The 71,909-nt window shown below is 42.5% G+C and overlaps 3 protein-coding genes across 8 annotated transcripts; 1 reads left to right on the top strand and 2 right to left on the bottom strand.

Moving 5' to 3' along the window:
• The first annotated feature begins 37,410 nt into the window (after positions 1–37,410).
• LOC311142503 (choline-phosphate cytidylyltransferase B-like) lies at positions 37,411–41,830 on the top strand. 3 transcript variants are annotated; one of them, XM_084178159.1, is made up of 8 exons: positions 37,415–37,595; positions 38,760–38,859; positions 39,092–39,208; positions 39,327–39,516; positions 39,667–39,767; positions 39,900–40,042; positions 40,858–41,046; positions 41,288–41,830. In XM_084178159.1, the coding sequence occupies exons 1-8, from the start codon at positions 37,515–37,517 to the stop codon at positions 41,540–41,542; spliced, it is 1,176 nt and encodes a 391-aa protein (XP_084034285.1). In that variant the 5' UTR covers positions 37,415–37,514; the 3' UTR covers positions 41,543–41,830. The 3 variants fall into 3 exon arrangements, with proteins under 3 accessions (XP_084034284.1, XP_084034285.1, XP_084034286.1); XM_084178160.1 differs by having other exon boundaries at positions 37,417–37,595; positions 39,327–39,478; positions 39,689–39,767; XM_084178158.1 differs by having other exon boundaries at positions 37,411–37,595; positions 39,327–39,478; positions 39,689–40,042.
• A 147-nt stretch (positions 41,831–41,977) lies between these two features.
• On the bottom strand, positions 41,978–56,675 carry LOC311142504 (pyruvate dehydrogenase (acetyl-transferring) kinase isozyme 3, mitochondrial-like). The gene is made up of 11 exons (XM_084178161.1): positions 56,360–56,675; positions 50,184–50,325; positions 49,982–50,053; positions 49,653–49,837; positions 49,424–49,513; positions 44,477–44,554; positions 43,939–44,015; positions 43,667–43,768; positions 43,452–43,571; positions 42,922–43,035; positions 41,978–42,834 (listed from the first exon to the last, which is right to left on the bottom strand). Exons 1-11 carry the CDS (start codon positions 56,460–56,462, stop codon positions 42,694–42,696), a joined length of 1,224 nt encoding a protein of 407 aa, XP_084034287.1. The 5' UTR covers positions 56,463–56,675; the 3' UTR covers positions 41,978–42,693.
• Positions 56,676–58,872: 2,197 nt separating this feature from the next.
• LOC311143058 (organic solute transporter subunit alpha-like) lies at positions 58,873–67,933 on the bottom strand. Of its 4 annotated transcripts, none has more exons than XM_084178866.1 (9): positions 67,707–67,933; positions 66,530–66,638; positions 64,980–65,131; positions 64,675–64,748; positions 62,164–62,322; positions 61,813–61,924; positions 61,512–61,658; positions 61,199–61,304; positions 58,873–61,088 (listed from the first exon to the last, which is right to left on the bottom strand). In XM_084178866.1, the coding sequence occupies exons 2-9, from the start codon at positions 66,609–66,611 to the stop codon at positions 60,922–60,924; spliced, it is 999 nt and encodes a 332-aa protein (XP_084034992.1). In that variant the 5' UTR covers positions 66,612–66,638; positions 67,707–67,933; the 3' UTR covers positions 58,873–60,921. The 4 variants fall into 4 exon arrangements, with proteins under 4 accessions (XP_084034992.1, XP_084034993.1, XP_084034994.1 ...); XM_084178867.1 differs by having other exon boundaries at positions 66,530–66,626; positions 67,707–67,932; XM_084178868.1 differs by lacking the exon at positions 66,530–66,638.
• Positions 67,934–71,909: the final 3,976 nt, after the last annotated feature.

Raw genomic sequence — 71,909 nt, 5'->3', positions numbered from 1 at the left:
TATACTGTACTGTACTGTATTATACTATACTTTTCTTTACTGTACTGTGTACTGTACTGTAATGTACTGTACTCTACTGTACTTTACCTTACCGAATTAACCTCTACTGTACTGTACCGTACTCTACTGTACTCTACTCTACTGTCTAAACCTCTACTGTCCTGTACCATACCATACTGTACCATACGGTAATATAATCTACTGTGCTCAACTGTGATCTAATGTACTAAACTGCCGCACTGTAATGTGATGTTCAAACTTGTGAAACATAGCCTAGAAGTCTATGATTCGTTCAGAATTGGATCTGGTCTGCACCAACCGAATTTGTACTTGTTTTGGGGCATGGTTCATTAGAATAATACCCAGCATGCTTTGCAAGTGTTTGTTTTTACATTTACATTTAGGTAATTCAGCAGACACTCTTATCCAGAGTGACTGACAGTCATAGCAACAACAAAAAAGAGATATGTAACCATTACTGAGAATGTTATTGTTGTGGCCTGTTGGTTTATTCTGTAGGTTGGTCTACTTTGAACATCATTACTGTTTTAAAGTTTTTGAAAAAGCTAACATAAGTGCATGTGACAGATGAGCGCAATAATAAATATTCTGTTGCAATCTTCAGTTGGATCTTCTTCCCTATATTATTGTGATGTAATGCTTACTTCAGAAAGTATTCATAAACTTGACTTATTCCACATTTTGTTGTGTTACAGCCTGAATTCAAAATGGATTAAATATATTTTTCTCTCACCCATATACACACAATATCCCTTAATGACAAAGTGAAAACGTTTTCTAAATGTTTGCTAATTTATTGAAAATGAAATAAAGAAATATCACATTTATGTAACTATTCACACCCCTGAGTCAATACATGTTGGAATCACCTTTGGCAGCGATTACAACTGTGAGTCTTTCTGGGTAAGTCTCTAAGCGCTTTGCACACCTGGACATTACAATATTTGCACATTATTCTTTAAAAAATGGTTTAAGCTGTCATGTTGGTTGTTGATCATTGCTATACAGCCATTTTCAAGTATTGCCATACATTTTCAAGCCGATTTAAGACAAAACTGTAACTAGGCCACTCAGGAACATTCAATGTCATCTTGGTAAGTTATTGTTCTGCTGAAAGGTGAATTTGTCTCCCAGTGTCTGTTGGAAAGCAGACTGAAACTGGTTTTCCTCTAGGATTTTGCCTGTGCTTAGCTCTATTCCGTTTATTTTTATCCTAAAAAACTTCCTAGTCCTTGCCGATGACAAGCATACCCATAACATGATGCAGCCATCACCATGCTTGAAAATATGAAGAGTGGTACTCAGTGATGTCTTGTGTTGGATTTGCCCTAAACATAATGCTTTCTATTCAGGACATAACGTTTTTTTTGCATGTTTACTTTAGTGCCTTATTGCACACAGAGTGAGTCCATGCAACTTATTATGTGATTTGTTAAGCACAGTTTTACTCCTGAACGTATTTAGGCTTGCCATAACAAATGGGTTGTATTCCTATTGACTCAAGACATTTCAGCTTTTCATTTTTAATTAATGTGTACAAATTTCTAAAAACATAATTCCACTTTGACATTATGGGGTATTGTGTGTAGGCCAGTGACACAAAATCTCAATTTAATCAATTTTTTATTAATGCTGTAACACAACAAAATGTGAAAAAAAGTCAAGGGGTGTGAATACTTTCTGAAGGCACTCCATGAGAAATGCACTCGAACATGAATAACTGAACTTCCATAAGATTGCGTCCAGTGTGGACATTATACCTCCTGATAAAATGAAGTGTGCATAAACCTGAGTGTATGTTTATTTTATTTTTTACAGTAGTTGTGCGCGAGCTATTGATAATAAGAGGGCTCAAGCATTTTGAAAGTTTCCTCGAATAACCATTTCGCCCTGAGGTTCCTCCAAAACCATTTATGATAAGAAAGAGGAATTCTCCAGATGAATTTTTTTTTTTTTTACATTTCAAGAATCCTAATTGAACCCTTAATTCTTAGTGTAGGCTACCATGTAATTTTTGTCGTATTACAAAATATTCTGCTAATGTCTCCAGTCATATAAAGTCTATTAGAATTGCATGAAATGGGTTTATAAAAAGTCAAGAAAGGTATATCAGACTACATTATTCATAAAAAGTTGTTACTCACTGGTTAATGTAATAACCACGGGAAAAGTTAAGTTTACTGTTCAACATTTTATTACGTTTACAGGCAAGTTATTATATTTACTGGGTTTATTACATACGCAATCGAAAAGTTATTACAAATCGAAAAGTTATTACATTTACTGATGTTATTAGATTTACCGTTGTTACAAGGATGTTTGATATGCTTTTTACATTTCTAACACAAAAAGAATCATGATGAAAGAGTGCCATTTTAGGCCCTTTAAAGTTTTTAGACCTATACATGCCCACTGTAAGACCCAATGATCATTGGACCATACATGATACAGACAACAGCTTGGTGTCACCATACTCCTAATACTGTGCTCTAAAATATGGAGTATAGATACATTCTGAGATACAATTTTGCACAGTAATTTATTTAACATTAAAATGAATCATATGAATAGCTCCAAAGCACTCTTTCTGATTTTGTTAATTTTTTAACATTTTGTTTTAAACAATATAGTCTACAAGTACATGACATTTCCAGAGTGGGCTCTCTGCTACTTTTAAAGTTATGATACATTTTATGAGCACCACCAACACAGTTAATGGGAAAGGGAACTTCTTCTGCTAGTGATTTGCTGAATGTGCAATCATGCAGGAGGGTTGTGATTGGTTAATTACCTATAATGTCAATTTCTATCTATAAAATTGATAATTTTTCCAAAAGTCGCAGAGAAGCCACTCATCTGCATTTCGAGAACGAATCTTTAAAAATAGATTATAAACCTATTAACGAAGCCTGTCCCCGGATAAGGACTGATAGAGTTTGAAACGCATTGCATGACTTAAGTCTGGCACTCATATTGTGTGACTTGCGTTAAATCCCTTCCAGCTCTTTCCCCTGCATTAAATTAGAATACTTTATTAAGCGGTTTGTCATCTCATAGCTTTCCATTCAGAGCAACAAGGAAATCACTTTGTTTGTTAAAAGGCTGGGGATTCCATTATTTATCTGAAGTAGGCTACTTACATATTCGACAATGTCATGAATAACGGTGAGAGAATAATAGACCAGGACTAGGCCTACACCAATCCCCCTTCAAAGACCTATCAGCAACATAATACTTGGAATTTCACTGAGTAGGCCTAGCCTAATCCATGCATTAAAAAAAAGACACGGAAGCAAGAAGAATATTAGGAAGAGCCAAACACCTGTCACATTGTGACGGTTGTTCGACAGTCTTTGGCGTAGCCTCAAAGAGGAAAACAGGCCTTGCTAAAAACACTCATCCGAATGCCAAGATGCATTTGAACACATTTGGGTAACCACACACAAGTTGTGTTATCAGACAATAGGACAACAGGCCATACAGGCTATTAAACAATGGAACGTTATAATTTGGATCAACATGGACTAATAAATGCAGCATGTGCATTAGCCTGCGTTAGCCACCAAGTGGAAGTTGTCACTGGGCAACTTCTGCCTCAGATGCCAGGCATTTTGTTGGCCCTACAAATTAGTCCATCAATAAGATAAAAAAGTAACTCACTATCAAATGGACAATAGTGCACTATAATAGGACCGCAGTGGAAAGCCCATCCTTGGAATTTTGAGAAAATAGAGTGAGAGAGAGTGAGAGTGAGAGAGACAGAGAGAGGGTTTACCCACTCTGTAGATGGGTTATTGACTTTTCCCACCATGTTGGAGAAAAGGGGACTATTTACTCCACCGCACAGCTGTAGGGGAGTGATAACCAAACTTTGATTTACTGCCATGTGGGCAACTAGAAGAGAAGAAGGGGAGAGGGAGAGAAAAGAAGAGAAAGGGTGGGCATTGGGTAGGGAGATTGAAACAGAGGGAGATTTACAGAACATCATTATAATACTACTATAGAAAAACATTTTCTTGAGTATTCAGACATAATTCAAACCTTCCCATGGAAGACCATTTCATGCCCATTCTTCCATTTATGTATTCTAAAGGTACAAATTAGATGAGATGAATAGATAGGAAAATGAGGTAAAGAACAGAGGGAGAGGGAATCTAAGGAAAGAGGAAAATATATTTGCAAAGAATAAGTAGTGTAAATATAGGAGTGTAAATTTAAAACATAATAATACGTTTAACAATCCGTTTTTATTCAAAGATGATCATTGTTTATCCTTTCAAACACACTATTTATGACCATACCTGAGTAATATGGATTGTGACAATGGCCATCACACAGCCAGGCCTTTTACCAAGAGTTGGACAAATACTGCTCCACTGGCATGGATTGAGGGTCAGGGGTGAAACTCTGAGAGATGAGCACATGATGAGTGCACCAACCAATCCCAATACAAGAGAAAGCAGGAAAGAATACAGAGGAGGCTTAAAGGTAATCAACCTAAAAGCAAACATGCCATCAATTCTTCAAGATGAGATTTCTTTCCTTTCTAGCTCTCCGATTTGTATTTTAACAATGTGAGGAGTGGAGAGGTAGATAGATCACTTTAAAGCTATTGGGGCTGTATGAGGCATATTTTTCCCTTGAACACTTTCACCTGCAAGAACCGCTCGAGCACAGCAGGGGTCATATCACAAGTCAAATGGCATGCCTTACAGCACAGGACGATGAATAGAAAGATGGAGAGAAAAGAGAAGAGGGTGAGGAAAGAGAATGAATAATTTTTAAAATGGGACCTAAAATGACTGGGCCAAAAAAGGAGAGGAGAAAATAGCAAAACAAAAAGATAACGGAAGATTGCAAAAGAACAGAAGAAAACTACAAGTAAAGGAGACAGGAAAAAGAGAGAGAGAGAGAGAGAGAGAGAGAGAGAGAGAAAGAGCGGGAGAGAGAGTGAGAGAGAGCGGAGAGAGAGAGAGAGAGAGAGAGAGAGAGAGAGAGAGAGAGAGAGAGAGAGAGAGAGAGAAGAGAGAGAGAGAGAGAGAGAGAGAGAGAGAGAGAGAGAGAGAGAGAGAGAGAGAAAGAGCGGGAGAGAGAGAGAGAGAGAGATGCTGTGATAATCTCTTCTACAGGCTGTACAGCCAGTCAGTGAGTGTATCAGCTTCAGTGAGTGCTAACAAGGTGTAAATACAATAACAAGCATGTAATTAAGTGAGCATGATGAAGTTAATGGAGATAACACATTCCATTTGAGCTGCTTATGAATATTCTATTAGATGTTATTAGGCAGCTGGAATAGCTGTTAATTTAATCATCACTCCGAGCAGAGAAAAGTTCTTTGTGCAAGGGTAATTGCAGAGAATGAATAATTGATTTGACAATTGTACCAGTGGATTCACAATGGTGCAGGGCTCAGGGGGTGGTAGGTGGGCTGAGTGAGTACTGGGAAGACATGGAGGCTGAAAGAAAATGAGCGAAGCGGATCAAGGACCATTTTAAGTTATCAATGTGGTAAATTACACGTAAATATGCATGCAATCGCACAGACCACATTATATGACATGAGTATGAGGAATTACAGATACAGGGCATGAGAGAAAATAGAGAGTGATAGCAGGAGGGGAAATTAAAAGTTGTTCTCAAAAGAAAAAAGAATCAAAGTCGAAAGAGAATCTGTTGATGTTGGATATTCAATTGTCTATGTTTTTATGTTTCACTGAATAGCTCACACTGTGATTCAAATTTTCTCCACATTTAACTTGGTAGCCAGCAATCAGGCGGAGAGGATTGTGGTCTACATGTAGATCAGCTGTGAGCACCATCCCCTGAATCTCAATCATACTCCTTTTCTCTCTCTATCCGTCTCTCTATGCTTTTGCCCGCCCTATTCATAAATCAGAGCTTATTCCTGAGCAATTGTGTTTTAAGAGGAAAAAGGAACAAATGTGTCTGTGAATGATTAAGGGGAAATTGATTTAAAAGGTTTCCATGTGTTGCAGGTGAGAGAACACATTTGTGAGGGAACTATGCTTTTGTAGGTCTGTTTGCAGATGACCAGGGGCCAAATCTGGTAGGAACTAAATTACAGGGGCCTGATCAGTGAACCACAGAACTGAGTCCAATCATTATGTTCTATGGCCTCATCTCTACAGCATTGGCAGAAATATTCATAGGGAAGAATGAATCAAATGTCCAACTGGTTCGCCTTTCATGTTGGACCAAGTTGTGCATTCCATTTTGAGTGTAGAGGGTGAAAAAAGACGCAAATGTATTTATCATTAATTCTAGCCTAGTAGATTTTAGTGTTAGGTGCTGCATGATTACACATATTTCTGTAGAAGGTATTGCAATAGGGTATTGCATACTTTCAGTTATGTGGAAATGTATGAGTGAATCAGTACAATGTCTTATTGAAGGGAGGAAAACGCCATGGAGTGTAACATGCAAATGCATTTTATGATCAGTAGTGGTGTGTGTTTATTTGTCTTGACGCATGCATGTGTGTGTGTTTTCTCAAAATTATACATGTGAACTATTGCGCGCTGCTGAACAGTAGCCTCTGAATCAGGGGGAATACAAATAAAGTGATGAATAAATATATACAGCAAACCATGAATGCCTAAGTGGTGTCTGAAGAACGGAGGACGAAGACATAATCATGTTAGCCTCTCCCCTCGACTCCGGCTTAGACAGATGAGCGTTCATCTATTGATTACACAACCAACCAGCCTCCCTGCCTTTCACTCCAAACTCCCAAAGTGTTCACTCACATTTAAACGAATCCATTGTAAGAGGGTCCCCTTTTTCAATCAAGTGACATCAATCACAGCAACGTGTGATGATAACGATCCCTTAGGCCTCTCAGTGCTATAGCCCCAGATGAAAATACTAGGCCAGGAGCTGGACTTAAGCGCTCCAAACGAGGCCTAGCCAGCCCGCTCAAACACATGCTCCATGTCCCATTATTTATGAAGGGCTATCCTTTTGCCCTCTCATCAATTACTCTCCCTATCAATTCCCTGAGCCTGAGGACTGTTTTCAATCAACATGGGCCGTCCAGGCAGTGTGATGGTGCAGAGTATCCCTCCTTCCCTCTGTCTCCTTATCCCACTCCTAGGACAGTGATTGGTCCACTTTGCATTGTGGATGTGTCTTGATTGCGTGTACTGCTAAAGTGAGGGCTGTCAAAATGTCCTGACCTGAGAGGAATATATAGGAAGATGTCCCCCCCCCCTATTGAAATCATTTCAACTGGCTTCATTGGAAAAAATAGACAGTCTGAGGGGTCAGGAATTGTAGGAATGGATTCTACAGAAATGACTGGACAAATAGCTGGGCTTCTATCAGAGCTATCCTCAAAAGTATTTAATCATCAACACTGCCACAAAGAGATCATGAGAAATTTATCATGATAAATATTGTTATGGAGGAGCAGAGATGTACAGTGGCTTGCAGAAGTATTCACCCCCCTTGGCATTTTTCCTATTATGTTGCCTTACAACCTAGAATTAAAATTGATTTTCTGGGGGTTTGTATCATTTGATTTACACAACATGCCTACCACTTTGAAGATGCAAAATATGTTTTATTGTGAAACAAACAAGAAATAAGACAAAAAAAACAGAACTTGAGCGTGCATAACTATCCCCCCCCCCCCCCCCCCAGTTTCCCAGTCCCTGCCGATGAAAAACAGCCCCACAGCATGATGCTTCCACCACCATGCTTCACTGTGGGGATGGTGTTCTCGGGGTGATGAGAGGTGTTGGGTTTGTGCCACACATAGCGTTTTCCTTGATGGGCAAAAAGCTCAATTTTAGTCTCATCTGACCAGAGTACCTTCTTCAATATGTTTGGGGAGTCTCCCACATGGCTTTTGGCGAACAACAAACGTGTTTGCTTATTTTTTTCTTAAGCAATTACTTTCTTTCTGGCCACTCTTCCGTAAAGCCCAGCTCTGTGGAGTGTACGGCTTAAAGTGGTCCTATGGACAGATACTACAATCTCAGCTGTGGAGCTTTGCAGCTCCTTCAGGGTTATCTTTGGTCTCTTTGTTGCCTCTCTGATTAATGCCCTCCTTGCCTGGTCTGTGAGTTTTGGTGGGCGGCCCTCTCTTGGCAGGTTTGTTGTGGTGCCATATTCTTTCAATTTTTTTATAATGGATTTAAATGGTGCTCCGTGGGATGTTCAAAGTTTAGGATATTTTTTATAACCCAATCCTGATCTGTACTTCTCCACAATGTCACACCCTGGTTCTGGGACTCCATATGTTGAGCCAGGGTGTGTTCATTCTATGTGGTTTATTTCTATGTTGGGGGTTCTAGTTTGTTAATTTCTATGTTTGCCTGAGTGACTCCCAATCAGAGGCAACGAGTGTCAGCTGTTGGCTGGTTGTCTCTGATTGGGAGCCATATTTAAACTGTCTGTTTTCCCTTTGTGTTTGTGGGTTTTTGTTCCGTGTTCGGTCATTGATACCGTGGACTTCACGAGTCGTTTCTTGTTTTGTATTTTGTTGACACTTTAACTAATTAAAGTATGTTCGTTCAACACGCTGCGCATTGGTCTCTCCCTGACGATCGTGACAGAAAAACCCACCATGCAACGACCAAGCAGCGTGTCCAGGGGCAGCTCTTGGGCTGGACATGGGAGGAAGCGCCGGGAGAAGAGACGGTGGAGGCGCGCCGTAGAGAGGAGCAACGGCGTGAACAGGGTCGTCGTCGGGCGGTCGAGAGGCAACCCCAGAAAATTTTTAGGGGGGGGCACACGGCATGGACGACGGGGCTGACGGAGGCAAAAGAGGGGCGGATTCTGGAGGCCACCAGGTTACGGATACACCGCCCTGTACGTCCTGTGCGGATGCCTCACACAGAGTGTGTGAGGGTAGGCATTCAGCCAGGACGGGTTGTGGCCGCTCTTCACTCCAGGGCTCCTATCCGTCTCCACAGCCCGGTTCGGCCTGTCCCTGCTCCACGCACCAAGCCTACGGTGTGCGTCCACAGCCCGGCTCGGCCTGTCCCTGCTCCACGCACCAAGCCTACGGTGTGCGTCACCAGCCCAGTCCGGCCAGTCCCTGCTCCACGCACCAAGCCTACGGTGTGCGTCGCCAGCCCGGTCCGGCCTGTCCCTGCTCCACGCACCAAGCCTACGGTGTGCGTCGCCAGCCCAGTCCGGCCAGTCCCTGCTCCACGCACCAAGCCTACGGGGTGCGTCGCCAGCCCAGCCCGGCCTGTCCCTGCTCCACGCACCAAGCCTACGGTGCGCGTCGCCAGCCCGGCCCGGCCTGTTCCTGCCACTCGCACCAAGTATACGGTGCGCGTCGCCAGCCCGGCCCGGCCTGTTCCTGCCACTCGCACCAAGTATACGGTGCGCGTCGCCAGCCCGGCCCGGCCTGTTCCTGCCACTCGCACCAAGCCTACGGTGCGCGTCGCCAGCCCGGCCCGGCCTGTTCCTGCCACTCGCACCAAGCCAGGGGTGCGAGTCGCCAGCCCGGCCCGGCCTGTTCCTGCCACTCGCACCAAGCCAGGGGTGCGAGTCGTCAGCCTGGTCCAGAACGTTCCTGCTACTCGCACCAAGCCAGGGGTGCGAGTCGTCAGCCTGGTCCAGCCCGTTCCTGCTACTCGCACCAAGCCAGGGGTGCGAGTCGTCAGTCCGGTGAGGCCCGTTCCTGCTACTCGCACCAAGCCAGGGGTGCGAGTCGTCAGTCCGGTGAGGCCCGTTCCGGCTCCACGCACCAAGCCGGGGTTGCGAGTCGTCAGTCCGGTGAGGCCCGTTCCGGCTCCACGCACCAAGCTAGGGGTGCGCATCGTCAGCCCGGTCCGGCCCGTTGCTGCTCCACGCACCAAGCCAGGGGTGCGCATCGTCAGCCCGGTCCGGTCAGTTCCTGCCTCACGCACCAAGCCAGGGGTGCGCGTCGTCAGTCCGGCACAACCCGTGCCTGGGTCATCGGTGCCAAATCAGGTACCGCTCAACTGCTCCACAACGGAGCTGAAGCTAGCCGCTCCTGCTACGTCCAGGTCAGCTCCAGCCAGCGGGGCCAGACCGGACCAAGGGTGCTATGGGGGGATTATTGCAGGGTGGTGGGCAAGGCCGGAGCCAGAACCGCCGCCGAGGAGGTATGCCCACCCAGCCCTCCCCTGTTTTGCTCTTTTTGAGGCGCGGTCGCAGTCCGTGTGTTCATTCTATGTGGTTTATTTCTATGTTGGGGGTTCTAGTTTGTTAATTTCTATGTTTGCCTGAGTGACTCCCAATCAGAGGCAACGAGTGTCAGCTGTTGGCTGGTTGTCTCTGATTGGGAGCCATATTTAAACTGTCTGTTTTCCCTTTGTGTTTGTGGGTTTTTGTTCCGTGTTCGGTCATTGATACCGTGGACTTCACGAGTCGTTTCTTGTTTTGTATTTTGTTGACACTTTAACTAATTAAAGTATGTTCGTTCAACACGCTGCGCATTGGTCTCTCCCTGACGATCGTGACACACAACTTTGTCCCTGACCTGTTTGGAGAGCTCCTTGGTCTTCATGGTGTCGCTTGCTTGGTGGTGCCCCTTGCTTAGTGGTGCTGCAGACTCTGGGGCCTTTCAGAACAGGCGTATATATACTGAGATCATGTGACAGATCATGTGACACTTAGATTGCACACAGGTGGACTTTATTTAACTAATTATGTGACTTCTGAAGGTAATTGGTTTCACCAGATCTTATTTAGGGGCTTCATAGCAAAGGGGGTGAATTCATATGCACACACCACTTTTCCGTTATTTATTCTTTAGAATTTTTTGAAACAAGTTATTTTTTTCATTTCACTTCACCAATTTGGACTATTTTGTGTATGTCCATTACATGACATTTAAAATAAAAATCTATTTAAATTACAGGTTGTAATGCAACAAAATAGGAAAAACGCCAAGGGGGATGAATATTTTTGCAAGGCTCGGTATCCTGTGCTGTTCCCTGTGCTATCTGTGAGAGAAGGGATCAGAGCTGTGGAAACCTTTTGTTTTGTTTGTAAATCCGTCACTAATTGCCCTAACCCAACTCAACACCTGCCACTGTTGTTCCGGTCATACACATGAGCAATGGAGAAAAGTGGAGAAATTACCTCCTTCATAATAGTTTGTTTTGATAAGGCATTGTGTGTGAAGCTGATGAGTAGTGACTGTCAATTTGATTAGCCATTATTCTTTCTGTTAATTGTCATTATTGGGCCTGCGCCACTGTGTGTCACCATAGAAGCCATGCAATCCTCGCATGAATAACACTTAGGGGGGAATTAAGAAGATATGTGAATGGTTTTAATTGCTCTCAATACTTTCGTTTGGCTTGGCAACTGTTGACCCATGCACTTTAGCCTGTCAATTCAGCAATGCACAATGCACTATAATATATATACCTCCATCTCCAACCAAGTACGCACACACACACACACACACACAATATGACACCCCATGACTCCTCTTTGTTGATTTATTTTGTTGTAAGGCTAAAAGCTATTTCACCACAGAGTTGCAGATTTTTCAGCCTGAGCAACGCTGGACTAAACCATCTGTGAAATTACTTCTTTATCAGAGCAATCCAATGCTCCCCCTCCTTTGACCACAACCCCCTCTACAAGCCCCCCCCCCCCCCCCCCCCCCCCCCACACACACACACACATGCATGCATTGACTCTATTCCACCTATTCCACCATCACATCCATGTTTTAGTGAACTGTTGACCAACACAATGGTCACCAGGGAAAAAACACACCTTAAAACTACTGTCCAATACCTGAAATGATTCAGTCCACATTGGTGTCCAGTCTAATAGTTCAAACAGAACGCTTTACTACACCTAAAATTAACAGTTAAGCAAATGATTAGAGCTCAAGTTAGCCAGGTCGTTCAGGAGCTCAAGCCAGCCAGGTCGTTCAGGAGCTGAAACCAGCCATGTCATTCAGGAGCTCAAACCAGCCAGGTTGTTCAGGAGCTCAAGCTAGCCAGGTCGTTCAGGAGCTCAAGCCAGCCAGGTCATTCAGGAGCTCAAACCAGCTAGGTCGTTCAGGAGCTCAAACCAGCCAGGTCGTTCAGGAGCTCAAGCCAGCCAGGTCGTTAAGGAGCTCAAGCCAGCCAGGTCGTTCAGGAGCTCAAACCAGCCAGGTTGTTCAGGATTGACATTGAAATGCGACATCTATCCATGTCCTGAGGAAAATGCCTTCAAAACCGGCCACTAGGGGGCAAGAGTGAGCGCTATTGCCATCAAGTAGGCTTAGGTATTGCTAGGGTGTTGTGTGCTCTAGATCGGAAGGTTGCGTGTTTGATCCCAGTCGAGGACACTGGTTTTAATTTCTTTATTTTAATCCTATCCCAAACCTTAACCCTTACCTTAACCATTCGGAATGAGTGCCTAAACTTAACCCTTAACTCCAAAATTTGACATTTGGAGAAATGGAATGATACAGAGTAGCAGGAGCAACAAAAACACTTCGAAATTTGACGTTTGGAGCAACTTCGAAATGTGATGTTTGGAGAATGTGGATGAATGTCTAATTCTGCAGTGAGACTGTGAGAGCTTGTTGCTCAAGCAGCATGATTCTGTTCCTGCAACTTCCATTGTATAGACTTCAACAGTTATGTCTGCAGCTGCCGTTGAGAAAATAAAATCCTAAACAGATTTGATGAAGCTTAACAAGAAGAGCCAATTTGAGTTAATTTGATGGACAAAAACGAGAATGGAAAGCAATCCACAGAGCAGGGTCACCTCCTGAGTCAATATGTAAATCTTTACAAGGCAAACACTGTAGGAAACAAAGACATTTAACTGAAGCACCAGTTGATGTCTCCACCTTTTGTTGCGCATAATTTGTTCCCATTGAAAGGTATAATTGTCTGCAATTTGAAGATATTCATGCTAAATTTTTGAAATTAATTTCAATTGGGAAATGTAGAAATGTCAGCTCTCATGAAAGGGATTTGATTTCAATTATCCTTGCTCAAAAGACTGTGATTCCTAAATAAACCTATGCGAAATTATGACATGAATTTGTGTTCCAGAAATTCAGTGCTTTAAGAGCGATTAGGCAATAAATGGATGGTCTTTGAAATGGAGTGAATGTTCTGGGCTCCATTTGAAAGGCACTCAATTATCCCTGATTGCTCCCCTTTAAAAAGTATCAAAGAGAGATACCTGCTATTGCTGTAATTTGTGGGAGAAATAACATGCTGTAATTTGTGGGAGAAAAAAGGAAACTGTAATGGACGCCTGAATGTACAACTGAGGAAGAAAAGGGAAAAGTGAGGGGGAGATGAAAGAGGGGGAGATGTAGGAGGGAGAGCAATAACAAAAAAGAGGTGGAAAGTCATTGTCCGTAAAACCCCAGCCCTCTTGGACAAAACCCCAGCCCTCTTGGACAAAACCCCAGCCCTCTTGGACAAAACCCCAGCCCTCTTGGACAAAACCCCAGCCCTCTTGGACAAACATGCAGCTCAACGACCCCATAACCAGACCCCAAATCAGTCAGTCAGTCAGTGTCTCTCTCTCTCTCTCTCTCTCTCTCTCTCCTCTTCTCTCTCTCCTCTCTCTCTCTCTCTCTCTCTCTCCTCTCTCTCTCTCTCTCTCTCCTCTCTCTCTCTCTCTCTCTCTCTCCTCTCTCTCTCTCTCTCTCTCTCTTCTCTCTCTCTCTCTCTTCTCTCTCTCCTCTCTCTCTCTCTCTCTCTCTCTCTCTCTCTCTCTCTCTCTCTCTCTCTCGCCTCTCTCTCTCTCCTCTCTCGCTCTCTCGCTCGCTCTCCCCCTCTCTCTCCCCTCCCTCCCTCTCTCTCGCTCAACTATCTAGCGCAAATCAGCATCCATTGTAACAGCTTGAATAGAATCATTATAAAACCAGAGGTTTCTCTCAAAATCAGTAGGAACCAGCGAATCAATCCTGTCTACTTTGAGCAATTTTGGTCCATCATGATAGTGGGCAGGGCAGGCGGGGGGTTGTTTGTACTGTGATGGGGGGTTAATTTACTTTCCTTCATAACAGAAGTGCATGTATAGAGGTACCTTTACTTAGTTCCTACTTAGACTTAATTGGCACCTGCCTTTCCCCTGGCGAAATGAGCTAAAGTCACACTGGTATGACCACACACCACCGCACTAATGAATCACTATTCCTAGCCAGGTATGTGTGCAGCAGCATGCACCATTCATGGTTAACCAGCGGAAGAAACACAAATTGATCTGAGCAATATTTGTCCTTTTTTGAAAATCTGATGAGGCAAATTACTCAGTGGAGGAGAAGTCAGTGCCATGCCATGTGAATGAAATGAAATGAGGAATGAATCTCTTGATCGTATCTAATGATGATCCCATCAACTCCCAGACAATCTAACAGGTTTCGCTGCCATTCATTTGACCTGGGTCATCACCTATAGTGTATCGGATATCTGACCACCAGCTACAATCCCACTACCTATAATGGACTCACATGTCCTTCTTCTAGAAAACTGTTACTCAGCTCTACCTTTGTAAGTTTCAGGCTGTGAGTATATTATACATTTGACATAGTTTTTTGTTGTTGTGGAAATTCTTCATGGCTACTATAAAGGCAACACTTAAATGCAGAGATGCCATATGACAGCAATGCAGCCTCTGTTATTTAGTCAGTTATTATGGGGAGAAATTAAGATGTCAGAGAGGTGGGGAAAATAAATAAATACATTTCAGCAGCTGACAGCTCATTCCAAGGATATAAAGCTCTCCCAATTGCATAATTATACCAGTCAATTTCTAATGTGATGAACACAGACACTTCATGGGCTCAGCATTTAAAGCAACCAACCTACAAAGTCTCTTGTTGCTCTTTTCTCTATATCTCTCTCACTCCCTTGGTAGTCTTTTGTGCAGCTGTAAACGGCTGTCTCCCACCTTGGCTCTAAGCGATGAGGAGTTAGCGCAAAGAAAAGACACCAAATAAGCCCTCTTTTACATTTTCTGTTTATCAAGGGCTTTCTATTCAGAAATTTAACCTATTGTTTATCACAGATGATAACTTTCCCTCCTCTCAAGTCCACCCCCCATCCTACCCTTCCACCAGCTGGTTACCATGGGCGACCTGCATGGTGAGCGTAATTGCAATAATTTGTGAAGCGCCATGGCAACCTCCATTAAAGCGGGGTAAATAGCCTACTAGGTCTTTGTGCCACACTGTTATTTCTGCTAGCGACGCTGGGCCAGACTGGGGAGTGAATGTGTAAATGTATATTTGCTTTTGCCCCCTGAGAATGTAAGCCTGCTAATGAGAACAGTAGCGAGGTGTCCGAGACTCTTCATCTCTTGTCTTGATTAATGCCTCTGTTTGGACAGGACTCTCAACAAACAACACCAATTTCTTATCTGTAGCCATGTTAGCTTCAACCCCCCCCCCCCATCTTTACTTTCCTCCATCTACTAAAAGACAAACTGCCCCACTGTATTTGTCCAGTCTTCTATTGCTAAGAGGAATTCTTTATTACAGGGGTGGGGACTGGGGGCTCCACTCATTACTAACAATAATGGCTTGGGAGGGGTTAAGACAGGTGAGGCCTGGGTTAGGAACTAGGTTTCTAAGGTGTTTTTTCTGTTTTCCACAATGTATTTGTTCAAACTAGACTTTTATTAAGGGTGCTTTACCAAATAGTGGGCTAAACATTGATAATTTCAATGCTCAAGGCGATGCCATGAGCATCCTCTCGCGTCCCTATAATGTGTACTCTTGTTATTGTGAACAAAGTAATAATGGATGTATTAATAGACATTGGATTATGCAGCAAGTGTATCTTTTATTTAAAAAAATACTGTACTTAAAGTGCAGGGGTAGATGGAATTACAGGGTGCTATGTGACACACTGTAACGGAAAACTGTAATTTATATGGTAATTTTAGGAATTATCCACAGTAAAAAAACGTTGAAACGTTTTACTGCAGCATTCTGTAAATTATGGTACATTGTGGGAAAATTACTGTATTTTGAATGGCACTGTAATTCCACCCCACAGAATACAGTACCATACTGTATCTTTAGAGCGCCAAAAACCTTTTGACCACTAGTTGGTGCATGGTATTGTTGTTTCTGGCTCATTAACATATTTTGAGGCATGCCTTGTAAGATTTGTTGCGCCCGTGAGTGAGAATGCTGTACCAATTTTACTCCTATGTGGTTAAAGTGCCCCATCAACTAAAAATGTGTAGCGAACAGATTGAAGTGGCAGAAAGTCTTAAACCTTAAATGGTTAAGCATTTTGCCCTGTAGTCGCTGCCATTTTGAAAGCCTTTGTTAAGGCCTCTAGAAGATAAATATACTGTAATGTGTAAACACTTAGCAGCCAACCTGCTTGCACCAATCCCACGTAATTACAGTAAAATACTGTGAAATACAAACCCCTCCCCTCAATAAATGTAATTCATTCATCCATGCATACGGTAGCATTTAGTTTTTTACAGTATAATACAGTCAATTTTACAGTATTGTACTGTGTATAAAACACAGTACTTGCTTTGATACCATATTCATATTACAGCAGGTGTACTGCAATATGAAATACATTATTTTACTTACCACCAAGCTGCCTGTAAGCTACAGTCAAATTCACAGTAACCCCTTTACAGTGCAAGACCCCACCAAGTAAACTATTGCTTATTAATAGCACCATCTACAGACAACAATGCAAACAGGTCTCATACATAGGGGATATCTGTCTCTGAATATATGAATATACAGTACCAGTCAAAAGTTTGGACACAACTACTCATTCAAGGGTTTTTCTTTATTTTTTACTATTTCCTACATAGTAGAATAATAGTAAAGACATCAAAACTATAAAATAACACATATGGAATCATGTATTAACAAAAAAGTGTTAAACAAATCAAAATATATTTGATATTTGATATTCTTCAAAGTAGCCACCCTTTGCCTTGATGACAGCTTTGCACACTCTTGGCATTCTCTCAACCAGCTTCACCTGGAATGCTTTTCCAACAGTCTTGAAGGAGTTCCCACATATGCTGAGCACTTGTTGGCTGCTTTTCCTTCACTCTGCGTTCCAACTCATCCCAAACCATCTCAATTGGGTTGAGGTCGGGTGATTGTGGAGGCCAGGTCATCTGATGCAGCACTCCATCACTCTCCTTCTTGGTAAAATAGCCCTTACACAGCCTGGAGGTGTGTTGGGTCATTGTCCTGTTGAAAAACAAATGATAGTCCCACTAAGCGCAAACCAGATGGGATGGCGTATCGCTGCAGAATGCTGTGGTAGCCATGCTGGTTAAGTGTGCCTTGAATTCTAAATAAATCACTGACAGTATCACCAGCAAAGCATCCCCACACCATCACTCCTCCTCCATGCTTCACGTTGGGAACCACACTTGCGGAGATCATCTGTTCACCTACTCTGCGTCTCACAAAGACACGGCGGTTGGAACCAAAAATCTCAAATTTGGACTCATCAGACCAACGGACAGATTTCTACCAGTCTAATGTCCATTGCTCGTGCTTCTTGGCCCAAGCAAGTCTCTTCTTCTTATTGGTGTCCTTTAGTAGTGGTTTCTTTGCAGCAATTCGACCATGAAGGTCTGATTCATGCAGTCTCCTCTGAACAGTTGATGTTGAGATGTGTCTGTACTTGAAATAAGTGAAGCATTTATTTGGCCTGCAATCTGAGGTGCAGTTAACTCTAATGAACTTATCCTCTGCAGCAGAGGTAACTCTGGGTCTTCCATTACTGTGGCGGTCCTCATGAGAGCCAGTTTCATCATAGCGCTTGATGGTTTTTGCAATTGCACTTGAAGAAACGTTCAAAGTTCTTGAAATGTTCAGGATTGACTGACCTTCATGTCTTAAAGTAATGATGGACTGTCGTTTCTCTTTGCTTATTTGAGCTGTTCTTGCCATAATATGGACTTGGTCTTTGACCAAATAGGGCTGTCTTCTGTATACCACCCCTACCTTGTCACAACACAACTGATTGGCTCAAACGCATTAAGAAGGAAAGAAATTCCACAAATTTACTTTTAAGAAGGCACACCTGTTAATTGAAAGGCATTCCAGGTGACTACCTCATGAAGCTGGTTGAGAGAATGCCAAGAGTGTGCAAAGCTGTCATCAAGGCAAAGGGTGGCTACTTTGAAGAATCTCAAATTTAAAATAATATTTTGATTTGTTTAACACTTGATTTGTTACTACATGATTCCATATGTGTTATTTCATAGTTTTGATGTCTTCACTATTATTCTACAACGTAGAAAATAGTAAAAAAGAAAGAAAAACCCTGGAATGAGTAGGTGTTCTAAAACTTTTGACTCGTACTGTATGTATTACTGTCGTCCATGTAACGGGAAATGAGATGCTGAGAGCTTCATTATGATGAGAGCTTCATTATTCTTCCTTGTCGATTCCTGGATATTCTTTAAGTACATTTACATTTTAGTCATTTAGCAGACGCTCTTATCCAGAGCGACTTACAGTTAGTGCATACATGATTTTTTATTTTATACCCCCTGTGGGAATCGAACCCACAACCCTGGCGTTGCAAACACCATGCTCTATCAACTGAGCTACATCCCTGCCAGCCATTCCCTCCCCTACCCTGGGCCAATTGCACGCCGCCACATGGGTCTCCCGGTCGCGGCCGGCTACGACAGAGCCTGGATTTGAACCAGGATCTCTAGTGGCACAGCTAGCACTGCGATGCAGTGCCTTAGACCACTGCGCCACTCGGGAGACTTAGGGGTCAGGAGTTTTTCCTGGTTAGATCCCATGGGTCAGGTCACGTGGTCATGAAAAAGTCCTGGCCCTGAGCATGATTTGACAGCCTTTTATGAGTGTTGTGTAATCCTCTAGATCAGTGACGTGTTCCGTTGTGTGCCAGACCAAGTTCAGTGGGCTACTGCGTTTATCTCCCAGATGCCTCTATTTCCCTGGCTAATTAGTGGACATTTAGAGCTGTCTTCATTATCAGTGCTGTTAGTGCAGAGGAAACCCAATCCACTGTTTTGCAAACGGCTCTCTTAATTGGATGGAGGAATTCCAAAATGTTTACACATCAATCTCTATGAACGGGTAATGGGCCTGTGCTAAAGTGGTGGTGTGACAGATGGTGCAGTTTGGGTTTTGTGTCGCAGTGGGGTTAAAACAATAGCATTTTTGTTGAGTTATCCATGAGGGGCTTGAACAGTACACACACACATACACACTCAACTTTCCAACTTCTCTGTATCTGCGTGAAACTGGGAAATGGTGTGCACTGTGGCGAACTCTAACAGCTGCTGAGAGAGACTTGCTGCCAAGATTCATGACAACCTCAAGAAAAACACATTTAATTAGCAAATTTATTCAGTAATTCAACACTCTGCATCAGAGTAAGCCACTATGATTTCCTTTAAATGGAGGATAATTGAGTGAGAGGGTTATAAACAGCATTTAAATGGGACTTCAGATCCACACACAGGAGGAGTCATAATAACCACTAATGACTGCTAATCAGGAGACGCTTGTGTGGCAGACAGGGTCCCCTCTCTACCCCAACAGCTGCAATAAGTGAGAGAGACTGAGATAGACACACAGGGAGATATGAGGAAGAAAGGGAGAAGAGAGAGAGACCGAGAGAGAGTGAGAGAGAGAGAGACTTATGATGATGGGAACTCCAACTGTAAGATAACTTCACGTAGCTTAATTTTGGACTGCACCATTTGACCACTATAACGTGTGGGCAGCAATACGACTATGCAGTTATACAGTGAGGGAAAAAAGTATTTGATCCCCTGCTGATTTTGTACGTTTGCCCACTGACAAAGAAATGATCAGTCTATAATTTTAATGGTAGGTTTATTTGAACAGTGAGAGACAGAATAACAACCAAAAAATCCAGAAAAACGCATGTCAAAAATGTTATAAATTGATTTGCATTTTAATGAGGGAAATAAGTATTTGACCACCTCTCAATCAGAAAGATTTCTGGCTCCCAGGTGTCTTTTATACAGGTAACGAGCTGAGATTAGGAGCCCACTCTTAAAGGGAGTGCTCCTAATCTCAGCTTGTTACCTGTATAAAAGACACCTGTCCACAGAAGCAATCAATCAATCAGATTCCAAACTCTCCACCATGGCCAAGACCAAAGAGCTCTCCAAGGATGTCAGGGACAAGATTGTAGACCTACACAAGGCTGGAATGGGCTACAAGACCATCGCCAAGCAGCTTGGTGAGAAGGTGACAACAGTTGTTGCGATTATTCGCAAATGGAAGAAACACAAAATAACTGTCAATCTCCCTCGGCCTGGGGCTCCATGCAAGACTCACCTCGTGGAGTTGCAATGATCATGAGAACGGTGAGGAATCAGCCCAGAACTACACGGGAGGATCTTGTCAATGATCTCAAGGCAGCTGGGAAAATAGTCACCAAGAAAACATTTGGTAACACACTATGCCGTGAAGGACTGAAATCCTGCAGTGCCCGCAAGGTCCCCCTGCTCAAGAAAGCACATATACAGGCCCGTCTGAAGTTTGCCAATGAACATCTGAATGATTCAGAGGAGAACTGGGTGAAAGTGCTGTGGTCAGATGAGACCAAAATGGAGCTCTTTGGCATCAACTCAACTCGCCGTGTTTGGAGGAGGAGGAATGCTGCCTATGACCCCAAGAACACCATCCCCACCGTCAAACATGGAGGTGGAAACATTATGCTTTGGGGGTGTTTTTCTGCTAAGGGGACAGGACAACTTCACCGCATCAAAGGGACGATGGACAGGGCCATGTACCGTCAAATCTTGGGTGAGAACCTCCTTCCCTCAGCCAGGGCATTGAAAATGGGTCGTGGATGGGTATTCAGGCATGACAATTACCCAAAACACACGGCCAAGGCAACAAAGGAGTGGCTCAAGAAGAAGCACATTAAGGTCCTGGAGTGGCCTAGCCAGTCTCCAGACCTTAATCCCATATAAAATCTGTGGAGGGAGCTGAAGGTTCGAGTTGCCAAACGTCAGTCTCAAAACCTTAATGACTTGGAGAAGATCTGCAAAGAGGAGTGGGACAAAATCCCTCCTAAGATGTGTGCAAACCTGGTGGCCAACTACAAGAAACGTCTGACCTCTGTGATTGCCAACAAGGGTTTTGACACCAAGTACTAAGTCATGTTTTGCAGAGGGGTCAAATACTTATTTCCCTCATTAAAATGCAAATCAATTCATAACATTTTTGACATGCGTTTTTCTGGATTTTTTTGTTGTTATTCTGTCTCTCACTGTTCAAATAAACCTACCATTAAAATTATAGACTGATCATGTCTTTGTCAGTGGGCAAATGTACAAAATCAGCAGGGGATCGAATACTTTTTCCCTCACTGTATATGTATCAGAGGATTATTGGTTACAATCATAGAATGGGCCACTAACTAAGACAAATAAGACAACTATATGATACGTGTGATGACACGTACGTAAATGGTAGGAGAGGTGGAAAAGTGTATGTATGTGTATGTACGTAATGTGCTTACAAAGTGTGTGGTGAGTAACTCTTGGTGCACATCATAAGCATGTGTGTAAAGATTCTGTGTAATTTTTTCTGTGTAATGTGAGTTTATTTACGTACAGTATGTGTACTGTGTGTGTGTGTGTGTTAGCATGTGTCATGGTGTGTGTATGTGTGTGTGGGGGTGGGGGTGACCTCTGCAGCAGAGGGATGTGGACAGGTGGGTGACATGGTTTTGTGGTTCAGAAATAAGGGCGCTAATCTTGGGCCTGCAAACGGAGACGCGGCCGCTCTGCGTCCTGTCAACAGCAATCGGCCAAGCCCCACCCCTAACTCACCCCTCGGCCCCTCCACCTGAGACAAGGACACTGCACAGCTATTTATGTGTGACGCTCATCTTGGAGAGACTCCACAGAACGGCTTATGGGTCCCTTTTATGAGGTGACACATTTTTGGAAGCGGAGGGAGGGGCAGAGAGGAAGGATGGGTCTTATCTAATGACAGAACAGCCCTCTCGCTCTGCTTGTCGCTCTTCCTCGCAAGGTCAGCATGGATTCTGAGGTTAGGCGAGAGGAAATGGATGGTCATAATGGCAGGGGGGGGGGTCATGAGTCTCAGTTTAAAGAGATTAGAGGGAAAACAACTGCAAAAATACAATCTCCATAAATAACGAGGCAAGACTCCAATCTAAATGAATCATTATCAACTTTGTGCAAACATGACCAGAGATCATCAGACAGTCTGCTGCCTGCACAGTGATCTGGCGGTGCTCTACTCAGTTTGTGATAAGTGGCTGTGGTCTGGGGTCATGAACAGAACTGAATGATCAGTGGGACTGTTGCTGTTCCAAGTGGTGGGCTGACTTAGCAGCGTTATTATCACCTCCGAACACAGTCACTGAACACTGTTCTAGGAGACCACCGCAGCAGAGCTGTGAGTTATTATTCCTGATTACTCCTGATTTTACTACCTGTCTACAGAAACCATTTGGCTACATACTCCACACAGCTCTCTCATTCATGGTTTACTGCCTCTCCACACCGTCTTAGCATGGTCACATGGCGCTGGGAAGAGGTGATATTCAGACAGACAGACAGATGGACAGACATATAGATAGAGAGTGAATGAGAGGATGAGAGAAAGAGAGAGAGAGACACACACAGAGAGACACAGAGAGAGAGAGAGAGAGAGAGAGAGAGAGAGAGAGAGAGAGAGAGAGACACAGAGAGACACAGAGAGAGAGAGAGAGAGAGAGAGAGAGAGAGAGAGAGAGAGAGAGAGAGAGACACACACACAGAGAGACACAGAGAGAGAGAGAGAGAGAGAGAGAGAGAGAGAGAGAGAGAGAGAGAGAGAGAGAGAGAGAGAGAGAGCCCTTTAATGTATATAGTTGGAAGGCCATACCACCCCTGTTAACATTCAGTATGTAAGCGTCTGAAAATCCCTTGTTTTGGAGACAATGTTATTTAGTTCCTTCATTGGATTTTTGTGTTTTGAAGGGTATTTCCTTGTGTGCTCCTTGAGTGGTCTGAACAGGGTGACAGATTGAGTGAGTGCAAGACTAGAGTGCAAGTCTTCTTCATGGTAGAAACCTGTGGTAGAGCTCGTGTGAGTTCTGCATCCAGGGCCAGTATTAAGAGGTCAGTCTGTCTTCTTAATGAAGTAACACAAAGAGGGGTGTCTGTGTATGAGCTTGTGTTCCTACATGAAAAAGTTGCAAGGGTTATGTGACACGTGTAGATAGTGACATCATGCCATTCTATGTTTTGATTGGCTTGGAATGTGTGAGTTGGCATGCGTTTAAAGTCGAGCCCCACCAACCTCCACCCTGGGGAGCATTCCTAGGTCATGGTCAAAGTGCTTGTCTTTCACCGACCCCCCCCCCCCCCCCCCCCCACTCCCAGTCCATCAGCTGTCAGTCCTGTCAAAACACTGTCTCACCCTCTGGCCTCGGGGTCAAAGGTTAATGAGCTCTGTGACAAACTCAACACAGAGAACAGCACTGAGAAATCTAATTAGACAAGTGGAACTGTAGCCTTGTAGTCTTCACTGCTCTCTCATCACTGCTTATTCATTAAGGGGGATAGAGATGTGTTTTAGTCATCTCTCTCTCCCCCTTCTCTCTCTCTCTCTCTCTCTCTCTCTCTCTCATATAATTCAAAGAGCTTTATTGGCATGGGAGTGAAATAGATAACAAACAAAAGTGAAACAAACAATCAAAAATGAACAGTAAACATTACACTCACAAATGTTTCAAAGGAAGAGAGACATTTCAAAAGTCATATTATGGCTATGTACAGTGTTATAACAATGTGCAAATAGTTAAAGTACATAAGGGGAAATAAATTAACATAAATATGAGTTGTATTTACAATGGTGTTTGTTCTTCACTGGTTGCTTTTTCTTGTGGCGACAGGTCACAAATCTTGCTGCTGTGATGGCACACTGTGGAATTTCACCCAATAGATATGGGAGTTTATCAAAAATTTGATTTGTTTTCAAATTCTTTGTGGGTCTGTGTCATCTGAGGGAAATATGTGTCTCTAATATGGCCATACATTTGGCAGGAGGTTAGGAAGTGCAGCTCAGTTTCCACCTCATTTTGGGGCAGTGTGAACATAGCCTGTTTCTCTTGAGAGCCAGGTCTGCCTACGGCAGTCTCTCTCAATAGCAATGCTCACTATACATAGTCAGAGCTTTCCTTATTTTTAGGTCAGTCACAGTGGTCAGGTATTCTGCCACTGTGTACTCTGTTTAGGGCCAAATAGCATTCCAGTTTGCTCAGTTTGTTGGTAAATTTTTTCCAATGTGTCAAGTAATTATCTTTTAGTTTTCTCATGATTTGGTTGGGTCAAATTGTGTTGCTGTTGCTGTCCTGGGGCTCTGTGGGGTCTGTTTGTGCTTGTGCCCTGGCTGGGCCACTCAAGGACATTGAGAGACTTGTCCCGAAGCCACTCCTGTGTTGTCTTGGCTGTTGTCTAAAATCCTGCAGCACACGCAAGGTCCCCCTGCTCAAGCCAGCGCATGTCCAGGCCCGTCTGAAGTTTGCCAATGACCATCTGGATGATCCAGAGGAGGAATGGGAGAAGGTCATGTGGTCTGATGAGACAAAAATAGAGCTTTTTGGTCTAAACTCCACTCGCCGCGTTTGGAGGAAGAAGAAGGATGAGTACAACCCCAAGAACACCATCCCAACCGTGAAGCATGGAGGTGGAAACATCATTCTTTGGGGATGCTTTTCTGCAAAGGGGACAGGACGACTGCACCGTATTGAGGGGAGGATGGATGGGGCCATGTATCGCAAGATCTTGGCCAACAACCACCTTCCCTCAGTAAGAGCATTGAAGATGGGTCGTGGCTGGGTCTTCCAGCATGACAACGACCCGAAACACACAGCCAGGGCAACTAAGGAGTGGCTCCGTAAGAAGCATCTCAAGGTCCTGGAATGGCCTAGCCAGTCTCCAGACCTGAACCCAATAGAAAATCTTTGGAGGGAGCTGAAAGTCCGTATTGCCCAGCGACAGTCCCGAAACCTGAAGGATCTGGAGAAGGTCTGTATGGAGGAGTGGGCCAAAATCCCTGCTGCAGTGTGTGCAAACCTGGTCAAGACCTACAGGAAACGTATGATCTCTGTAATTGCAAACAAAGGTTTCTGTACCAAATATTACGTTCTGCTTTTCTGATGTATCAAATACTTATGTCATGCAATAAAATGCAAATTAATTACTTAAAAATCATACAATGTGATTTTCTGGATTTTTGTTTTAGATTCCGTCTCTCACAGTTGAAGTGTACCTATGATAAAAAATTACAGACCTCTACATGCTTTGTAAGTAGGAAAACCTGCAAAATCGGCAGTGTATCAAATACTTGTTCTCCCCACTGTATATAATGCTGTTTATAGACAGTATGGATAGTATATGAATAGAAAAGGTGTGTACAGCAGTAGTTATATAGGATGAGCCTTGACTAGAATACAGTGCCCTTGACCTTTTCCACATTTTGTTACGTTACAGCCTTATTCTAAAATGACAAAGCAAAAATAGCTTTTTTAGAAATGTTTGCAAATGTATATTTACAAAATAACAGAAATATCACATTTACATAAGTATTCAGACCCTTTACACAGTACTTTGTTGAAGCACTTTTGCAGCGATTACAGCATCAAGTCTTCTTGGGTATGACGCTACAAGCTTGGCACACCTGTATTTGGGGAGTTTCTCCCATTCTTCTCTGCAGATCCTCTCAAACTCTGTCAGGTTGGATGGGGAGCGTTGCTGCACAGCTATTTTCGGGTCTCTCCAAAGATGTTCGATCGGGTTCAAGTCCGGGCTCTGGCTGGGCCACTCAAGGACATTCAGAGATTTGTCCCGAAGCCACTCCTGCATTGTCTTGGCTGTGTGCTTAGGGTCGTTGTCCTGTTGGAAGGTGTACCTTCTCCCCAGTCTGAGGTACTGAGTGCTCTGGAGCAGGTTTTCATCACGGATCTCTCTGTACTTTGCTCCGTTCATCTTTGCCTCAATCCTGACTAGTCTCCCAGTCCCTGCCGCTGAAAAACATCCCCACAGCATGATGCTGCCACCACCATGCTTCACCATAGGGATGGTGCCAGGTTTCCTCCAGATGTGACGCATGGCATTCAGGCCAAAGAGTTCAATCTTGGTTTCATCAGACCAGAGAATCTTGTTTCTCATGGTCTGAGAGTCTTTAGGTGCTTTTTGGCAAACTCCAAGCAGGCTGTCATGTGCCTTTTACTGAGGAGTGGATTCCATCTGGCCACTCTACCCGTGTAGCTCAGTTGGTAGAGCATGGCGCTTTTAACTCCAGGGTTGTGGGTTCGATTCCCACGGGGGCCAGTATGAATTTTAAAAAAATAATTATGTACTCACTAACTGTAAGTCGCTCTGGATAAGAGCGTCTGCTAAATGACGTAAATGTAAGGCCTGATTGGTGGAGTTCTGCAGAGATGGTTGTCCTTCTGGAAGGTTCTCCCATCTGCACAGAGGAACTCTAGAGCTCTGTCAGAGTGACCATTGGGTTCTTGGCCACATCCCTGACCAAGACCCTTCTCCCCCGATTGCTCAGTTTGGTCTGACGCCAAGCTCTAGGAAGAGTCTTGGTGGTTCCAAACTACTTCAATTTAAGAATGATGGAGGCCACTGTGTTCTTGGGGACCTTCAATGCTGCAGAAATGTTTTGGTACCCTTCCCCAGATCTGTGCCTCGAAACAATCCTGTCTCGGAGCTCTACAGACAATTCCTTCAACCTCATGGCTTGGTTTTTGCTCTGACATGCACTGTCAACTGTGGGACCTTGTATAGACGGGTGTGTGCCTTTCCAAATCATGTCCAATCAATTGAATTTACCACAGGTGGACTCCAATCAAGTTGTAGAAACATCTCAAGGATGATCAATGGAAAAAGGATGCACCTGACCACAATTTTGTGTCTCATAGCAAAGGGTCTGAATACTAAATAAGTGTATTTATTTATTTTGTATACATTTGCAAAAAAAATTGAAAAACCTGTTTTCGCTTTGTCATTATGGGGTATTGTGTGTAGATTGCTGAAGATAATTTTTTAAAATCAATTTTAGAACAAGGCTGTAATGTAACAAAATGTGGAAAAGGTCAAGGGGTCTGAATACTTTCCGAAGGCACTGTATGTTGAAGAAGTTGGGGCTCAAGCTGCATCCCTGTCTCACCCCATGGCCCTGTGGAAAGAAATGTGTGTTTTTTGACAATTTTAAATGCTCTCTTTCTCTCCCTCTCTCCCTCTCCTTTACAGCTGAGCCTCTGTGAGCATGGCTCTGTCACTCTGATGTCACCTGAAGGTCACTAACCAGGCCGGGAGGCGCGTGCCTCAGTGATGTGGTAATGGAACGGAGACTCACCCTGCTCTGCACCACTAAGTCCCCAGAAATCCCACCTCTTATTTAATACAACTGCCTGAAATCACTTCAGAATCCTGTGAGGGCAGCATTCTGGACCTGACACCTCTGTAAATCAAGACCTACCTCATCCCTATCCTAAACATACCCCTCCCCTGGCCTGGCCTGTCATCCGCTGAACAAACATCTTGACAATGCGGGCGCTGCCTGTTGCATACCCCAACACATCAGAAACACACGCAGCAATCACTCCATCACCTACCAATGTGGAATAACCTATACATCCACCTCATACCATACAAGCACCAGCACTATCCAATAACCATCAGCCATTTACAACCACATTATTGATCACCCCAAACCCCCATTCGCCAGGCTTTGTTCAGTCTTATCATAAGCAAATAAAGTCTTAGAGTTGTTTAATTGCGGTCTATATTTCACATGCAGTGCTGTTCAACAGAGGTATTGCTCTCCAGGTTTGTCCCCCATTAATCCTATCCCTGCAATAACTCTTAATTACAACCTATAAAATACGTACCTGACAACAATCAAGTTGTAAATCACACTTTATTTAATCCATAAAAGTAATCTATTCATTTTATTTCGTCCCATTAAGCGACAGCCTGATCCCTAATGAGTCTGACCCCATTCCTCTGTAGCAGTGCCGTATCTCAGAGATGTCAAATACATACTGGCACCGTGATTTTCCAGTCCTCCCCCCTTCCAATGAATACTGGTGGAAAAGGCTGAGGGTGGGAGGCTGTCACAATGCAACGCATGCACCTCTCCCATTATGTCTTATTCCTGGAAAATCAAAGGACACGTTTTGTGGTTCTGACAACTGAGAGTACATAATCTGGGAGTGCAGACGAGCATGTGCTGGGGAGAATGTTTACTCAGATCATCTCTCCTCCACCCCCTGGCTCTATCCCTGCAGACCCTTCTCTCCCAGCCCTGGGTGAGTGAGTTACGGCCACAGGCATGGTCCACATTTTCACACGAGGCGGATCCACGGAGCAGATAATGGGTCTAATTTAACTCTGCAGCCGGTGGCCTGTGGCCAAGAGGCCAGGGATCAGACTCCTCACAGTGTTCCACAAACCAGTGGCACAGAGCCACTAGTCGGTAACTTAACTCAATTAAGCCTCACCAAACTGCCATCTATGGGAAGAAATGACTGACCCACATTACCCTGGAGGGATTACACTCAACCAGGGTCCTAGACCTAGTCTACCAGATAAAGCCCAATGCTTGATCACTTTATCTGGAGACATCAGGGTACATAGAGCCTGGCTTGGTGAAGTACATACAGGTGGTGTTGGCTGTGTGCTGCAGCACAGGGAGAGCTCATGGATGGCTCTCGTATCTAATTCGGCAGTGGGCTAGTTCAACAGCTTTGTGTTGCTGGGTCAGAGAGGGTTGTCTTATAAGGTGCTAGTTGTGTCATACGGAACCTTTTCTAAGCAGTAGAAATTGGAGCATGGTCATAATGCCTCAATATTCATTCTTGTTTGTGTTGTATTCTTGGCCTTTACTAAACAAACCTTTTGAAGTAGGCCATGTCATCGGGGAACCATTCAGTTCTGGGGAAGACCTGGCCATTCTTAGAAGGAATTCCATCTGCAGCGTCCTCCAAACAGCGCAGGTGCTTGTTGCACGTCAGCCGACGCCCCCACCCTGCCAAGAGGCCACTCAATTCACTTAGATGGTAGGCTACCATTTAACCTGTTTCCAAGAAGCCAGTGGCACCACCATTAATAAAAGAAGGGACCCGCTTTGCTTTAAACACCCTGGACAGATCTGGTTCATGAGTAACAATAGCAGGTCATTTTGATAATCTGCTGCCCTGCATGCCCAACATTATGGGCATACTTCAGAGGTACCGGGACATGGCATCCTGCCACCTCCACTCAGAAACTCCACAAGGCCACAGATCGTGTGTGTGTGGCGCCAGGCCTTCTTAGAAGACAAACACTGTCGGAACACTAGCCAGATATGCTAGAGCCAACCCTATTGCCCTACAGCCTAAATTCTCCCCATTTTAAAACACACACCGGAAGAATGTTGCTTTACAAACTAGCCTTTACTAATGCCATGTAATGTAACTAATGCTTTCTCTCTGAGATATGGGCGCCTTCTGGTTGCCAAATAGTACATGTACATCACTTCTACACACATACAGATGCACTACACCACACTACACAATCACTGATGACGAAATGTGGGTACCCATTCACGCACCAATGCCCACAATCATATGGCACAGAAAATGTGGGTACCAGTGCACTCACTGATGCCCACCATCATATGAGTACATAGCCACAAAAAAACCTACCGTCTTCACATCGTTCCTTCAACACATATAAATCGTTCTATACTATACCATACAATAAAAAGGATTCATGTAGTTAAGGGTTGGAAGTGGATAACCCATACTAACTATCCTCAGAGGTACAGACCTAATGCCACTCTGATAGCCAGCTGACAGCCAGTCAAATGACCAACAAGCCACAGTGGCCTATAGTCTGTCCGAAGCCTAGCATCTCCTTCAACAACATTTCCCTCACTACAATCACACATTGGTCCCGAGGGACAGATCCCCTTCCCCAGGAGCCATTAAGCCATACCGTGAACAAGGCTGGCCGATATGTGAGAACCATCGTTGAGAGCTGGGCGGCTGGGTGCTGTCTAGTTTGGAAGTTTCACATTTCTCAAGAAAGGTCCTGTCGTGACTACCTCTCCGTGACTACTGTATGTCAGGATGGGATATTGAGGGGACACTGTGGAGGAGTGGGCCGATTCAATCATCTCATTGTTCATTTGATAACCTTGAACAGAGGCTATTAATTGGTTAAGATATATCCTAGTAGCCGTTTCCTGCAGTCAAATGACCTAGTGGCCTCATGGTTGGAATGTTATTAATATTTGTTATAATTTCATAATTCATATTTATTTTATTTTTTTACAGCTGAAAATCCGTTGTTTCTCTGTCAAATGGTTTTGTTATAGTTCAGTCTTCTGTGATGTCTATAAAGTGTAATATTGGGATGCAAATTCAAAATATCTATATCTGACATGGTACAGGTGTCTTCTTTTTCTTAAGCCCATAACCATTTGTGTGAGTTGTATACTTTTGTTTCAAAGAAGACTGACGCTGATTTAGCCCACTGCAGTAAAAGGTTAATAGCCACAGTATTTAGTAAGCAGAGCATTTGATTTGGTATCCTTTCAGGCTAAATGGCCCGGCTGTTAAGGTAACATAATTTGTTGATTTGAGTGCTAAGTTGATAATTGGGAAAGCTGGAAACAATGGACAGTGTTCATTTATCTGATCTGATAACACCACAGAACGCTTTGCTGAGAACACTGAACTAACAGAGGATGACCAGTGGCGTTCCAACCGAGTCACATAATGAGGCCCATAGCACTTGATTTGTCCCATTTGATCCCAGCGCAACAGCCCCAATACTGTCTGTCCCCCCATAAGCCATCTATTAATCAAGGAGACACGCGCAGCTGTTTGACACCCCCCATTCCTCCCTCTCAGGGCCCCCCAACCCAATAGAGCAGATAAAAGGATTATTCACGGTATTACCACATGCCCCCCCACCGTCCCCGACAGAACAGGTGTTCCCTGGTGTGACGTCACCCCCACAGTCCCCAAGACTGACTGACAACCCGGTTATGTCAGCAGCAGGGACCAGAACAAATGGTCAGGACCTCTTACCAGTTGCTTTATTTCATTACCCATCATTATGTCTTTTCTGAGATCTCAAGATTTCAACTTTCAATGAATGTTCAACCAGTCTCAATGAGCATTCAACCAGTCTACATTCAACCAGTCTTTCCAATGTTATCAATTGTCAGTTGGCACAATATTTTGGAAATGCATTTGTTTTGCAGCGCTATAAACTAGTACTCTACTGCCCTCCACTGGTCTAAAACTCCAATGGAATAAGACAAGATTTACGTTTGGAACTGGCACATTTAATTCAACACAGCCAATAGTGTGCTTAATTGTGACAGATACATAATATGGTCTGCACTTTGCAGAAACTGTTATTTTATCATCCATCACATAAACACTGAATTACAAGCTCTCAAGGAAAAGTATGAAGTCATGATGTGTATTACAGCATGATGGAGCTCAGGCCCACAAAATGTCAGAGCAATAGTTGTAGACCATGTCATTAATCATGGCATGACAATGACTGAGGCGGCTACAATGATACAACCAAACCTCAGAAGGTCAACCATGGCCTCAATAATCAGAACTTTCCGCGATGAGAACCGGTAAGTCGTCAGCATGCACTAAATATTATGCTACTCTCAATTGTCAAATGACTGCATACCAATGTGTATCACAGAGTAGGTGATGTGACCAAGTGTCTTCTTACTGTAATGTTCCCTGTAGAATTGAGACTAGGCCAAATAGGGGAGGCAGAGGCAAAATTCTGACTGACCAACAAGAGCAGACTGTGGTCGATTTGGTTCGGGCCAGAAATGATATTCGCCTTACAGAATTTCGCCAGCATATCTTGGACAATGAAGACATGTTTAACATTGTGGAATCCATAAGTTTGCCGACTATTGCACGCATGCTGAAAAGGCACCAGGTGTCTTTAAAACAACTATACCGTGTGCCTTTTGAAAGAAATGCAGACAGAGTGAAGCAAATGAGGACTGAGTATGTTCAGGTATGTTCAGTTTCAAGATGGCTGTTGTAATAAAATTCCCTAATAATTCTACATTGTACAGTAATCAGTAAATCTCTTTCCAAAATGTATTTTTAAAGGGTGATGGAGCTGGATGCTGATGACAACCATCACAAATTAATATATTTGGATGAGGCAGGCTTTAACCTGGCCAAGACAAGGAGGAGAGGTCGGAATTTCATTGGCCAGCGGACAACCATCCAAGTACCTGGACAATGTGGGGCCAACATTACCATGTGTGTGGCTATATCAGAAGATGGTGTGGTGGGACGCAGACCTCGTATTGGATCATATAATGCAGCTCTCCTTGTAACCTTCCTTGATGAGCTCGATCAGGTCTGTAGAGCTGATGGCGTGACCTATGTCATTGTGTGGGATGTCAGGTTCCACCATGCTCATATGGTGCAAGCATGGTTTCAGGCCCATGCACAATTTACCACCCTGTATTTACCCCCATACACTCCTTTCCTTAACCCGATTGAGGAATTTTTCTCCACATGGAGATGGAAGGTTTATGATAGGCGCCCTCATGAACAAGTCACTCTTCTCAAGGCTATGGATGACGCATGCAATGACATCACGGCAGACCAGTGTCAGGTCTGGATTCGCCATGCCCGAAGGTTTTTTCCAAGATGTTTGGCTAATGAAAACATCCATTGTGATATACAGTGGGGGAAAAAAGTATTTAGTCAGCCACCAATTGTGCATGTTCTCCCACTTAAAAAGATGAGAGAGGCCTGTAATTTTCATCATAGGTACACGTCAACTATGACAGACAAAATGAGAAAAAAAATTCCAGAAAATCACATTGTAGGATTTTTAATGAATTTATTTGCAAATTATGGTGGAAAATAAGTATTTGGTCAATAACAAAAGTTTCTCAATACTTTGTTATATACCCTTTGTTGGCAATGACACAGGTCAAACGTTTTCTGTAAGTCTTCACAAGGTTTTCACACACTGTTGCTGGTATTTTGGCCCATTCCTCCATGCAGATCTCCTCTAGAGCAGTGATGTTTTGGGGCTGTCGCTGGGCAACACAGACTTTCAACTCCCTCCAAAGATTTTCTATGGGGTTGAGATCTGGAGACTGGCTAGGCCACTCCAGGACCTTGAAATGCTTCTTACGAAGCCACTCCTTCGTTGCCCGGGCGGTGTGTTTGGGATCATTGTCGTGCTGAAAGACCCAGCCACGTTTCATCTTCAATGCCCTTGCTGATGGAAGGAGGTTTTCACTCAAAATCTCACGATACATGGCCCCATTCATTCTTTCCTTTACACGGATCAGTCGTTCTGGTCCCTTTGCAGAAAAACAGCCCCAAAGCATGATGTTTCCACCCCCATGCTTCACAGTAGGTATGGTGTTCTTTGGATGCAACTCAGCATTCTTTGTCCTCCAAACACGACGAGTTGAGTTTTTACCAAAAAGTTATATTTTGGTTTCATCTGACCATATGACATTCTCCCAATCCTCTTCTGGATCATCCAAATGCACTCTAGCAAACTTCAGACGGGCCTGGACATGTACTGGCTTAAGCAGGGGGACACATCTGGCACTGCAGGATTTGAGTCCCTGGCGGCGTAGTGTGTTACTGATGGTAGGCTTTGTTACTTTGGTCCCAGCTCTCTGCAGGTTATTCACTAGGTCCCCCCGTGTGGTTCTGGCATTTTTGCTCACCGTTCTTGTGATCATTTTAACCCCACGGGGTGAGATCTTGCGTGGAGCCCCAGATCGAGGGAGATTATCAGTGGTCTTGTATGTCTTCCATTTTCTAATAATTGCTCCCACAGTTGATTTCTTCAAACCAAGCTGCTTACCTATTGCAGATTCAGTCTTCCCAGCCTGGTGCAGGTCTACGATTTTGTTTCTGGTGTCCTTTGACAGCTCTTTGGTCTTGGCCATAGTGGAGTTTGGAGTGTGACTGTTTGATGTTGTGGACAGGTGTCTTTTATACTGATAACAAGTTCAAACAGGTGCCATTAATACAGGTAACGAGTGGAGAACAGAGGAGCCTCTTAAAGAAGAAGTTACAGGTCTGTGAGAGCCAGAAATCTTGCTTGTTTGTAGGTGACCAAATACTTATTTTCCACCATAATTTGCAAATAAATTCATTAAAAATCCTACAATGTGATTTTCTTGAAAAAAAAATCTCAATTTGTCTGTCATAGTTGACGTGTACCTATGATGAAAATTACAGGCCTCTCTCATCTTTTTAAGTGGGAGAACTTGCACAATTGGTGGCTGACTAAATACTTTTTTTCCCCACTGTAGATGAGAACCTGTGGCCAAATCCACAAGACAGAGTTGATGAAAATGTAAAAGTACAGTAATCACTCCTATGTTTTGCTTTTTACACTGCATTTGATGTTTTACAGTACTGTATTGTTTTTCATCAATATATTTCAGATTTTGTTCAATGATTCCACTGTGTCTGTAGTATTCTCTCTACTACTGCAGTACTTTTACAGGGATGTATTTACATGTAGTACCATAATGAAACATGTATCACCTATTTTGTACAACAATATTTAATGATTGTACGAACAATGACACAGTGAAACTATCGGTTGCGTGTGTGTGGGTGATCTAAATTAACGTTTCATTGGTATTTCACAATACATTTGTTTTTTGAACCAATGATTGTGCAAGTGCAATATTTCTTTAAAGATATGAATGCACAATGCAATGTTTTGAACATTGGACAGCCTGTGTTACAAGTGATGACCGTTTTGTGTCTAGAGTTTTGAAAAAAGACGTCAAGGTTCTGAAATTAGTGCCAAAGTGATTGTAAAAAACTGTAATGGCACGAAGGTAACTCACTCACTAGAGGATTACACCATATAATAACACTATTACTCTATTAAAGGTGTTTAAAGCGGCAATCCTTAATTTAAACATTAGCAAAGTGTCCTCTACGCCACAGTTTCGGTAAAAAGCTGAGGGATGGGGCTAGAGAAATGCAACCACTTTCAAATACATAGGCTACACTATGGATGCAGGAACTGACCATCCATGATATCCAAATGATAGTTTTAACCATGTTTTTAGGCTAAACAGTATTTTTATATTTACGTACAGTGGGGAAAAAAAGTATTTAGTCAGCCACCAATTGTGCAAGTTCTCCCACTTAAAAAGATGAGAGAGGCCTGTAATTTTCATCATAGGTACACGTCAACTATGACAGACAAATTGAGAATTTTTTTCTCCAGAAAATCACATTGTAGGATTTTTAATGAATTTATTTGCAAATTATGGTGGAAAATATAGTATTTGGTCACCTACAAACAAGCAAGATTTCTGGCTCTCACAGACCTGTAACTTATTCTTTAAGAGGCTCCTCTGTCCTCCACTCGTTACCTGTATTAATGGCACCTGTTTGAACATGTTATCAGTATTAAAGACACCTGTCCACAACCTCAAACAGTCACACTCCAACCTCCACTATGGCCAAGACCAAAGAGCTGTCAAAGGACACCAGAAACAAAATTGTAGACCTGCACCAGGCTGGGAAGACTGAATCTGCAATAGGTAAGCAGCTTGGTTTGAAGAAATCAACTGTGGGAGCAATTATTAGAAAATGGAAGACATACAAGACCACTGATAATCTCCCTCGATCTGGGGCTCCACGCAAGATCTCACCCCATGGGGTCAAAATGATCACAAGAACGGTGAGCAAAAATCCCAGAACCACACGGGGGGACCTAGTGAATGACCTGCAGAGAGCTGGTTAAGCCAGTACATGTCCAGGCCCGTCTGAAGTTTGCTAGAGTGCATTTGGATGATCCAGAAGAGGATTGGGAGAATGTCATATGGTCAGATGAAACCAAAATAGAACTTTTTGGTAAAAACTCAATTCGTCGTGTTTGGAGGACAAAGAATGCTGAGTTGCATCCAAAGAACACCATACCTACTGTGAAGCATGGGGGTGGAAACATCATGCTTTGGGGCTGTTTTTCTGCAAAGGGACCAGGACGACTGATCCGTGTAAAGGAAAGAATGAATGAATGGGGCCATGTATCGTGAGATTTTGAGTGAAAACCTCCTTCCATCAGCAAGGGCATTGAAGATGAAACGTGGCTGGGTCTTTCAGCATGACAATGATCCCAAACACACCGCCCGGGCAACGAAGGAGTGGCTTCGTAAGAAGCATTTCAAGGTCCTGGAGTGGCCTAGCCAGACTCCAGATCTCAACCCCATAGAACATCTTTGGAGGGAGTTGAAAGTCTATGTTGCCCAGCGACAGCCCCAAAACATCACTGCTCTAGAGGAGATCTGCATGGAGGAATGGGCCAAAATACCAGCAACAGTGTGTGAAAACCTTGTGAAGACTTACAGAAAACGTTTGACCTGTGTCATTGCCAACAAAGGGTATATAACAAAGTATTGAGAAACTTTTGTTATTGACCAAATACTTATTTTCCACCATAATTTGCAAATAAATTCATAAAAAATCCTACAATGTGATTTTCTGTTTTTTTTTCTTCTCATTTTGTCTGTCATAGTTGACGTGTACCTATGATGAAAATTACAGGCCTCTCTCATCTTTTTAAGTGGGAGAACTTGCACAATTGGTGGCTGACTAAATACTTTTTTCCCCCACTGTAAACTGCAAATTTGTCATGGGTATTTTTGTAAGTTAAGGCCTAGACTATAGCTCAGTAGGATAACACAGTCTTGTGTTATAGTGCAAATGTCCATGGCCTGATTCAGGCATAAGGGCAAAGTGTCAATGTCCATGGAGTGCTTTGGAAATTTTGATAAAGCGGATTTACGATCACAGGTGTGTCATGTGGGCCATTAATGACATTGCTTGATTGATTGAGCTTTCAGTAAACATTGCATAATCAGTGGAGTCCATAGATAGGCAACTTTAAGCTGCCTCATGACCCACTGGAACAACTTGTCCCACTACTATGTTTGGGTCCAAAGGTTGCCCCAGTCAAATAATTTTTGGGAGCAGTTTCTATTCATGAAACGGGGAAATATCGCTTTAAAAATAAAATCCTACTATTCCATGAGACCAAGTTGAACATCAATTTCCAGCAGACAAGCCAATAATAAGGCTTCTTATAACTTTACACATTTAAGAAAGCTCACAACAGCATGAGTACATTTAAATATAATTTATAAGCTAGGCCTAGATCAAAAAATAAAAGGGTAGTCATATTGTAAATGTCTGTTTAGGCCTACATGGGGAACCCCTGATCCACCCCATTTCCTCTACAGAGCTGATAATAGATATGCAGCCTAAAGTATCGACTACTCTTTGGCTTGAACTTTGCACATGACATTTTCTTGTCACCGGGGTCAGACCAGCCAGCAACATGCAAACTTTAAAACTCCCTCATAGATTGCAGGAGTGCAGCACTGAGAGGGTTGGAGTACAAGCAAACGGACGAGACGCCAGTTGACAGGTAAACAAGGCAACAGAACATCCAGCATGGTGGGAAGGAGACGTGGCTCCAGAGCCAACAGTGGACCACAGCAGCCCCAACAGCAACGCAGGGGGGGACCCCGCAAGGTGAGTCAGACTACCTATAGGAGGCTTATCAAACGGTTAATATAAAGAAAATGAGCATATCATGTCTACTTTCTGCCAGGTCTGAGGTTAATTATTGTCAGACAGACTACTGACACACATTTCGAGCCTGTTTTTCAGTACTTCATGCTCAATGACAAACCTTATATGCAGCCAGCATTGCTGACTCAGCAAATGTTACATTTTCTGCAAGTCTATATTTGACCTATCATTACTAATAAATAAACATACTATAGCCTAGTGTAGCCAACAACAGTCAATAATTATGTTGCTCTGGAAATTAGTCTTGTGTAATATTATCTTATTGTGCGCTTTAGTGTGTCTGTGTACAGTATGGGAGTGTACTTGCATGTGTTAAAGGTAGGCTACACCTTACTCAGTTCACCAGTGTATTGTGTAACATAGGCAGGAAATTGTATAACATAGGCAGGAAATTGTATAACATAGGCAGGAAATTGTATAACATAGGCAGGAAATTGTATAACATAGGCAGGAAATTGTATAACATAGGCAGGAAATTGTATAACATTGGCAGGAAATTGTATAACATAGGCAGGAAATTGTATAACATAGGCAGCTACAAATGATTCCTCAATAAATGTAATGATACTGTCACTGTAAATGTTAAAACATTATGGTATAGCTCTTTGAATGGTAGATTGATCTCTACCTTCAATTATAACTTTTTCTTCCACAGGGATTGAAGTCTATTCTTAAGTCACGGGTAGATGTCAAACAGTTCAGGGTTCAATGTATATTGACAACTCTACAGATAATTCCTAGCAACCATGTACACATCCACTACATTTACATTTTAGTAGACGCTCTTATCCAGAGCGACTTACAGTTAGTGAGTGCATTTTTTATTCATTTTTCCCATACTGTCCCCCCGTGGGATTCGAACCCACAACCCTGGCGTTGCAAACGCCATGATCTACCAACTGAGCTACATCCCTCACATGCAGAGATAACCACTAATGAAGCCAGAAATCCCTTACATGTCCAAAGGCTTATCACAGCCCTGATGATTTCCATAAATGTAAACATTTAAAATACTTTACTTATAGAGTATCTATTATCCCCAAATCATTTATGTACCGATATCCCCTCCCAGGAGGTCAGTTAACTCTTTCTGTCCCATCTCAGACTCTGAGGGAGCCAGCATTATTTGCCAAGAAAACAGGATATGAGTCAGAGGTTCCTCATGAAAAGATGACCATCGCCCAGGCCAAGAGAGGCACGCCAGGTCAGTCATCATTACTGGTCTCCACAGGTCAGACCAATCACAGACCAGTCAGACTGATCATAGGTCAGTTTCACCACCAGTTTTATCACTCCTCACTGGGAATATTGAAGGATGGGCAGTGGAAGAGAAGAGATAAGGGGCAGTCGAGAGAGAGGGGGATGTGAAAGTGAGAGGTGAGACAAGGAGAACGCAGCGAGACATAGATACAATGATTGTTTTTCTTTTCATGTAGCAATCCGGCCAGTGCGAGTCTATGCTGATGGGATCTTTGATCTCTTCCACTCTGGACACGCACGCGCTCTGATGCAAGCCAAGAACCTGTTCCCCAACACACATCTCATAGTGGGAGGTAAATAACACCTTTTGAATTTCAAGTGCCTTTCAAAACACCCAAGGACAGACTGTACAAACAAGCATGTACACAAACCACACACAGAGAGTATATCATTGTGTGTCTGTCCTTGCAGTCTGCAGTGATGAACTCACACACAAGTATAAGGGCTACACGGTGATGACAGAGTCTGAGCGCTACGAAGCCCTGATACACTGTCGCTATGTGGATGAGGTGGTACGGGACGCTCCCTGGACCCTCAGCCCTGAGTTCTTGAAGAAACATAAGGTCAGCACTTCTGGAGAAGGGCCATATACAGTACACCAGTCAGTATTACAAACCATCTGCACTGCTTGCTGTTTGGGGTTTTAGGCTGGGCTTCTGCTGATGTAAAAGGCATTTGATTTGATCAGTCCTAAAATCCGATACAGATGTACATAGCCCATGTCCCTTTTTTCCACATAAAATCATTTTAGTGCTATTCTGGGATTTCACCAGATTGACTTTGTGGCCCATGACGATATCCCATACACCTCTGCAGGATCAGAGGACGTCTACAAACACATCAAGGAAGCAGGTAAACAGATCTGCTCTGGAACAGAAATGAACCATTTGAGATTGTGTCTGTGTGTGTTTGCTGAGCTACCTACTATCTATTCCCTTCCCTGTGTCATCTTGGCTGAGCTGTGTTCTCTCTGTTGGGTCTCAGGGATGTTTGTGGCCACACAGAGGACAGACGGCATCTCTACATCCGACCTCATCACCAGGATAGTGAGAGACTACGACCTCTATGTCCGACGCAACCTGCAGAGAGGCTACACAGCCAGTGACCTCAACGTTAGCTTCATCAGGGTATGAATGACATCACCTAATTAACTTAGAACAATTAATTAAGTTGGAATAACCATATGTTACAATAGTTTGTCTTTGAGGAAGTGAAATGGGTGTTTCAGTATTGGTGGTTGTGGTTGATAAACACAAGACCACCTTTAGTTGATGCCTTATTGCCAACCACATGACTTGTCATAGACTGTTCTCTCTGCTCCCGCACGGCAAGCGGTACCGGAGCGCCAAGTCTGGGACCAAAGGTTCCTGAACAGCTTCAACCCCCAAGCCATAAGACTGCTGAATAGTTCATCAAAAGGCCACCCAGGCTATTTACATTAACTTTAGAATTTTATTTATAATCTTTATTATTTGCACTGACTCTATGCACACTCACTAGACTCTAGCCGCACACTCACACATACTAAACTGACACTCCAACACACACACACACACACACACACACACACATTCACATGCATATTGAAGCCACACACTCACACATATACATATTTTCACGCTTCACAAACGCTGCTGCTACTCTGTTTATTATATATCCTGATTGCCTAGTCACGTTTACCCTTAGCCACATGTACATACTGTATTACCTCAATTACCTCGTACCCCTGCACATTGACTCTGTACTGGTACTCTTTGTATATAGCCTCATTATTGTTATTTTATTGTGTTACTATTTCCTTTTTTATTTAGCAAATATTTGTCTTACTTTTTAACTCTGCACTGTTGGGAATGGGCTCTTAATTAAGCATTTCACAGTAAAGTCTACACCTGTTGTATTCGGCGCATGTGACCAATACAATTTGATTTGATTTATTCTGCAGGAGAAGAAAATCCGTCTGCAGAACCAGGTGGATCGTATGAAGGAGACGGTGAAGACAGTGGAGGAGAAGTCCAAGCACTTTGTGTTCAAGGTGGAGGAGAAGAGCCATGACCTCATCCACAAGTGGGAGGAGAAGTCACGGGAGTTCATTGGGAATTTCCTGGAGTTGTTTGGTCCAGATGGAGCGTGGGTAAGTTTACATTTAGCCCACAATAGATACTATAGTAGGAAGCGTTTACGGTCAATAGCAGAAGATGGTTAGTATTGATCTCATTCCTCTAAGCAAGTGACCACACAATATTAACAAGTAGTTTAGGAAAAGCAACACTCAGTTGGACAAACAATTAAAAAAAACACAATGCTCCCTTTCTCCGTCTCTCTCTGTCTCTCTGTCTCTCTCTCTTTCTCGCTCCCTCTCTCTCTCCGAGCAGCATGTGATCCAGGAGCAGAGTGGGCGCATGCTCCAGGCTCTGTCACCCTACGCATCGCCCGTTGCCTCGCCCCGTGGCTCCCCCAGTAGCAGTCCCACCAGAGGGCGCTCCCCATCGCCCCCCTCCTCTCCCACATCCCGTTCTCCCCGTTCCCCTCCGTCCTCACCCACCTCCCCTTCCTCTCTCAAGGGTGCCTCTGCTCGTCCCTTAACCTCCCTCAGCAGCTCGAGTGAGGGGGATGACGACGAGGAGTAGAGACGGCACTGTCACTCCCAAAACACAAACACACAGTGTCCACGGTTACTTAGTGCAAGATGCCGCCCACAGTCTGCCATATTTGTGCTATTTGATTGTGTATGTTGTTAAGGTAACTGAATGCACTGTGGTATCTCAATTAGTTGACTCACTCCATTCTCACTTCTGATTCCTGTACCACACAAATAATACCACTATTTCACTGCATCAACCAGGCTTTATTTTTCTTTACAAATACTTAGTGAAATGCTCAAATGTGCGTTCAGTTGTCTATGATATGCAGTACAATTTTTTTTTTTGGACATTTTCTTTTTTAAATAATACGTTGTTTCTATGAAATATGAAATACAAAACAATCATTTCTGAGAGTATTTTGTCATGCAATAATAACTATTGACCCACTAAAATATAAATTTCATTTGAGGCCTTTTTCTAAAAAAATTTTTTTTTTTTAAGCAATCTAAAGTAAGATATGTCTCAACTTGTTTAGATATTGCTCCATGCATTTCTTAAGCTTCCAAAGTGATAATAATCTCTTATAAACTTACATACCATATTGCATTATCATGAATTTAAATACCATCCTGAGTAACATTTCATGTCACATGACACAAACACATACATACTAACCTAATCCCTTTTTTCTGAGCTGGGAAAATGCTGGGAAAATGCCGACTGAGCTTATCTATTGAAAACCATTGCACACTGCCATAAAATGATAAACTAATATTCTTGTTTCACACAGTATACTGTTATGCTAGGTCATTATTTGCATTAAGGGAAAAAGTACATTATTTCCCGACAGTTGGTGTCACTCTCACGTGACACTAATTAGATCTAATAACAGTCATGCTATCTGACGGAGGAGGTCACCAATCGCAATCTGCTACCATGGAAACCGTGGTCAATCATAACATACCAGCAAACAAGGAAATAAAGATGGTCTGGGTTAAAACTGTGTTTTGGATTTACATACCTGATGTGATATTCACTGGAAATAAATATGTTACCTGTTTAGACAATATTTCAGTCAGTGCTGTGCTTTAGTTCTGTGCTTAACTGTAGGAGTGGACGGTAACTTAATCTGTTTGCCATGTGACTGGACAAGACCTATGGCATGCAGCGTTGCCTGAGGGCCAGACTCAAAAGAGTTATTTGACCTTGTACTTGGCTGCATCACGTGGGTCGCTGCTAGGGTTGCTCCAGTCATCTGCCTCAGGGCCAGTCTGGTAGTGTCTCCACGCTGACTTGTTGAAGACGGGGAGACGCTCAAAGGACTCGCTGGACAGAGCCTGGAGGTCAGAGAGAAACAAATATGAAACCACAGCCAGCTCATAATGACAACATGTTACTTAACTAAACGCAAGTCCCTAACGCACCTTCAGATAGATGACAGTGTCTGTACCCACCCCCTCCATGGAGTAAAGGTTCAGGTCTCCTTGGAAGTAGCGTGCATAAAGTCTAGAAATGGGGAGACCATATCCAAAGCCAGCCTGACGGAGAAGAAAGAGTGGTTCATACTACAAAGATGCGATAACATGCAACTTCAAATGCAGCTTGTGCTTGTTAACAAACACGTAATCAGATGGTTATCGTCTATAACATTGCTGTCATCAGAGGATTGATTACCAAGAAGCTAGTAAGCCAGCAAAGCAAGGTAAAATATCACAAATAGAGTTAGATAAAGCCAGAAGAATAATATATTTGTTGAACATAGATAGCTATAGCCATCAGTCTGGTATGTTTTCATGGTCATCACTCACTCACTCTTAAGTTTGTCAAGGTCCCAACATCAGTGTTAGCTATTCTGCTACAGAGCTTTTTGGTGCCGGGATGTGCGTGCATTCCTTGAACATGACGCTTGCATGTAAACAAAACATTTCTCTATACACCCGTTGTGATGTGTTACCAGTGGTGCAGCCTGAGTTCCATTTCCTGGTTCCAGGCTCGGGGTGGGCGCGGTGGAGTACATGTAGCTAAAGAGCTTGTCAATCTTCCTGAGGGGCACGCCCCCTCCTCTGTCAATGATCTGAGGGGAGAGGACAGGGGTGACTGAGAACCTTTATATAGGCCATGATGAGGTCATCTAAAAACACCAGAGCAGTGTCCGTGCCAGTAACAGACCTTGATAGAGAGGTCTTCCTTTCCCAGCGTCACCATGGCCTTCACTGGGGGGAGTGCAGCAGTACTGTTCTCATGGTGCTCCACCGTGGCCCGCATCGAATTCTACACAGTCATTCAAGAAACATTAATGAATACACATAACTCAGTTGGAACATATAAATAGAACATGATACAGCCAATGATGAAGGACTTCACAAATACATTACAAATTAGGACCAGTTAATTGATAGCCTAGAGAAGCTTTCTTTCAGTACAACATAAATGCCAGTCACCTTGAAGAGCTCAAACAGCATATGGAACAGGTGAGATGGAACATAATCCACCTGGATAGCCTTCGAAGGGGCCTTGGCTGAGAAAAATGACACGTACAGTATGTTAATGGTAAAATAAAGGCAATCAATATTTATCAATCGTTCTCTATTCACATATCATTATAGTAGTCATGTTTCATGTAATATCACACAAAATAGATATTAATTGGCTCTGCTGCATCTCCTCTGCTTACATTTGCAGGTTCGGACAGGAGCCAATGGGAAACTCTGAGAAGAGGCCAACTTTCCATTCCAGATAACTTTTTCCATTACAGCCAATAAACCTGCCACATCCTAACCAAGATCTTAGTGCATACTCAGACGTTTACAATCTAAGCACCAGTGCCTTCTATCCTACCAATATTGCATTCTAGACATGCTACAAGCCTTCATATAAGCTAATGGCTCCGTACAACAGCTTATAATTGCATACATATCTGTTCATCTTTTATAATGCATACACAGGTGGCTCAGTGTATTTAATTACAATTAAACGTACAATTGTACTCTTCTATCTTCAGCTCAGGGGCAATCATGTAGTACTTCTCACAGAGCATCTTAGCGGTCTCATAGGCATCTGCAAAAGACAGCAGCACAGAAACACAGAGGATTAATAGTATGTGGCATTGTGTTCAACTTTGACCAAATATCCGCCTCGCTCTCAGAGATAAAAGTAGTACTGCTAGGTTTTACACAGTCAAATGTGACAAATAACAAAATAAATATATATAAAGAAATGTACAAATTATGCATTTGTGATATCGGTATTTAAAAAATATATAATAATAATAATAATAATTCAATACAGTAATATGAGATCTGTATGTAAAACATTTACATTTGACATTTTTGTCATTTAGCAGATGCTCTTATCCAGAGCGACTTACAGTTAAAGCATTCATCTTAAGAGACAACCACATTCCACAGTAAAATATACAGGATATGAACATTCCATTCTAGCTAAACAATGGATATACAGTTGAAGTCGGAAGTTTACATACACCTTAGCCAAATACATTTAAACTCAGGTTTTTCACAATTCCTGACATTTAATCCTAGTAAAAATTCCCTGTCTTAGGTCAATTAGGATCACCACTTTATTTTAAGAATGTGAAATGTCAGAATAATAGTAGAGAGAATGATTTATTTAAGCTTTTATTTCTTTCATCATATTCCCAGTGGGTCAAAAGTTTACGTACACTGAATTCGTATTTGGTAGCATTGCCTTTAAATTGTTTAACTTGGGTCAAACGTGTCGGGTAGCCTTCCATAAGCTTCCCACAATAAGTTGGGTGAATGTTGGCCCATTCCTCCTGACAGAGCTGGTGTAACTGAATCAGGTTTGTAGGCCTCCTTGCTCGCACACGCTTTTTCAGTTCTGCCCACAAATTTTCAATAGGATTGAGGTCAGGGCTTTGTGATGGCCACTCCAATACCTTGACTTTGTTGTCCTTAAGCCATTTTGCCACAACTTTGGAAGTATGCTTGGGGTCATTGTCCATTTGGAAGACCCATTTGCGACCAAGCTTTAACTTCCTGACTAATGTCTTGAGATGTTGCTTCAATATATCCACATAATTTTCCTTCTTCATGATGCCATCTATTTTGTGAAGTGTACCAGTCCCTCCTGCAGCAAAGCACCCCCACAGCATGATGCTGCCACCCCCGTGCTTCACGGTTGGGATGGTGTTCTTCGGCTTGCAAGTGCCCCCTTTTTCCTCCAAACATAACGATGGTCATTATGGCCCAACAGTTCTATTTTAGTTTCACCAGACCAGAGGACATTTCTCCAAAAAGTACGATCTTTGTCCCCATGTGCAGTTGCAAACCGTAGTCTGGCTTTTTTATGGCGGTTTTGGACCAGTGGCTTCTTCCTTGCTGAGCGACCTTTCAGGTTATGTCGATATAGGACTCGTTTTTCTGTGGATATAGATACTTTTGTACCTGTTTCCTCCAGCATCTTCACAAGGTCCTTTGCTGTCGTTCTGGTATTGATTTGCACTTTTCGCACCAAAGTACATTCATCTCTAGGAGACAGAACGCGTCTCCTTCCTGAGCGGTATGATGGCTGCGTGGTCCCATGGTGTTTATACTTGCATACTATTGTTTGTACAGATGAACGTGGTACCTTCAGGCGTTTGGAAATTGCTCCCAAGGATGAACCAGACTTGTGGAGGTCAAAAAATTTTTTTCTGAGGTCTTGGCTGATTTCTTTGGATTTTCCCATGATGTCAAGCAAAGAGGCACTGCGTTTGAAGGCAGGCCTTGAAATACATCCACAGGTACACCTCCAATTGACTCAAATGATGTCAATTAGCCTATCAGAAGCTTCTAAAGCCATGACATCATTTTCTGGAATTTTCCAAGCTGTTTAAAGGCACCGTCAACTTAATGTATGTAAACTTCTGACCCACTGGAATTGTGATACAGTGAATTATAAGTGAAATAATCTGTCTGTAAACAATTGTTGGAAAAATTACTTGTGTCATGCACAAAGTAGATGTCCTAACCGACTTGCCAAAACTATAGTTTGTTAACAACATTTGTGGAGTGGTTGAAAAACAAGTTTTAATGACTCCAACCTAAGTGCATGTAAACCTCCGACTTCAACTGTATAGCATTTTACAAAAAAACACATTTTCATACATATCTCAAATCTATAAATAAAAACATCTGAGAACAGTAATATTTTACACACACATGAAGGTGTCCTCCACTTCAATAGTAATAATCTGTGACATCTCAAAACCAATATCCCCACCGGTGTGCAAACCTAAAACACTGGTCTATTCTACAAACAGAGCCTGTCGGAAAATCCCTCTCTGTTCTCATACAGACGGGCACGCACGATCAGGGATCACGATCATGCTGGTCCATTGTTTCCAAAAGCCTGACCATTCAAACTGGTTATCGCTACAAGGGAACTATAAGTGTGGAAGATGTGCTCAATGTAACAACACGGTAAACAGTAAATACTTCACACACCCTCTTAACTGGCCGAAAGTTCTACCAGAGACAGTTCATCAATTGTAACTCTACCAACATTGTGTATATGCTTAAGTGACCGTGTGGTAAAGCCTATGTGGGCCAAACAGAAAGATATTTTAAAATAAGAATATCTGAACACAAAACAGGGATCAGCACCGGCAATATCGAATATGTTATGGTAAAACACTACTTAGAAGCCAAACATGGCCCACCGTCTTCTTTGCGCTTTGTGAGCCTGCAACAGGTCACATCCATCAGAGGTGGCAAGGTCCCTAAAATGCTCTCACAACGAGATGTTTTGGATTGATAGACTAAACACCATGCATCCTCTTGGTCTAAACAATGATTTCTCATTCAGACTATTCTTGTAGACTATATTGCTGTGCTGTCATTTGTAGGCTATATTTTCCAACATTCAATCACAATCTTTCTATTAGGATGTCTATTTTTCATACCCCAAAGCTTTATTGTGTACTAGGAAGTAATTAATTGCGCTAAAATACCTCAAATTTCCTAAATGTCATCATGATATCTAAAAGCTATTTGTCGAGTTTATTCTGCTGATCTGTGTATTTGTATATACAGTATATTGTAACAATTGTTGGTTGACTAATGTTTTGAGTATCGCTATGCACCAACACCACACAGATGTGGGCAATTGTAATTATCACCTAGGCACCTGCATAGAAAACAATGGCTTTGGCACATCTCTTGATGTTCTGATGAAGGCATAACTGCCAGAATGCGTTAGCTTGCCCGGACGAAAATAAAAAGGTGAACTGAGGTGACGTCTATTTGTCCTTTATTGAAAAATGTTTGGAGTTCCACCCAAAAGCAATAATTTCTGATGAAAAAACACAAATGTGAAAAATTTGTGGATATAGCGTGGAAATAAACTCTTCATTCGGAAAGTATTCAGACCTCTTGACTTTTTCCACATTTTGTTACATTACAGCCTTATTCTAAAATTGATTTAATTGTTTCCCCCCTCTCATCAATCCACACACAATACCCCATAATGACAAAGCAAAAGCAGGTTTTTTGATATTTCTTCCAATTTATAAAAAATAAAAAATGGAAATATAACATTTACATAAGTATTCAGACCCTTTACTCAGTACTTTGTTGAATCACCTTTGGCAGCGATTACAGTCTCGAGTCTTCTTGGGTATGACGCTACAAGCTTGGCACACCTGTATTTGGGGAGTTGCTCCCATTCTTCTCTGCAGATCCACTCAAGCTCTGTAAGGTTTGATGGGAAGTGTTGCTGCACAGCTATTTTCAGGTCTCTCCAGAGATGTTCGATCCGGTTCAAGTCCGGGCTCTGGCTGGGCCACTCAAGGACATTTAGAGACTTGTCCCACAGCTACTCATGCGTTGTCTTGGCTGCGTGCTTAGGGAAATTGTCCTGTTGGAAGGTGAACCTTCGCCCCAGTCTGTGGTCCTGAGCGCTCTGGAGCAGGTTTTCATCAAGGATCTCTCTGTACTTTGCTCCATTCATCTTTCTCTCGATCCTGACTAGTCTCCCAGTCCCTGCCGCTGAATAACATCCCCACAGCATGATGTTGGCACCACCATGCCTCAGACCAGAGAATCTTGTTTCTCATGGTCTGAGAGTCCTTTAGGTGCCTTTTGGCAAACTCCAAGTGGGCTGTCATGTGCCTTTTACTGAGGAGTGGCTTCCGTCTGGCCACTCTACCATAAAGGCCTGATTGGTGGAGTGCTGCAGAGATGGTTGTCCTTCTGGAAGGTTCTCCCATCTCCACAGAGGAACTCTGGAGCTCTGTCAGAGTGACCATCGAGTTCTTGGTCCCCTCCTTGACCAAGGCCCTTCTACCCCGATTGCTCAGTTTGGCCGGGCGGCCAGCTCTATGAAGAATCTTAGTGGTTCCAAACTTCTTCCATTTAAGAATGATGGAGGCCACTGTGTTCTTGGGGACCTTCAATGCTACAGAAATGTGTTGGTACCCTTCCACAGATCTGTGCCTCAACACAATCCTGTCTCGGAGCTCTACAGACAATTCCTTCGACCTCATGGCTTGGTTTTTGCTCTGACATGCACTGTCAACTGAGAGACCTTATATAGACAGGTGTGTGCCTTTCCAAATCATGTCCAATCAATTGTATTTACCACAGGTGGAGTCCAGTCTCATAGCAAAGGGTCTGAATACTTACATAAATAAGGTATTTCTGTTTTTTATTTTTAATAAACCTGTTTTTTTCGCTTTATCATCATGGGTTATTGTGCGTAGATTGATGAGGATTTTTTTTTTTTTAAATCCATTTTAGAATAAGGCTGTAACGTAACAAAATGTGGAAAATGTAAAGGGGTCTGAATACTTTCCGGATGCACTGTAGTCTTTATTGAATACAGCTTGAATAAGTTGATGTTTCCCTGATGCAGTCTGACTCAAAGTTGCTATTTGTTAAGCATTAGGATCAGTGGAATTCTGCTCACCTTTCACCACCTCATTGACATTGCAGGTAGGATCAATACTTCCTATGTGCTTGGGATGGGAGGTGGTTCTGTCATCACCAAAAAGGAGTGCTGAAACAAAGTCTCACCTGATCAAGATCGTCATCAATATCCACTATAAGATCCAAATCATACACATGTACTATTTTTAGACAACATCTGACACACATTAATTATATAAATATGTGTATTGGCTGGTGATGTCACTTACTGTGCTGGTTGATGAGCATGCGGAAGGATATCCTGTTGGTGTAAAAGCGATCCAGGAAGTACTGAACGTTGCTGCTGATAAAAGGGTCAAAGCCAAACTTCTGCTTGTACTCTATGACACCCTGGGCCATGGTGGGGACCACTTCATTGTGCCTGTTACGGATTTTGACCAGGGTGTCTAGAAAGCTGTTACAGAGAAATATGGTGTGAGGACTCTCAGAAGTCTCAGTGCTGTCTGAAGTCTCAGTGCTGTCTGAAGTCTCAGTGAAGTCTCAGTGCTGTCTGAAGATGTGGTTGGTAAATGGTGCGACTGTGTACATGTCAACTCACTCGTTTAAGGTGCGGCTGTCCTCTGGACCCCTTTGTTCATAGTCCAGCAGCTCTTCAAAGCTCTGTATGTACCTGAAACACAAAGACCACAGCACACTGTCATACCCTGGCGTACACACAGACGGATGTCACCACGCATCCCAGAATACTGTGCTTACAGTCACCCCTGAATCAGAACAGAGGGACAGACAGAGGTTCTCACCAGCTGTGCACCAGTTTGATAGACGGCTGGATACGCAGATCGCGGGGTAACAGGTTGATTTCCTTCATGGTGTTGGCCCCCCGCACCGCAAGCTCCTTACGCAGGAACATGTAGGAGGTCTTCTCACATGCATTCTCCCTACCTGTGGAAAAGCATTGGGTCAATAAACTGGTGACTGGTAGCAGACCAATACTTGTGCTGTGTTCATTTGACGGAGGTTGTAAGACAAGATTATATCAACAGACCTCTCATGCATTTCAGTTGAAACTTTCCAAAGTGTCTGTCTCAGAAACACCTGCATTCTTGGAGCTTTCCACATCTGCCTCATTTGATGGAAGTTTGTGACAGGTTTGTGACAAACCACTGACGGAGGTTTGTATTAGTCCAAGAACATGGCCATAAGTATATATGAGGACACCGAGGTCCGGACCTCTGTAATGTTTTTTAATTAGAAAACAAGTAACTATACAGTACCAGTCAAAACTTTGGACACACCTACTCATTCAAGGGTTTTTCTTTATTTTTTACTATTATCTACATTGTAGAATAATAGTGAAGACATCAAAACTATGAAATAACACATATGGAATCATGTAGTAACCAAAAAAGTGTTAAACAAATCAAAATATATTTTATATTTGAGATTCTTCAAAAAGGCACCCTTTACTTGATGACATCTTTGCACACTCTTGGCATTCTCTCAACCAGCTTCATTAGGTAGTCACCTGGAATGCATTTCAATTAACAGGTGTGCCTTGTTAAAAGTTAATTTGTGGAATTTATTTCCTTCTTAATGCGTTTGAGCCAATCAGTTGTGTTGTGACAAGGTAGAGGTGGTATACAGAAGATAGCCCTATTTGGTAAAAGACCAAGTCCATATTATGGCAAGAACAGCTCAAATAAGCAAAGAGAAACAACAGTCCATCATTACTTGAAGACATGAAGGTCAGTCAATCTAGAAACTTTGAAAGTTTCTTCAAATGCAGTCGCAAAAACCATCAAGCGCTATGATGAAACTAGCTCTCATGAGGACCACCACAGGAAAGGAAGACCCAGAGTTACCTCTGCTGCAGAGGATAAGTTCATTAGAGTTAACTGCACCTCAGATTGCAGCCCAAATAAATGCTTCACAGAGTTCAAGTAATAGACACGTCTCAACATCAACTGTTCAGAGGAGACTGCGTGAATCAGGCCTTCATGGTCGAATTGCTGCAAAGAAACCACTACTAAAGGACACCAATAATAAGAAGAGACTTGCTTGGGCCAAGAAGCACAAGCAATGGACTGGTGGAAATCTGTCCTTTGGTCTGATGAGTCGAAATGTGAGATTTTTGGTTCCAACCGCCGTGTCTTTGTGAGACAGAGTAGGTGAACGGATGATCTCTGCATGTGTGGTTACCACGGTGAAGCATGGAGGAGGTGGTGTGATGGTGTGTGGATGCTTTGTTGGTGACACTGTCAGTAATTTATTTAGAATTCAAGGCACACTTAACCAGCATGGCTACCACAGCATTCTGCAGCGATACGCCATCCCATCTGGTTTGCGCTTAGTGGGACTATCATTTGTTTTTCAACAGGACAATGACCCAAAACACACCTCCAGGCTGTGTAAGGGCTATTTTACCAAGAAGGAGAGTGATGGAGTGCTGCATCAGATGACCTGGCCTCCGCAATCACCCAACCTCAACCCAAAAAAAGCAGCCAACAAGTGCTCAGCATATGTGGGAACTCCGTCAAGACTGTTGGAAAAGCATTCCTCATGAAGCTGGATGAGAGAATGCCAAGAGTGTACAAAGCTGTCATCAAGGCAAAGGGTGGCTACTTTGAAGAATCTCAAATATAAAATATATTTTGATTTATTTAACCCTTTTTTGGTTACTACACGATTCCATATTTTTGATGTCTTCACTATTATTCTACAATGTAGAAAATAGTACAAATAAAGAAAGACCCTTGAATGAGTAGGTGTGTCCAAACTTTTGACTGGTACTGTATACATACACAATTTAGAACTGGTCAACATTTAGCCAGCTGCTTACCACCCTGCATCCCACTTCTGGCTTGCTTCTGAAGCTAAGCAGGGTTGGTCCTGGTCAGTCCTTGATGCTGCTGGAAGTGGTGTGGAAGGGCCAGTAGGAGGCACTCTTTCCTCTGGTCTAAAACAAAATATTGCCTCAGGGCAGTGATTGGGGACATTGCCCTGTGTAGGGTGCTGTCTTTCAGATGGGACGTTAAACAGGTGTCCTGACTCTCTGTGGTCACTAAAGATCCCATGGCACTTATCGTAAGGGTGTTAACCCTGGTGTCCTGGCTAAATTCCCAATCTGGCTATCATGGCCACCTAATTATCCCCAGCTACCAATTGGCTCATTCATCCCCATGTAACTATTCCCGAGGTCGTTGCTGTAAATGAGAATGTGTTCTCCGTCAACTTACGTAGTAAAATAAGGGTTTAAAAAAACATTGAAATATTGCTCCCAGTGTTAATCACAAAACGTATATTCTTGATCTGAGTTCTAATCGCGCCTGCCTCTTTGCGAACGAGTGGAATCATGAACAGCGGTTTGTTATTTTATGTTAGCCTGCGTCCCCCAGATTTGCCATTTTAGCAGCACATTCACCACTCTATCAAACAGCTCACTCCGCGGGCCTGAGACGTGAAACGAACTACCCCAACTCGCAGTCGGCTCAAGTACGCAACTAAAGACGCTTCTGACAGTGTGTTTGCGAGATGCCGGACAAAATGAATTTTAAAACCGTCGCGCGACTCCTCCAATATCTACAGACATCCCCCAAACCAACAAAAACCGACTCTCGGAGAGTGAGTGGACAACTGGCAAATAGTCGCTTCTAGATAGCCCATGTCAGCCAGTCAGGTGGCTAGCTGCCGGCAGCGACTTCTACTGCTGTAACGTTGAACGGCTCTGGCTAGTATTACTTAGCCAGCTAGAAGGATGAAGTAAGAAGCTAACGGAGCCTACCTCAGCACTAGCAAAAAATACGCTACTATGTTCTCATAATAACTTTGCTTTACAGAGAGTAGGCTATACCCAATTCATTCATTTATTGAAATGACATGGAAATAACATTGATTTAACCAGTGTGTGCCCAGTGGGTACTGAGACAGACAGCGTTTTGCCTTGCAGCATTGCGTTGCAGACTTTGAACACACCGACTGTGTCATTGCGCAAAATAATATGCAACATCATCTAGATATGTGCGCAACAAAAGTTCAAGATTCACCTTCTGCTACCATTTCTGTCAACCCGTTTACGCATACAGTTTGACGCATTCGTTCGATAAATCCAACATATGCACCACACAGAACGCACTGCAACTGCCTCTGCAACGCAATGCTGCAAGGCAAACGCAGCGTTCCATTGGAAATGAATGTACTTCTGGTGTACCAAAACGCAATGACACAGTCGGTGTGTTCGAAGCTGCAATGCATGCAGGAGGAAGCAGAGGAGACAAGACAGAGAGGAAGCAAGCAGAGAGAGAGATTAGTACAGTGGTTACCAAATTTGTGGTCGGGGCCCCATTCACGTGAGAAAATCTGTACTAATCTTATCAAACAAGTTAGGAACTTTTAAAAAATATGATATGTTTTAATACGAACATAATATGAACATCTGCAATCAAAATGCAAACAATACAGTTCTACAAATGTCATATGTGTCAGTGTGAATCTTTCTCATAACTCCCCCCTTTCAGAGGTATAACATTACAATTGTATAGTTAATAGGCCATGTGTTTGTAGATCGACTGAAGTGAATGAACCTACAGCGGCCAAGGTGATAATGGCTGGGGTCTTTACGGCTTGTTTTTGCTGTTCTCCAAACAGAACTTAAAAAATGTTTTTCTTGTAAAGAAATGCAGTAAATGAGCTTCAATTATTATTATTATTATTTGCCAGTTACTCTATGAATATATCTGCCACACATGCAGCACAAGGCCAGTGGCCAGTTCATACTGAGAGGCAGAGAGACATGGAGCTATTTATAATGAGCTGCTGCTAGGAACAGTGTTGTGCAACTGTGAGCCAAAAGCATTGAGTGGACAGACAGGTTGACCTTAGAGAGTTCAGCCGGCACAGTTTGTTCTCTAAACTTAAGACACTGACTCTCACAGAACACGTGGCTTACTGAGAGACTGAGGCCATCCATCTTTACCCCAACATACAAACTATAGAATGACAGACAGTGGAAATGTATCAAGGCCTCTGTGATACTGATGTCACATTACTTCAATGGAGGTGGCAGCTGATGTAATTATCTACTGTATCAAAGCCACACTTGGGCATTATTGGGAAAGTAGGCATTTTAAATATGATGTGTCGCAGTCCTATATATTGCATAAACACAGTAATTGACGCATGTTCTATTTGCACACTAATGACATCATCTGGGGTGTATTCATTCTGCCGATTGTGTTGCAAAACGTTTCTTAAACGGAAGCAAACGAAACGGAGAGGGTCCAATAGAAACTCTTGTTTGGCTATGTTGGCTTCCGTTAGGAAATGGTAAACGGTTTCCGTATACAGTCGTGGTCAAAAGTTTTGAGAATGACACAAGTATTGGTCTTCACAAAGTTTGCTGCTTCAGTGTTTTGAGATATTTTTGTCAGATGTTACTATGGTATACTGAAGTATAATTACAAGCATTCCATAAGTGTCAAAGGCTTTTATTGACAATTACATTAAGTTTATGCAAAGAGTCAATATTTGCAGTGTTGACCCTTCTTTTTCAAGACCTCTGCAATCCGCCCTGGCATGCTGTCAATTAACTTCTGGGCCACATCCTGACTGATGGCAGCCCATTCTTGCATAATCAATGCTTGGAGTTTGTGGGGTTTTATTTGTCCACCCGCCTCTTGAGGATTGATCACAAGTTCTCAATGGGATTACAGTCTGGGGAGTTTCCTGACCATGGACCCAAAATGTTGATGTTTTGTTCCCCGAGCCACTTAGTTATCACCTTTGCCTTATGGCAAGGCGCTCCATCATGCTGGAAAAGGCATTGTTCGTCACCAAACTGTTCTTGGTTGGTTGGGAGAAGTTGCTCTCGGAGGATGTGTTGGTACCATTCTTTATTCATGGCTGTGTTCTTATGCAAAATTGTGAGTGAGCCCACTCCCTTGGCTGAGAAGCAACCCCACACATGAATGGTCTCAGGATGCTTTACTGTTGGCATGACACAGGACTGATGGTAGCGCTCACCTTGTCTTCTCCAGACAAGCTTTTTTCCGGATGCCCCAATCAATCAGAAAGGGGATTCATCAGGGAAAATGACTTTAGCCCAGTCCTCAGCAGTCCAATCCCTGTACCTTTTGCAGAATATCAGTCTGTCCCTGATGTTTTTCCTGAAGAGAAGTGGTTTCCTCGCTGCCCTTCTTGACACCAGGCCATCCTCCAAAAGTATTCGCCTCACTGTGCGTGCAGATGCACTCACACCTGCCTGCTGCCATTCCTGAGCAAGCTCTGCACTGGTAGTGCCCCGATCCTGCAGCTGAATCAACTTTAGGAGACGGTCCTGGCGCTTGCTGGACGCCCTGAAGCCTTCTTCACAACAATTGAACCTCTCTCCTTGAAGTTCTTGATGATCCGATTAATGGTTGATTTAGGTGCAATCTTACTAGCAGCAATATCCTTGCCTGTGAAGCCCTTTTTGTGCAAAGCAATGATGACGGCACGTGTTTCCTTGCAGGTAACCATGGTTAACAGAGGAAGAACAATTATTTCAAGCACCACCCTCCTTTTAAAGCTTCCAGTCTGTTATTCTAACTCAATCAGCATGACGAGTGATCTCCAGCCTTGTCCTCATCAACACTCTCACCTGTGTTAACGAGAGAATCACTGACATGATGTCAGCTGGTCCTTTTGTGGCAGGGCTGAAATGCAGTGGAAATGTTTTTTGGGGGATTAAGTTCATTTTCATAGCAAAAAGGGACTTTGCAACTAATTGCAATTCATCTGATCACTCTTCATAACATTCTGGAGTATATGCAAATTGCCATCATAAAAACTGAGGCAGCAGACTTTGTGAAAATTAATATTTGTGTAATTCTCAAAGCTTTTGACCCGTTCGTAAATTAAAGCCATCAGTTCAATTTTCAGTCCAATGGCAACCCTGTGTCCATGACATTTAAACTCTTGGAGTATTTATTTCTATACTCACCAAAGTCCAGAAACTGCTTGATAGACATCGGCGAGGGAGAGAACCTCGAATAATATTCTATTTTCGATGTTACATCTTTCAGTAGAAAGTTGAACAGCCTCATGATTGCTTCAAGTAATCACTTTCTAATTTTCAACACATATAAAATATGAGTACAGTTGATGGCCTAAGAACGATTTCCAAACAACCCCCTGTTTACTTGCATCGACCAATATAAACACTCAATACAAGTTACATGCTGATATCCCCTCCTTCGACAGTAGTCCCCCATGTTATTTTGATGCATCGTAAGTACAGTGTGTGTCCCCACGCACGTGACAAGGAAGCGTTAGAGCAGGACGTGCTACCTTATTGGCTGACAGAACCTCTCGCTTCCCCGGAATGATACAAGTTTGCCCATCAAAGTGCTCTTTTGTCGAGCTAGCAGGTACGTCACTGTGCCTTCAAAGCCATTCGGAGGGAATGTATTATTATGACTTTAGATGATGGGATAGAAGTATTGGTTATGTATACCTTCTGGACCCTTGTTCAGACAAACTGGACATGCAATTCCATAAACAATACTGCGCCACTGTTTAAGAATAGCCTATGTTCTTCCAACTAATGTCGTAAGAAACTGAGTGTATTAATCCAGATCTTGTTTGGTAAACACATGGCATAAAGAAAAGTGTCTGTTTCTCGCAGGCTACTTGCAAATCACTCCAATACCATCAGAGGGCGTGAAAAACTTGGACATGCGTCTTTACGCAGGCAGTACGCAATCATCTCCTTCTCTCTATCACTCTATCTCGCTTTCTCTCTCACACGCACCTGCACCACACACACACACAAACATACAGTGATACAGTGAGGGAAAAAAGTATTTGATCCCCTGCTGATTTTGTACGTTTGCCCACTGACAAAGAAATGATCAGTCCATAATTTTAATGGTAGGTTTATTTGAACAGTGAGAGACAGAATAACAACAACAAATCCAGAAAAACGCATGTCAAAAATGTTATAAATTGATTTGCATTTTAATGACGGAAATAAGTATTTGACCCCCTCTCAATCAGAAAGATTTCTGGCTCCCAGGTGTCTTTTATACAGGTAACGAGCTGAGATTAGGAGCACACTCTTAAAGGGAGTGCTCCTAATCTCAGTTTGTTACCTGTATAAAAGACACCTGTCCACAGAAGCAATCAATCAATCAGATTCCAAACTCTCCACCATGGCCAAGACCAAAGAGCTCTCCAAGGATGTCAGGGACAAGATTGTAGACCTACACAAGGCTGGAATGGGCTACAAGACCATCGCCAAGCAGCTTGATGAGAAGGTGACAACAGTTGGTGCGATTATTCGCAAATGGAAGAAACACAAAATAACTGTCAATCTCCTTCAGCCTGGGGCTCCATGCCAGATCTCACCTCGTGGAGTTGCAATGATCATGAGAACGGTGAGGAATCAGCCCAGAACTACACGGGAGGATCTTGTCAATGATCTCAAGGCAGCTGGGACCATAGCCACCAAGAAAACAATTGGTAACACAGGACTGAAATCCTGCAAGTTCCCCCTGCTCAAGAAAGCACATATACAGGCCAGTCTGAAGTTTGCCAATGAACATCTGAATGATTCAGAGGAGAACTGGGTGAAAGTGTTGTGGTCAGATGAGACCAAAATCGAGCTCTTTGGCATCAACTCAACTCACCATGTTTGGAGGAGGAGGAATGTTGCCTATGACCCCAAGAACACCATCCCCACCGTCAAACATGGAGTTGGAAACATTATGCTTTGGGGTGTTTTTCTGCTAAGGGGACAGGACAACTTCACTGCATCAAAGGGACGATGGACGGCGCCATGTACCGTCAAATCGTGGGTGAGAACATCCTTCCCTCAGCCAGGGCATTGAAAATGGGTCGTGGATGGGTATTCCAGCATGACAATGACCCAAAACACACGGCCAAGGCAACAAAGAGTGGCTCAAGAAGAAGCACATTAAGGTCCTGGAGTGGCCTAGCCAGTCTCCAGACCTTAATCCCATAGAAAATCTGTGGAGGGAGCTGAAGGTTCGAGTTGCCAAACGTCAGGCTCGAAACCTTAATGACTTGGAGAAGATCTGCAAAGAGGAGTGGGACAAAATCCCTCCTGAGATGTGTGCAAACCTGGTGGCCAACTACAAGAAACGTCTGACCTCTGTGATTGCCAACAAGGGTTTTGCCACCAAGTACTAAGTCATGTTTTGCAGAGGGGTCAAATACTTATTTCCCTCATTAAAATGCAAATCAATTTATAACATTTTTTAAATGCGTTTTTCTGGATTTTTGTTGTTGTTATTCTGTCTCTCATTGTTCAAATAAACCTACCATTAAAATGATAGACTGATCATGTCTTTATCAGTGGGCAAACGTACAAAATCAGCAGGGGATCAAATACTTTTTTCCCTCAATGTAGTATAATCATTGCAATTTATCAATGGGTTGCAGTGTAGTCATTTGAACGTAACACACAACCAAACCAAAATATATACATAAAGATGTAATACACTATATTTATTGATATGAATACAAAATACACATTTAATCCCCCCATTATCCCATTTTGGTTTATAAACGTATTTCCAATACCCTCACACATCCAACTCCACATAGCCGTATTAAGAGCTGAGGCAATATGGATGGGACAGATATGTTGTTGTTTGAGGTATATGTTCTAACATCATATTCAGCACAATGCAGCTAAACTTTCAAGATAGGCTACAGTCAATTCTATGTTATGGGACTACAAGATTAACTGAAAACTACAACAGCATAATATAGGACACCATCAAGACAAAATGAATATAACAAATACAACAATAGCAGTGGTGTAAAGTACTTAAGTAAAAATACTTGAAAGTACTACTTAAGTCGTTTTTGGGGGTATCTGTACTTTTACTTCACTACATTCCTAAAGAAAATGATGTACTTTTTACTCCATACATTTTCTCTGACACCCAATAGTACTCGTTACATTTTGAATGCTTAGCAGGACAGGAAAATGGTCTAATTCACACACTTATCAAGAGAATATCCCTGGTCATCCCTACTGCCTCTGATCTGGCGGACTCACTAAACACATGCTTCTTTGTAAATTATGTCTGAGGTTGGAGCGTGCCCCTGGCTATCCATAAATAAATAAAAAACAAGAAAATGATGCCCTCTGGTTTGCTTTATATAAGAATTTGAAATTATTTATACTTTTACTTTTACTTTTGATACTTAAGTATATTTTAGCAATAACATTTACTTTTGATACTTAACTATATTTAAAACCAAATACTTTTAGACTTTTACTCAAGTAGTATTTTACTGGGTGACTTTCACTTTTACTTGAGTCATTTTCTATTAAGGTATCTTTACTTTGACTCAAGTATGAAAATTGGGTACTTTCTCCACCACTGAACAATAGTAACCAGGTTTCGATCCAACCTTCTTATGAGAGTAAAGTACATGTCGGATACATTTTTTTAATGAAAGGCCTGATGGAAATAGAACATTTGTTGGTAAACTTCCCAAATGTCGACGAAACAAAATACACTAGGCAAGGTAGGAGTTTTTAGTGTCGGTAAAATTAATTATGCGATAAATGTCGGTGGAAACGCTTTTATGCTCAAATAATGATATAGTAACCATCATACATTTGGAGTCAAGCGATGACATGTTGTGTGGTCCACCCACGATGACTCGGGAAAGCATGCAGTTTATTAGGTTACAGATTAAATCAATTATGATGAACTTCACAGGGTGGGAAAGGGAATACCAAGTCAGTTGCACAACTGAACGCATTCAACCGAAATGTCCTCCAACCCTGTCTGGTCTGTGTCTCTGTCTGTCTGTCTGTGGTGAAAGCCCAAGGTGATGAGCTTGATGCTGTTTTGCAATAAATATCGGGGGTCTTATTCTGGTGACATGATGATCGATGCTTGACTGCCATTTGACAAATAAAAATAATCTTGCTCTTTTGTCCATAATAATCTCATCATGTAGTCTATTCCCACACGAGCTAGAGCGCACGTGCCAATACCAGAGGGCACATTCGTTATCTATTGTAATATTTTTTTTGTGATAAAACCGTCAGTAGAGTTGAAAATGCGATGGAAACCCATTTAACTTTCTTTTTTTTTTTTTTCGGTATATGGTATATGGGAATTTAACCGCAAAAGTACTAGTAGCACTATGTCATCACGCACATACCTTTATCTACAACAAGTCAATATGATGGAAACACATCTCTGGTGGGAAAATGCACATATTTGATTTATGCATACTTTAGAACATTTGCATGAAAATCTGTCAACAATGGGATGGAAACCTTGCTAGTGTAAATTAATATTTGTTTGGTAGTGAGGTTATTAAAGCCTGTTGATACATCTCTCTCGCTCGCTCGCTCGCTCACTCACTCACTCACTCACTCACTCACTCACTCACTCACACTCACACTCACACTCACACTCACACTCACACACACACACACACACACACACCACACACCACACACACACACACACACTCACTCTCTCTCTCTGTTCACTCCACCGCAATCTCTCAGGCAGCATGCTCCCCCTGTGGTGCCTGCAGGCTGATCTTGGTGTTCTGGTCGTTATCAGTCTCGTGGGGGTCGGTTGGCAGTGGGTCGTAGGTGCGGCGGTACAACGCCCGTGTGACCAGGGTGATGATGAACATCTCCACAATCATTAGCTTCTGACTCAACACTGCAGACAGACAGATAGACACAGACCAGACAGGGTTGGAGGACATGGACTTCATATTGATCAAGTAATGGCTCTCGTTTGGACCGGTTTGGACCTGTTCTGTCACTTACTGGTGCCACGGGCTCTAGAGGAGAAGGGCGGGGAGCAGGCGATGGTTCCATCCAAGGCCAGGATGTTAATAATGGCCGTCTGCAGCTGACTGAGCACCAGCACCAGCTATGGACACATGACCAGTGGCATCATGGAGATACATTGAATATTAGGATGTAGGAATGGACACTGCCAGACCCAATCAGACATAACATTCCACAAAGCCAAGGTCAAGGACTCAGTAAATGACAGTAGATTATGTATTCTCATCAATGGCACTTAGAAGAAGGCAGTTCCTTGACCAGCTGGTTGGTGCAGTAAGGTCAGACTCACCTGGTACATGGCATACTTAGGTATGATCCTAAGGCTGTGCAGTGTCTTGCATGTGTTCATGAACATGATGGCGACAGGCCAAAGGGAGATGATGGTGAGAACCCCTATAAATGGGTTGATCCAAATAGCCGTGCCTTTGATCCCCAGCTAAACATCGAGACATGGAGAAAGGTCAAAGAGGGTAGGTTATGCACAGTGGACCTACATGGCATGCCACCAGGCTCAGTTGGAAACGTAAGGTGTAGAGGGGGTGTTTGTTTTTGCTGACAGGATTTTCACAAGAAGGAAGTTTATTACTTACATCAGAAATATCAAAGTTGCCATTGGTCCACAATATTATGGAGAGGATTGAGAGAACTGTCTTTAAGATAGCATACTGAAGAGCCCCCAGCTTCAGCATGAATAACATGCGCCTGAATGAAAACAGCCCAAAGTTATTAGCATGTTCTTACCACTGTATACATTACCAACACAAATAATCATCTGGCCCAAGAGTGACCTGAGCATGAGTCATCATGTGGCCTGACTTATGTTGAAAGATAAAGTAATGTGACACTTTATATATCTTCATAAGAATAATTATCATCATAACCAAACCAGTTTGGCTGATATATTGCTGTTTGATGACAGGCCCTGGTGTGCCCCTGGTTACCGTGTGACTGGAACACGTGGCAGGCAGGGGCAGCAGCAGCAGCAGGGTCCTGTACTGATCTTGAAGGTTTTCTTGTAATTGCGCTTCAGAAATGTCTCACTACCCCCACTCTCCTCTATCATCAAAACCAAGACCTTATACACCACCACTGCAAAGTACCTATAGAGAAAAGGAGAGGGTTTACTTGTAAGATACATTGTACAGTGCCTTCAGAAAGTATTCACACCCCTTTACTTTTTCCACATTTTGTTGTGTTACAGCTTGAATTTAAAATCGATTAAATTTAGAGTTTTTTTGTCACTGGCCTACACACAATACCCCATAATGTCAAAGTGGAATTAGGTTTTTCAAAATTCTTACAAATTAATTAAAAGTGAAAAGTTGAAATGTCTTGAGTAAATAAGTATTCAACCCCTTTGTAATGGCAAGCCTAAATAAATTCAGAAGTAAAAATGTGCTTAACAAGTCACATAATAAGTTGCATGGACTCAAATTGTATTTGTCACATACACGTGTTTAGCAGATGTTATAGCGGGTGTAGTGAAATGCTTGTGCTTCTAGCTCCGACAGTGCAGTAATATCTCTGTGTGCAATAATAGTGTTTAACATGATTTTTGAATGACTACCTTATCTCTGTACCCCACACATACAATTATCTGTAAGGTCCCTCAGTCGAGCAGTGAATTTCAAACACAGATTCAACCACAAAGACCAGGAAGGTTTTCCAATGCCTCGTAAAGAAGGGCACCTATTGGTAAATGGGTAAATAAAATAAAGCAGACATTGAATATCCCTTTGAGCATGGTGAAGTTATTAATTACACTTTGGATGGTGTATCAATACACACAGTCACTACAATGATACAGGCGTCCTGCCTAACTCAGTTGCCGGAGAGGAAGGAAACAGCTCAGGGATTTCACCATGAGGCCAATGGTGACTTTAAAACAGTTATAACATTTTATAGTTGTGATAGGAGAAAACTGAGGATGGATCAACAACATTGTAGTGACTCCACAATACTAACCTAAATGACAAAGTGAAAAGAAGGAAGCCTGTACAAAATTAAAATATTCCAAATGCATCCTGTTTGCAATAAGGCACTAAAGTAATACTGCAAAAATGTGGCAAAGCAATTAACTTTTTGTCTTGAATACAAAGTGTTATGTTTGGGGCAAATCCAATACAACACATCACTGAGTACCACTCTCCATATTTTCAAGCATAGTGGTGGCTGCATCATGTTATGGGTATGTTTGTAATCGTTAAGGACTGGGGAGTTTTTCAGGATAAAAAAGAAATGGAATGCAGTTAAGCATAGGCAAAATCTTAGAGGAAAACACGGTTTAGTCTGCTTTCCACCAGACACTGGGAGATGAATTCACCTTTCAGCAGGACAATAACCTAAAACACAAGGCCAAATCTACACTGGATTTGGTTACCAAGAAGACAGTGAATGTTCCCGAGTGGCCGAGTTGCAGTTTTGACTTAAATCTATTTGAAGATCTATGGCAAGACCAGAAAATGGTTGTCTAGCAACAAACAACAACCAATTTGACAGAGCTTGAAGAATTTTGAAAAGAATAATGGCAAATGTTGCACAATCCAGGTGTGGAAAGCTCTTAGAGACTTACCCAGAAAGACTCACAGCTTTAATCGCTGCCAAAGGTGCTTCTACAAAGTATTGACTCAGGGGTGTGAATACTTATGTCAATTAGATATTTCTGTATTTCATTTTCAATAAATGTGCAAAGATTTCTAAAAACATGTTTTCACTTAGTCATTATGGGGTAATGTGTATAGATGGTTGAGAATATATATTTTACAAGCTATAACACAACAAAATGTGGAATAAGTCAAGGGGTATAAATACTTTCTGAAGGCACATAATGAGTGTGTGACCAACCAGTTAGTCTGCGCATTCAACCTTTGTTTGTGTCCCAAAAAGTTTGTGTTTGTTTGTGTCATTTACTGTATTTTTTCCTATCAGCTCTCTGTGGATGTGGGCTGATCTCTGATCTTTCCCAGACACTAACACAGTGTAATGATTAAGAAAGTGATTAAACTGTGGTTACATAGTTGAGTGCATTCATTAAAAAGCCTCCTCCGCTTTATGTCAGTGCTCCTTGCTATGGTTCCCTGTCAGCTCATTATTACAGGAGGAAGAGCACTGCATCTCTATAGTAAAGTATAGTACACATGTTTTTTCCTTTATAGGAGAGTATGTGAAAGAGAGAGAGAGAGAGAGAGAGAGAGAGAGAGAGAGAGAGAGAGAGAGAGAGAGAGAGAGAGAAGAAAGAAAGAAAGAAAGAAGAGAGAGAGAGCGAGAAAGAAAGAAGAGAGAGAGAGAGAGAGAAGGGGAGAGAGAGAGAGAGAGCGAGAGAGAGAGAGAGAGAGAGAGAGAGAGAGAGAGAGAGAGAAGAAGAGAGAGAGAGAGAGAGAAAGAAAGAAGAGAGAGAGAGAGAGAAGGGGAGAGAGAGCAGTAAAGTGGTATGTGGGTGAGAGGAATCTTACGAATTAGAGGTCATATCTGTAAACATGGTTGCCCTTGGGATCCACATCCCAAAACAAGCCATGGTGGCAATGACCTGAGACAGAGACAGAATGATACGTTCAGCCATCTATTCATCATCCACATGGTTCTTATTCATATAAAGACAACATCAAATAGTCATGACAAAAATATGATCACAGAATGACAGACATTCACATTTACAACTTGAAAAAGAACACGGAAACAGATGTATTGAATGTACGCTCTGCTCCGTATATTCATATATATGGTGATGGCTACTGGAAACAGGGAGCTTAGTTCTTACCGGTGCAGCTCCATTTACCCACATAATAGTTGCCTTCTTGGGAGATGGGACTTTTCTATAGATGAACACACACTCCTCCAGGTATAGCAGCAGGGACACGGTAGACATGAGGGTCAGCATGGAGTACAGAGCCACCCCAAAGACATCCAGCTCTAGTTAAGGGAGAGAGAGTAAGGAGTTCAGACGGTAGAGAGAGAGAGAGAGAGAGAGAGAGAGAGGTTGTATAGGTCATTGAGAAATCCATTACTGGACCATTTATTGTATTCTATCTAAGTAGCAGCCCCTGGCAACAACAACCTGACATTAGGATAGGTCAGTGCCCTGACCACATCCCCATGGATTGGACACAACAGTATTTTTGAAACAGCATCATTTTAGCTCTCTTATTTAGCCACAGCTTCTTTTGAGGTTGAGTGCAAATTAGTTCCCAACAATACTTCACTCGGTCCAGCGTAAACCCAGCTGTCTAAGTGTATCCTGAGTGGTTTAATATGGACTGAGATTAAGGCTATCAGCAGAAACTTAAATTACTCTTAAAGAGATGTTACCTGAATGAAAAGGATGAAAGGTCATGCAAGTTATTTGTCATTCATATCAAATGATCCATCATACTACTTCTCAGGACAGAAAATGACTGTGGAGAAACCAAATATGCATATCTGTGGTCTACATATGGAGATTTGATGATGGGCAGAGTGAAAGAGATTTAATCAAACATAGCGTGAGCACAGCCAATGCTGTCCCTCTAAAACAGCCTGTATCACAGACTGTAGACTACCATTTGAAGGACATGTTTACTCAGAAGCTGTTTATTGGGCTCGCCTGTGTATTGAAGATGGCTCTGTGAACTGGAAAGTGAATGAACAAATCAACGAATTCATTAATTTACAAATTAATAAATATGTTAACTCTCAAGCTACCAAATGGGATCATTTTGACCACAGAGGCATATTTTTGACCATACATAGGGGGTTTATTCAAACCTTCACATTTTTAATGACTTTGTCAATCAACTTGTCCTTAACAAATCGAAATAATTATTTAGTGTTTCCGTACCAATATGGGTGTTCCCAAAAAATTGGGGGGCAATTTGAACTTTTCTCTAACTTTTTGGTAGTAATGTGGATAGTACTTTCAGAAAAAGCTGCACATCATATAAATAACATTTTCGCTTATATTTTCGTTTGAAATAATATGCTAATTAACTGTAATTTAGCTAAAATAGCAGTCTGTTTAAAAAATATATATATTATCTGATAACATTCATTATATATCTAATGATGTTTTGATAAGAAATAGGTTTATATTTTGCGATGATTGTTGCTTTTTCCAATAGTTTCTTCTTGCGGTCAAAATGACCGCAATTGGTAATCGATGTATGTAAAATATGTTGATAACTTGAGAGTTAAGTTACTGCAGTAAATCAAACATTAAAAACCGCCTCCTGCGTCCCAAAAAGGTGTTATTAGAATGCGCTTAAAAAACAACACCGAAATCTATAATGAAACACTATTTGCGAACTGATAGATAACTTAATCTGTGTCACTCACGCTTTATGATATCGATAGCCAGCGGAGGTTCTTGTAAACAGGTCGGATGTATAGTGCTGTTGAGGGCTTCTTCCATATCCATGGTCAGTTGAAGTCGCTAATGTATAGACTCGCAGGTGGTGAAAATATACAGAAAATAAACTATCCGAGATATATCTCTTTCCCACTGACAGCAGTTATAGGAGCTGCGAGGAAACGGACTGCAACAGGTAGACTGTTGAACCTTCTGAGGAATGAGGGTATGAGTAAGTTCTTAGCTCAGTGAATACTGCTGGGTCTACTAGTCACTGGGACCACCTCCGGATAGAGAATGGCAGATAATTTTATTTCATTCAAATCTTAAGAACTACTGCACTTACTGAGCAACCTTGCTTATCAGGAGATGCCCAAATGCCCCACAGTAGGCTCCTGTACCTCTCAGTGGAATTGCTTGCCCATAGATTTTATTTACATTCACACAGGAGAAGGAACTTTGACTGGGGTGTATGTCTTCTTGCCAGCCAATATACAGGAATAAAAGGAGTTGAGATTTTACCAAGTGAATCCAAGGAAAAAATAATGTAGTATTGTTCAGCCCTCAATCTTGTTGTGGGTTTATTTAAACAGTATCACCTCTCTCTCTCTCTATCTCTCTCTCTCTCTGATGATCTGGTGTCATTTAATTTCAGCATTCTGCCAATCTTATTTATGTCTGATGTAAATGTCTCTAGAATTAATTGCCTTCACAGTTTTTTCGTCATTGTGTATCTCTGTCACTTTTAGCAACTAACATTTTTAGTGCCACATCATCTGTCCCCATATACATTAGCCAGAATAAAGACTGTCTGGCAGTGGGATGTAGCAACTAATTATAGATGGATTCGAAAGGGGTCTCATCACGGAACTGCATAATTGCATTTGAGCTAGGAAAAACATGATTAAAAGGTCAAAAGGTTGGACACACCTACTCATTCAAGGGTTTTTCTTTATTTTTACTATTATCTACATTGTAGAATAATAGTGAAGACATCAAAACTATGAAATAACACATATGGAATCAAGTAGTAACCAAAAAAGTGTTAAACAAATCAAAATATATTTTATATTTGAGATTATTCAAATAGCCACCCTTTGCCTTGATGACAGCTCTGCACACTCTATGTATGTAGGATAAGAAAATGAGGTCCAATCAGCATACCTGGTTCCAAATTAAGTGAAGGGAGAAGGTGGACCATGATCCAAAAACAGACCTGGATGGATTACAGCCAAACGGCTTGCAATAATAAGAGATGAAGATAAAAGGAGTAGAGAGAGAGTGCACGAGAGACAGAGCCTAAAAGACGTGTCTGAATAAGAAGCTATGCATTTGCTTTGCCCGCAAAGACACCTGTAGATAGAGTCATGTGTGGCTTCTCCATAGACATGGGCTTCTCACACATTTATCTCCATCCGCACAACTCAGATGGATGGCAGAGAGTTCATTCCCCCACAGCAGACACTGTCACACTCTGTCCCTTCAAATCCCATCAGGGTTATAATCACATTCCTGTGAAGGGAATGTCCTTGAGATAAAAACCAGTGTCACTTCAATGCCATAACAGAGATAACCATCTAAACCTGCTGCTTTATTTTGCCAAGACAAACAATTCATCCTGAACAAATAGTGGCTCATCAAATCAAAGTTTACTGGTTGCATACACAGTTTAGCAGGTGTTATAGTGGGTGCAGCGAAATGCTTATGCTACTAGCTCCTAACAATGCAGTTAAATGTCAAACAGGTACACAAATAATACATTAAAAAAGACAAAACAAATAAAGAAATGTCAGAATTCAATGAACAACCCAAATAGCACTTTAACAATAATCCAACTGCAATTTATATGTATCTACACCAGATGAATTTATACAAGATATACTAGGAATTATATGTAAAGTAGATATATTAGAGTGAACCATGTCAAGAATCCAGTATATAAATAAATATACGCTGCGTATAAACAGTGCAACTAAAATGCAATGTACAGTAGTATAAATATTAGAATGAGCTATGTCGAGAATACAGTATATATTACAGTACAAAACCCAGTAGAAAAATTGATAGAATTGCAGGAAATTAGCTTCCGGACTTGAGTCCTGAATATAAATAATATATATGTATGTGAATGGTGTGTATGGACAGTATGGACAGTATGTGAACAGAAAAGGTGTGTACAGCAGTATAGGATGGGCCATGACTAGAATACAGTACAGTGCCTTGCAAAAGTATTCATCCCCCTTGGCGTTTTTACTATTCTGTTGCATTACAACCTGTCATTTAAATGGACTTTTATTTGGATTTCATGTAATGGACATACACAAAATAGTCCAAATTGGTGAAGTGAAATGAAAAAATTACTTATTTCAAAAAATTCGAAAAAATAAATAACGGAAAAGTGGTGCGTGCATATGTATTCACCCCCTTTGCTATGAAGCCCCTAAATAAGATCTGGTGCAACCATTTACCTTCAGAAGTCACATAATTAGTTAAATAAAGTCCACCTGTGTGGAATCTAAGTGTCACATGATCTCAGTATATATACACCTGTTCTGAAAGGCCCCAGAGTCTGCAGCACCACTAAGCAAGGGGCACCACCAAGCAAGCGGCACCATGAAGACCAAGGAGCTCTCCAAACAGGTCAGGGACAAAGTTGTGGAGAAGTACAGATCAGGGTTGGGTTATAAAAAAAATATCTGAAACTTTGAACATCCCACGGAGCACCATTAAATCCATTATAAAAAAATGGAAAGAATATAGCACCACAACAAACCTGCCAAGAGAGGGCCGCCCACCAAAACTCACGGACCAGGCAAGGAGGGCATTAATCAGAGAGGCAACAAAGACACCAAAGATAACCCTGAAGGAGCTGCAAAGCTCCACAGCGGAGATTGGAGTTTCTGTCCATAGGACCACTTTAAGCCATACACTCCATAGAGCTGGGCTTTACTGAAGAGTGGCCAGAAAAAAGCCATTACTTAAAGAAAAAAATAAGCAAACACGTTTGGTGTTTGCCAAAAGGCATGTGGGAGACTCCACAAACATATGGAAGAAGGTACTCTGGTCAGATGAGACAAAAATTGAGCTTTTTGGCCATCAAGGAAAATGTCTGGCGCAAACCCAACACCTCTCATCACCCCGAGAACACCATCCCCACAGTGAAGCATGGTGATGGCAGCATCGTGCTGTGGGGATGTTTTTCCATCGGCAGGGACTGGGAAACTGGTCAGAATTGAAGGAATGATGGATGGTCCTAAATACAGGGAAATTCTTGAGTCAAACCTGTTTCAGTCTTCCAGAGATTTGAGACTGGGACGGAGGTTCACCTTCCAGCAGGACAATGACCCTAAGCATACTGCTAAAGCAACATTTGAGTGGTTTAAGGGGAAACATTTAAATGTCTTGGAATGGCCTAGTCAAAGCCCAGACCTCAATCCAATTGAGAATCTGTGGTATGACTTAAAGATTGCTGTACACCAGTGGAACCCATCCAACTTGAAGGAGCTGGAGCAGTTTTGCCTTGAAGAACGGGCAAAAATCCCAGTGGCTAGATGTGCCAAGCTTATAGAGACATACCCCAAGAGACTTGCAGCTGTAATTGCTGCAAAAGGTGGCTCTACAAAGTATTGACTTTGGGGGGGGTAAATAGTAACGCACGCTCAAGTTCTGTTTTTTTGTCTTATTTGTTTCGCAATAAAAAATATTTTTCATCTTCAAAGTGGTAGGCATGTTGTGTAAATCAAATGATACAAACCCCCCAAAAATCTATTTTAATTCCAGATTGTAAGGCAACAAAATAGGAAAAATGCCAAGGGGGGTGAATACTTTCACAAGCCACTGTATATACATATAAAGTGGGTAAAACAGTATGTGAACATTATTAAAGTGACCAGTGTTCAATGATTATGTACTGTACATAGGGCAGCAGTCTCTAAGATGCAGGGTAGAAAACTGGGCGGGGTACTGGGCGGAGGCCGGCTGGTGGTGACTGTTTTAACAGTCTGATGGCCTGGAGATATAAGCTGATTATCAGTCTCTCGGTCCCAGTATTGATGCACCTGTACTGTCTCCGCCTTCTACATGGTAGCGGGGTGAACAGGCTGTGGCTCGGCTGGCTGGGGTCCTTGATGATCTTCTTGGCCTTCCTGACACCTCATCTTAATGAGGTAACAAAAGCGAAGGCTGTGATCTTCTTTGCATCTTTGTCACAGACACCTCATTCCTTGACCCCACTGTGTGTGTGAACAGTCTTATACTGCTAAACTTTGCCCTCACGTTTCCCACAGATTTACCATCTTACTAAGTGACTCATGACAGTGGCTTCTTTTGGCTTGGCTTTTGTCACATTGCTCTCTCACCCTATATAGTGGTCCAGTGGCGATTTTAGCATGTACATTTCAGTGGGGAAAAAAAATATCCATGTGGGATGCATGCCAGCAAAGCCACTACACAACACAACACTAAACAATACATTAATTGCACTATAACGGTGACAAACGGTGTCCACAAACTGTTAGGGCCTACATAAAGCTGTCCCAACAGCAGTCCCAACACCTTACCACTGCTACACCTGGCTATCAGCGGAGCAGTTCATTCAGCCTCATTTACTGCATAGCTGATATGGCTGATTTGCTTAAACAAATGTGATTTCTACTGACAATTGAGATGTACAAACTATGGCATAAGGGGACGACAAGCGGATAAGAGGCAATCCGTAATTTGGCTTAAGACATTAATGAGCGAGCTAGGACGGACGTAGTCAATATAACTATTTGTTCAGCACTTTTGAAATGTACAGCGACAGAACTCAGAACATGGGCTGTTCTTACAGTATTCTCCCTGTACACCAAGTCAGAACCATAGGATAAATAACATTTTTGGACTCACCTTGTTGTGCTGTGCTCACTTGAACAGGAAGGTGGCGCGGCGGTCCTTCGTGGGCAGATTTTGTCATCAAAGTCTGGCATTTCTCTGGATTTATGGTGCTTTCAAGACAACTGGGAACTCTGAAAAAAACAAGGTTGAATCATGATGACATCACTGCATCGCAGTGCTAGCTGTGCCACTAGAGATCCTGGTTCGAATCCAGGCTCTGTCATAGCCGGCCGCGACCGGGAGACCAATGGGGCGGCGCGCAATTGGCCCAGCGTCGTCCAGGGTAGGGGAGGGAATGGCCGGCAGGGATGTAGCTCAGTTGATAGAGCATGGCGTTTGCAACGCCAGGGTTGTGGGTTTAATTCCCACAGGGGGTATGAAAAAATAAATAATGTATGCATTAACTGTAAGTCGCTCTGGATAAGAGCGTCTGCTAAATGACTAAAATGTAAATGTAAATGTCAGTGATCTTCAGGTCGTAGCTCTAGAAAG

The sequence above is a fragment of the Coregonus lavaretus genome (genome assembly GCF_964263955.1).
Source record: "Coregonus lavaretus genome assembly, chromosome: 15".
Taxonomy (NCBI): Eukaryota; Metazoa; Chordata; class Actinopteri; order Salmoniformes; family Salmonidae; genus Coregonus; species Coregonus lavaretus.
This window is presented reverse-complemented; position numbering and strand designations above follow the sequence as displayed.

Excerpts from the sequence above, each read along its gene's own strand:
- LOC311143058 (XM_084178866.1), bottom strand. The coding sequence starts at position 66,611 with ATGGATATGGAAGAAGCCCTCAACAGCACTATACATCCGACCTGTTTA. Across the intron at positions 65,132-66,529 it reads GGCTATCGATATCATAAAGC|AGCTGGATGTCTTTGGGGTG; the intron begins GTGAGTGACACA and ends TCCCTTAACTAG. Across the intron at positions 62,323-64,674 it reads ACAGATATGACCTCTAATTC|GTACTTTGCAGTGGTGGTGT; the intron begins GTAAGATTCCTC and ends TTTTCTCTATAG.
- LOC311142504 (XM_084178161.1), bottom strand. The coding sequence starts at position 56,462 with ATGAGGCTGTTCAACTTTCTACTGAAAGATGTAACATCGAAAATAGAA. Across the intron at positions 43,572-43,666 it reads AGGAAGACCTCTCTATCAAG|ATCATTGACAGAGGAGGGGG; the intron begins GTCTGTTACTGG and ends CTCTCCCCTCAG. Across the intron at positions 43,036-43,451 it reads GAACTCAGGCTGCACCACTG|GCTGGCTTTGGATATGGTCT; the intron begins GTAACACATCAC and ends CTTCTCCGTCAG.
- LOC311142503 (XM_084178158.1), top strand. The coding sequence starts at position 37,515 with ATGGTGGGAAGGAGACGTGGCTCCAGAGCCAACAGTGGACCACAGCAG. Across the intron at positions 39,209-39,326 it reads CACACATCTCATAGTGGGAG|TCTGCAGTGATGAACTCACA; the intron begins GTAAATAACACC and ends CTGTCCTTGCAG. Across the intron at positions 39,479-39,688 it reads AGTTCTTGAAGAAACATAAG|ATTGACTTTGTGGCCCATGA; the intron begins GTCAGCACTTCT and ends GGATTTCACCAG.